Source organism: Bidens hawaiensis, unplaced genomic scaffold, assembly GCF_021521415.1.
Source record: "Bidens hawaiensis isolate Kalapana, Puna unplaced genomic scaffold, B.hawaiensis_p1.1 tig00017565_1, whole genome shotgun sequence".
NCBI classification, from domain to species: Eukaryota; Viridiplantae; Streptophyta; class Magnoliopsida; order Asterales; family Asteraceae; genus Bidens; species Bidens hawaiensis.
The window spans coordinates 342,035-414,123 of record NW_027492654.1 but is presented as its reverse complement, the minus strand read 5'-3'; the positions used below and the strand labels follow the sequence as shown (position 1 = coordinate 414,123).

At 40.0% G+C, this 72,089-nt stretch overlaps 2 protein-coding genes and 2 pseudogenes across 4 annotated transcripts; 2 read left to right on the top strand and 2 right to left on the bottom strand.

The window, feature by feature from the left end:
- Positions 1-34,199: 34,199 nt before the first annotated feature.
- LOC143554191 (immune-associated nucleotide-binding protein 9 pseudogene) lies at positions 34,200-34,899 on the bottom strand (annotated as a pseudogene).
- A 16,009-nt stretch (positions 34,900-50,908) lies between these two features.
- On the top strand, positions 50,909-52,335 carry LOC143554190 (small ribosomal subunit protein eS21y-like). 2 transcript variants are annotated; one of them, XM_077044018.1, is made up of 4 exons: positions 50,909-51,011; positions 51,707-51,786; positions 51,875-52,007; positions 52,136-52,335. In XM_077044018.1, the coding sequence occupies exons 2-4, from the start codon at positions 51,737-51,739 to the stop codon at positions 52,196-52,198; spliced, it is 246 nt and encodes an 81-aa protein (XP_076900133.1). In that variant the 5' UTR covers positions 50,909-51,011; positions 51,707-51,736; the 3' UTR covers positions 52,199-52,335. The 2 variants fall into 2 exon arrangements, with proteins under 2 accessions (XP_076900133.1, XP_076900134.1); XM_077044019.1 differs by having other exon boundaries at positions 50,938-51,039.
- Positions 52,336-58,104: 5,769 nt separating this feature from the next.
- Positions 58,105-63,909, bottom strand: LOC143554215 (protein TIC 40, chloroplastic-like; annotated as a pseudogene). Its single transcript, XR_013138962.1, has 14 exons — positions 63,543-63,909; positions 63,344-63,443; positions 63,210-63,267; positions 61,472-61,489; positions 61,035-61,371; positions 60,588-60,691; positions 60,438-60,501; positions 60,240-60,318; positions 59,415-59,455; positions 59,270-59,315; positions 59,078-59,172; positions 58,780-58,883; positions 58,654-58,701; positions 58,105-58,327 (listed from the first exon to the last, which is right to left on the bottom strand). The product of XR_013138962.1 is annotated as a protein TIC 40, chloroplastic-like (transcript).
- Positions 63,910-68,250: 4,341 nt separating this feature from the next.
- LOC143554214 (uncharacterized) lies at positions 68,251-70,433 on the top strand. The gene has a single exon (XM_077044035.1). The coding sequence runs from the start codon at positions 68,443-68,445 to the stop codon at positions 70,288-70,290; it is 1,848 nt and encodes a 615-aa protein (XP_076900150.1). The 5' UTR covers positions 68,251-68,442; the 3' UTR covers positions 70,291-70,433.
- Positions 70,434-72,089: the final 1,656 nt, after the last annotated feature.

Below are 72,089 nucleotides of genomic sequence, written 5' to 3'. Positions count from 1 at the left end.
CCATCTAAAAGATGTCACCTTTTTCGGGTAGGAAAACACGCACAAGAAGTTGTTCATTATTGTATATGGGGTCACCGTATATATTAGTTATAAGCTTGCTCAATTTTTTTTTATAGCTGCTTCATTAAAATTTAACTCAATATGCTCCAATAAACCCGTATCAATATAGCTTTGCCTCCGCGTATTCTGTTTTGTTCTTGGTGTTAATTTTGGGATGAAATGATGGCAAAACAAGTCTTTTCGTGTCAAATATGTTTGAGACGGCACACACGGCTCAATTAATTAATTTAAATGTCGTGTCTATAACACAGTTTTAACTTTTAAGTTAATGTATACCAATAAGGAGAAATAAAGTTTAACCTACTAATTTCAATTATTTAAAAAAAACACAAAGTGTTTTTTCTTTTAGTAGCGATCTCCAATTTTTTTTTTTTTTTGTGAACGGCCAAAAAATCTTTCAAATGGGCTACCGGTTAACTTCATCACATCGGTCTCCATTTTATTTCTAATGTTGTTAAACAAGTTATAAACGACGCACATAACACAAATATTAATCATAAATACGACTCATTTAAATTTTTTATATGTAATGTCTATAATACAAATTTAAGTTTCATGTACCACCAATAAAGAAGTGATTGAGGCTTTTACTAATTTCAACTACCTAAAGAAAGTTTTATAGTGTTTTTTTTTTTTGTAGAACATGCTTAATCATGTGTTCAATTGACAAGTGATGAATACTAGTTTAATTTAGAGGTGTGCCTACTCGGCTCAGTCTCCATTTCTAAAGATGAAAAAAACGTATTTTAAAAAAGCAACACAATAATTAAAAAAAAAAAAGAAATTACGTGCATTATACACCAACATCCAATCCATCAACTCAAAGTAAAGATTTGCACTCTTTCCGAGTAGATTTGCACCCTTTTCAAACAATAGACCTTTTTAATACCTCCAACGGGAAAAAAAATGCATATAAAACCATGAGCTCCAAGACCATCTGCATCAGTTAATTTGAGGTTTTTTTTTCTACTAAATTTACGTTACTCATATTTGCACATTGTTGTAAGTCAGATCTATAATAACTAAAACTTTTGTTTATTTCAGGAAGATGGCATCACATGACAACAGTGACAGTGTTAAGGTGATGGTTAGTACGGTAAAGGGGCTGGTGAAGGTTAAGGGGTCTTTGCAGCATCGACCGGTGGTGACTGGTACCATGGAGTTGCTTCCAAATATAACATATTCTGAGTTGCAGTCTAATTTGTTTTGACTGTTTAGTTTGTGAATTTACGTTTTGTGTTGCAAATTTAATAATGATATGGGATAAAATTAGTCAGTTTAATATAAAATTTTAATGTATTTACATAGTTAGGTATACTTTAATTAATTGCTTTATATACTTTTGTTTATGGGATTTCAAATAATATATACTTGGAGACCTATAAAACAGGATCGAACATTTTAGTCTTGGTTCAACTTTTTTTAAGGGTGAGAATATATTAAAAGAGTTTACTATTTCTTAAGGTAAGTTTGTCACTATCTTCCAAAATGCAATTCATACATTTTCCTAATAATCATCATTAACGATTATATATATTCGCCGGGCACCACAAGTCGTATTTCCATCCTAATTGCTAACGCCACCGTAGAAGTTCTTCACCGTCGACACTGAAATATTGCTGGCTCCTCCAATAGAAAAAAAAAGGTTCTAAAAAGTAAAAACCTGTTCTTTCTACCAGAAATGCAATCTCCAATTATTCGTAAGTTGTCATACTATATTGCATTCAATTTAATCGTTTCACTTTATTAATTGTTTAAGAAACTTCTCACGTCTTAAATCTATAATTCAATCGGATGACATTATTGTTAAGCTTCTTGCAAATTAACATGTGTTGTATGATTTTTATGGGCTGTTTGGTGAGATTTTCAAACTTTTTTATTTGATTTTTGAAATGTAAAACCACTTTTGAAAAATTCTGTTTTGAAGCTTTTGAAGGAATTTTGTCAAACACATCTTGTTTTTCAAAAATCAAATAAATAATATTTAAAAGGTCACCCAAACTGTTTCACAGTGATATCAAGAATACAAAAGGATTCTATTGATTGATTGTTATATTTTTGATACATACAATGGAAAAATAAAGGTGAATAAATAATGAAGAGACCATGCTAAACAAGGAATGCATCAAGCTGTAAAACAGGCTGTTAATTAGCTAGAAATGTTCGGTTGTAATTGTCTCTAAAATGGGAAATGATGTCAAAGCTGATCCCACTAATTTCTCCAATCAAAGTTTTCCTTTTTTTCTTTTTCTAACACTCCCCCTCAAGTTGAGTAGTGGGATCTCCGATACTCAACTTGACTAGACAATTGTTGAAGGTTCTCCCGTTAACTGCCTTTGTTAATATATCTGCAAGTTGGTCTTCTGATCGAACAAATGGCAACTCTACTATTCCTGCTTCAAGCTTTTCCTTAATAAAGTGTCTATCAACTTCCACATGCTTGGTCCGATCATGTTGGACAGGGTTCTCTGAGATTTGGACTGAAGCTTTATTATCACACATGATCTTGCTAGTCTCAGTGGGAGGAAAACCAATCTCAGTTAAGAGCTTAAGGATCCATAACACTTCTGCCAGGCTTCGTGCTATCCCTCTAAATTCAGCTTCAGCACTTGAAAGGGCTACAACCTTTTGTTTCTTACTTCTCCATGTAACAAGATTCCCACCGACTAGAGTAAAATAGCCTGATGTTGATCTCCGATCCCCTTTATCTCCTGCCCAGTCTGCATTCGTATATGCTTGGATCTTTAGATGTTTGTTTGACTTAAAGAGGACTCCATGGCCTGGAGTTCCTTTAAGGTATCTGATAATTCTCCATACTGCTTCCATGTGGGTTTTTTGTGGTTGGTGCATAAACTGACTAACTACCCCAACTGCATAGGCTATATCCGGACGGGTGTGTGAGAAGTATATTAATTTTCCCACTAACCGTTGATAGGTTTCTTTGTCTGCTAATTCGGCTCCTTCAATCATATGAAGACTATGATTTACCATCATTGGAGTATCTGAGGGTTTGCAATCAATCATTCCTGTTTCTGCTAGAAGATCCAGAACATATTTTTTCTGACTGATGAAGATTCCTTGTTTAGATCTCAGTACCTCAATTCCAAGAAAGTACTTGAGTCTTCCCAAGTCCTTCATTTCAAATTCGTTAAACAAGTTCTTCTTTAGGCTTGACATTTCTTCCTCATCATTCCCTGTAATGATCATGTCATCAACATATATAATCAAACAGGTCACATGCTTACCTCTTCGTTTAAGAAAGAGAGTATGATCAGAGTTGCTTTGATGGAACCCATATTTCTTCATTGCTAGGGTAAATCTACCAAACCAAGCTCGAGGAGATTGCTTTAGCCCATACAAAGATCGTTTTAATTTGCATACTTCCTTGGCTTTGAAGTCGTTTGTGAAACCGGGTGGAGCTTCCATATAAACTTCTTCCTTTAGTTCTCCATGAAGAAAGGCATTTTTTACATCGAATTGGTGAAGTGGCCATCCTTCATTAGCGGCTATTGAAAAAAGAACCCTAATAGTATCAATTTTTGCCACCGGAGAAAAGGTCTCGGAATAATCAACTCCGTATGTCTGGGTGTATCCTTTAGCAACTAGCCGTGCCTTGTATCTTTCAATGGTTCCATCGGGTTTATGCTTGATTGTGAAGACCCAACGACATCCCACAGGCCTTTTTTCGGGTGGAAGAATACACTTCTCCCATGTGTCATTTTTCATCAATGCTTCCATTTCTGCATCCATTGCATCTTTCCAATATTTGGATTCCAAGGCTTGTTCAACAGTTACTGGAATTCTTTCTGCGTACATAGATGAATTAAAGGCTTTAGCTTCATCAGTTAAATTTCCTTTAGCTATGTTCGCCATTGGAAACTGAGAACTTCTTGACTGTTTTTCTGGAGAATATCGTTTTGGAGGAACCCCTCTGTTAACCCTTGGTGGTAGAACATATCTTTCAGCTGCCTCTGGAATATATTCTGTTTCTTCTTCTTGTAATGGTTCGGTTGTTGTCTCATCATCAACATGTTCGGTTGCTGTCTCATCATCAACATTTTCGTGAGATTCAGTATTATATTCATGGGTTTGAGAATTACTTACCCCATATGTGGACGCCAGGTTGGAAGGATTTTGTTCTGTGGCACTGATTGGGAGTTGTGTTTGAGAACTTGGTGACTCATCTTGGAAACTGTGATTTACTTCTTCTGATGATGGTATCCATTCTAGCCAACTTAGTGCGTCATCATGCTCCTTCTCCCCCTGACCACGGTGTTGGGAGTTGTAAAAGAATTCTGTTTCAAGGAAGTCACAATGCATGGTAGTGTATGTGTGACGTTTCGTTGGATTGTAACATCGGTATCCTTGCTGATTGACTCCATACCCCACAAATACACATTTCTCGGCACACGGATCGAGTTTATCCCGATCAGTTTTGGGTATGTGGACAAAGACAGAGCAACCAAAGACTCGTGGTTTTAGAGTAAGAGCGGGTGGGATTTTAGTAAAAGTTGATAAAGCTTGAAGTGGAGTTTTCATATTAATGGCTTTGGTTGGCAGTCGGTTGACCAGATAAGTGGCTGTCGCAACAGCTTCAGGCCAAAAAGGCTTAGGAACATGAGATTCGAATAGGATAGCACGAGTTATTTCAAGGAGGATTCGATTTTTTCTCTCGACAACACCATTTTGTTCGGGGGTGTGTGAGCAGGAAGTTTGGTGAATTATTCCTTTTGTCTGGCAAAATTGTTTTAAGGAGGTGTTAACAAATTCACCGCCGTTATCGGATCGTAGAATCTGGATGTTTTGTTTGAATTGAGTTTGGATCATTGCATAAAACTCTTTGAATTTATCAAAGACCTCAGATTTATGTTTTAAAAAATAAACCCATGTCATTCGAGTACAATCATCAACAAAGAGAAGGAAAAAACGAAAGCCTTGCCCTCCAAGGACCTTTGCGGGGCCCCACACATCAGAATGTATCAATGAAAAAGGTAAATCGACTCTTGTGTTACTAGGTTTAAAGCTATGTCTGTGGCTTTTGGCCGATACACATGCTTCACAATTCAACATTTTATTGGAAGGAAAAAGTTTCGGAAATAATAAATGTAAATAACCAATAGACGGGTGCCCCAACCTTCTGTGCCATAACCAAGCTTCCCTATCAATAGTCCCATGAGCTAGCATCACAGTACCTTGTTGAGTCACTTCATCCACATAGTACAATCCTTGTCTTTCAGTGCCACGCCCAATAATTACTCCCGTCCTGATGTCCTGTAAGATGCAAAACGTTGGGTGCATTAGAACCGTACAATTTAGTTCCTTTGTCACATGACTGATTGAAAGCAGTTTATGTGACAAAGATGGAACAAAAAGACAATTGGATAGCTTTAAAGTTGGTGAAATTTTGATGGTTCCCCCTGCTTTAACACGAACTATCCCCCCGTTGGCAACTTGAATATGATCTTTTCGAGGTTTTGTCATTGACACAATGTCCGATAATTCAAACGTCATAGTGTCGGTTGCGCCACAATCAAATATCCATGACTTATTATTACTTCCATATCTTTCTGCCATGTTAGCTTTCAGACTCAAAGGTTTTATTTTTTGACATTTTCTTTTTATTATGTGAATCCCCTTTATTTTTTTCAAAGGAGACGTGAGGGGTGTGTTGTATTATTTCAAGGACTTCAAAGGGAAAAAACTTAGGGTTCAAAATTGAAAGGTCTGAGGTTACATCCTCATCCCCTTCGTTACCTATGTCGTCACCCAGGCCTAAATTAGCGGCCGTCATTCCCGCAAAACCCCCTTCACGACTGGATGTGGTTCGATCGCTGCTACAAGTTCTTTTGCTACCGCCGCCGCCGCCACTGCTGGTAGCTTCCGAGTTGCCCATGGCGGTGGCCGCCTTTGCCCCATCTTTTACCCCTTTCTTGTGGCCATCGTTCCACCATTCCGGGTACCCGACAAGTTTAAAGCATTGATCTTTGGTATGCTTTGTTAACCCACAGTGACTGCACTTCAGATGAGATTTGTCAACCCGGGATGATAACCCGTTTGTCTTGTGGTCTGACCGGCGCTGTCCTTTCGAGAGGAGACTTATTCCCTCGGTTGTATTATACCCGGTGGCTGCTAATCCTGCCGCTACACCTTGTTGTTGTGTTGTATTACGGGGTACATTACCAAGGATGTTTTGATGAGCCGCTTCTTTGCGAACAGCCGCATACGCAGCTTCAGCCGAGGGAAGAGGATCCCACCTCAAAATTTCTCTTTTGATCTGGTCATGTTCTTTGTCTAGAGCATTAAGAAACTGAAACAGTTTCTGTTCTGCCCTAATATTGTTGTAAGTTGCAATATCTGTTGTACATACCATGGGATTTGGATCCCTTCGCTCGATTTCGCCCCATATACCCTGCATTACAATCCAAAAATCTTCAAGGGGTGCATTATTCTGTTTAATTTCGTTAGCTTTGACATGTAAATCAAAGGTTTGCAATTTATCCTTCCCACTGCTATATGTAACCACCAAAGCGTCCCACAACGATTTTGCTGTGGGAAATTCGGTTAGGTTGCTAGCAAGAGATGGCTCGATATTTTGTATGAGCCACGAGAAAACCACAAGATCGTCTTGCTCCCACTGCTCATATTTCTCGTCGGTCGGGTTTGGCAGTTCTGGCTTTTCTGATATATGGCTCAGGAGTGCCTTTGATTTTCCTCCAATTGCTACACGAATCATACGTGCCCAAAGAGCATAATTATGACTATTAAGTTTGAGACTTATTTTGAGGCTATCTGACATATTCTGTTTTTGGGGCTGGTTTTGAAGGTTGAGGCCATTCAAGAAATTTGAAAGTTGGGTTGAAAGGGTATCGTCAAAGGGTAAGAGAGATATGTTGATGATGAGCAAATGAGATGATCCTAGGATCATTCACCGCTCTGATACCATGTTTCACAGTGATATCAAGAATACAAAAGGATTCTATTGATTGATTGTTATATTTTTGATACATACAATGGAAAAATAAAGGTGAATAAATAATGAAGAGACCATGCTAAACAAGGAATGCATCAAGCTGTAAAACAGGCTGTTAATTAGCTAGAAATGTTCGGTTGTAATTGTCTCTAAAATGGGAAATGATGTCAAAGCTGATCCCACTAATTTCTCCAATCAAAGTTTTCCTTTTTTTCTTTTTCTAACACAAACACCTTAGAAGTATTTAACTTATCCTTTGTAATTTTCCAATGGTCATGATTTTAGCCTATGTATTGTGAATTTAACTAGCAAATCCTGGTTAAAACCCCACATCATAGCCGCATAGACAGCGGTGTTTGAACTAGCTCTTCCTTAACTAGCTTGTTACATTTTTTTCCGAACTATGAACTTTTATAAACATAAACCCCAACAAAACCGAGCCAACTAAAGGCTGTCTCCACAAACTGGCGGGCAACACAACACCAAAAGGAAAAATTACATGAAACTAAATTTACATCAATTCTTCCAATGTATTTGGATATGTTTTTAAAAACCAGAGGAAACCGAGCGATTTAATATCTTCTACAATCTCATCCACTTTGACATCGTTGCCTTCAAACATCTTATCAATTCTCGCCTTCCAAATTCTCCAACAACCGATCATGATGATACCATGTAATGCCTCCTTCTCTATCTCCCAAGCTGCAAATTCTTATGGAACTCCAATAAATCTCAGACCAAAAAGCCATAAATAGAAGGTATTTTACGCCATCTACTAATATGATCCTAAACAACTGCCGCCACCAAACAACCCATTGTGATATGCTTTAACTTAGTATAACTAATATTTAAATAGAAGAATAAATAAATAAATAAATGTGTGTATATTGGCCTATTATTGATAAGTTTGAAGTGGACTCCACACACATGACGCTAGAGAGGGGAAACTTTTTTTGGTGTTGGGATGATAATTGGGGTATTGTCGTATGACGCCCAATTAATGTGTGAGGGTGAGATGGTCGGAGGACACCTCCCCTAGCCACCCACAACGAACGGTCTACAATTATTTAATTTCAAGTTACTTTCAAAACACAACATATTTAGTAAAGCCATTTTTCTATCACGATTTTAACATTATGCGGATCTCATGATTTGCTATTTGAAATTGTGTCGTATTAGATACACAAATGCAACTATATTATGTGTTTAAACAGTTTTTTATTTTCAAGTTTTGTAAATACATCGTACGAACTCGTAGATTAGATCTATAATTATCTCAACTTTTGTTCATTTATTATATTCAGGATAATGGCATCACAAAACCATAAATTTAAGGTTATTGCTTGCAACGGAGGGGCATGGGAGACAGAGAACGAGGTTTTGGCATATAAGCCGTTATACTTACCATGACGTATCTTACAATTGCCATTTAGTATATCATATGAGGAGTTGAAGCATAGGGTCGCAAGGAAGTTCAATTTATCCTTGCGGAATGGGTTTAGGACGACTTACGAATCTCCGTTTTATTCTAACCAAATGACGACTTATATAGTTATAGACATAGCCGACGACGAGGATGATGAGGTATTTATGGATACGGTTAAAACGTCACATGTATTCGTTACATTGTGTGTTGTCAAGTCTGTTCCGAGTGACCGCGATCTAGTAGAAACTGAGCGTGCAACTATCAGTACGCAAACGGAAAACACATACCAAGGCTTTAGTTGTTGGAATAATTCAAAGCATATTCGCTGGACGTAGTTGAGTCAAAGCATTGTCCCTACAAGAATAATCTTTTGATAGGACGAAATTTTATGGAAGACATGTAGTCGGGAATACCTAGAATTTTATTTATTTTTAATCTAGAAAAAGTTTATCGAGTCGACCCTTTCACAACACTGCTTGTTACTTGATCGATGTTGAAGGACTGAACAAAGATAAAGAAATACGTGTTCATTCTTAATTCAATTGATTAAATGGCTATGACGATTGCAAATTACTTATATGTTTAATGAGGATGAACCAAAGTGATAGATCAAATGACTTGTAGAGAAACAATGATGATATTCACGGATGCGCATTCGGTACTTAGTACTCGCATTGTACCAATAAAGATTCGGTATCGGTATTTCTGATACGATACTGATACCATATATATAGACATGACATATCGTAATGAATATGGGTACCGTGCCGATTGATTCTGTACGATATTTAGCAGCTGCGTTTCGAAGAATTTGGTATGTGTATTTTCCGTACTTGTGCCGGTTAGGTACCAAATCATATTCGGTAACAATAATGCAACCAACAATTAATTCGAATTTCGTAGTATATTAGCTGATTTCCTAGCTAATTAATTATTGTATATTGATCGATAATTAAAAACAATAGATACCATCTCTTTAAACACAAAAAATAATGTTTTGTAAAAGGAAACACAATCAATCAAATGTCTTAAGGCTAAAGATAAGGAGACAGGCTTGGAAAATAAGTTTTGAATGACAATAAAATGCATATAGAACCATACACAAATATGAAGTTCTATTGTCTGTTATTATATGCACAAATTGGCCTGTCGTGTATCCCTGCATCGACATTAACTATTTTGAGGTATGCTTCTAGCCAGAACTTTAGATAAGTGATGGAACAAGATCCCCCCCCCCCCCTTTTTTTTATATTCCAGTTTTACATAAAATATTTACGTGACATTTGATGGTAAGTGGATCGTTATAGCAACGACATGTTGTTGCCATTTGTCGATAACACTTCGACGCTAAAAGTCAAAAACGCCGTTGCCATAAATTTTGTCACTATAAATTGATGACATGCAATCTCCCATAAGGCTCACTTGATTTATGTTGTTAAGCTAGTGACAATCGGTTTTATTTTCCCATTAAATAATTTATTGTTTTCTATATGCGTATACATAAGATTAATTAAATTCTCTCGATTACCTTTTATTATTTTGATGTTATTTCCAGTCTAAAAATCTGTTTTTTTACATTTTTGCTATCATATTATTATCTTCTATATTCAGGATAATGGGATCAAGTATTCAAGTATCTCTACAATGGTTTGTAACGGAGGCAAATGGGAGCGAGTTGACGGAGCCGTTGAGTACATACCGTTTGGATTCACAAGACGTTTTCTCAAGTTTCCAAGATTTGTGACATATGATCAATTTAAATCTACGGTGGCTGACAAGTTAAATCTAAGGAGCGATTTTAAGGTTACTTACCAATTTCCTTTTCATTCTCAGAATCAAAATGAAACTATGGTTGTTGAAATATCTGACACCCAGGACCTTCGGGTATTTATTAGAGAGGCACTTAAAGTTCAAGTGTCGCATGGACCGATTACATTGTATGTTGTCGAGCCTGGTCAGAGACCCCGGGTTGTAATCGACCTACTTAAAGCTTTATTCTAGTATATTTGCCATCGTTTTTTTATCTTTTGCATTGGTAAGTTAATTTTCAGTGACGTTATGTCTGGCACCGTTTGTTAGTAAACTATGTTTTGAGAATTTATTTTTAATTTTTATGTTTAATTGATTGTGTTGTTTATCAAGTGAGCACAAGCTAAATTATTTGAATTTTGAAAATATGCATATTAGTTGTTACAAACTATATAAACACACGACATTAAAACTATGATAAAAAATAGTGAACAAAAACCAAATTATGTACACGTACACAATGAACATAAATTTACACACCATTATGTGTTAGTCAATTGTGTTTAAGCTAAAAAGTTTTCAATACATAGTGTTGGGATGGCAAAGTAACCATCAGGTATATCTAGCCCAAAACCAGTCGGGTTTCTATCGGACTTTGACAAAAAATAACTAATCAATTTCAAACAATAATTAGCATGCAAATAAAATGTCTCAAATAATTGTCATAAACAAGTTTCAACAAGTAATATATTTAATTACTATATATGATATAAAAAAAGGCATGCCGGGTACATCGGGCGTATAATCGGGTACATGGGTGTTATCGGGTAACCGAGTACGTTACAAATCCCAAACCCATAAAAAACTTCAAACCCAACCCAAACTTGTCCCAAACCCTAATGAGTCAATATTACCCGTCCAAATATGTCGGGTTTCGGCTTTTCCCATCGGATTCGAGTTTCACTGTTATCCCTAACATAGTGATTATAATATGTCTTTTTTGAAATATCACAATAAAATCTAGGTTAAAACAACACAAAATAACTAAATCACTCTTTTTGGCAGCCTCAAAAACTATAAAACTAGAACAACGTTAAGACTTAATAACTAAAACACAAACAGAACTGTAGTTGAAATATTTGATAACCTGGACTTTGGGATATTTATCTGAAGAAACACTAAATGACCCCGGCAGATTAAGGATAATCTTAGGGTTAAGTAGATGTTTCCCACGAGGGTTAGGTCCGACAAAGATGGTTATTCTTCTCAACCTGCAAAACAGACACCGTGAGCTCGTCACTGAGAAGGGGGGGGGGGTTCCTCCTTGTGACCACCCTCCGGCGTGAGAATCAGACTAGATTGCTCTGAATATAAGTGTATATTGAGAGAAATAGCTAGAGAGAAGATGATGATACCGTTCCAAGGTGTTGGAGTATTTATAGCCGAAGGTAGGTTTCCAAGCAGGTACGGCCAGCTGTATATAATATTCCTTTTCCACCAACTATGGGCTACGTTCGTGCCACGATGGGAGTTGGTGGGTAGGCTGCGGCTGATAGCGACATTTTGTACTGGAGCGTGCTCCTCCTCGTACTATTGTCGGTGAGCTGTCACCCTGTGATTGGTTCATGGGTCGCTTTCGTCATATCTTGTCTATTTGTCCATACCTTGGTAGGTATAGTACAAAAGATCTTCTAGAAGCGTACGGACTGGCTCTTTTGGGCGGGAATATTCCCGCCTTGCTCATTCCTTCTTCAGGTGATATTACTGAAGTATAAGAGTTAGTGCCTTGCGCGTGTAGCCTTACTGTTAGTGCGGGTAGCCTTCCTTGGCTTGTACCCATAGCTGCGGGAACAGGCAGGGTACTGTACCAAGGGAGGCTTTCTTGCGGGAATAGCTGGCTTACTGCGTGTAAGGTCTTCATCTCTCTGAGCATGGTGGGTCCTGCGGATCCAGTTGGTCTTTGCGCAGACGTACCTCTTCAAGGTGAGTCTTGCGGGTCCAACTGGGCTTTGCGGTGACCTACCTCTTCAAGTCCCCCCAGTCCATTGTTCTTCTCATGAATTGTTAATAAGTGAGGTGAACTTTTGGACATTAAGCAAGGGGTTTTAAAGGGGTTTTCGTTTTTTAAGGTTCTCCGTGGGGATTCTTCCCGCAGTTTTCCTAATGTCACTTGCAGAAAATTCCCGACTTTTTCTGCCTGATCTTTGGGTATGATGCGGGTAGGTGCGTAACCTCTCCGCAAGTCGGGAGCGTCGAGTTTCACTTGTGTAGATTCTCCATGGGGTATTGGTAGTTTTAGACATAGTAATCAGTTATGTTAAACAACCAATTCCACCTTGAAGCTTCAAACAATCTAGTTCTCAACGTTCCCGCCATGCGGGGGTGTTATTTCCCTTTCCGAAAGCATGACCCATAAGATCCATCTTGGGTTCAATTCCCTGCAAGTGCTGAGTATGTGAAGGGTTTCGCCTTGATATTGTACCCGCACTTGTCTTATGGTTTCTTGTTTTCCAATGTATCTTCTTGGCTTCAATTCCCTGCAAATGCTAAGTGTGTGAAGGGTTTCGCCTTGACACTGTACCCGCACTTGTCTTACGGTTTCTTGCTTTCCAAGGTAAGGGGGTATATTGCCTCTTATTTTTGAATCTTTTTGAATCTTTTTGGAATTCGGAGAGTTGGTGAAAGGATAAGGACAGTCCAAACGGTTGAAGGGATGTTGGCGTCTTCTGACGGTTTCAGGACGTGCAGGAAGTTATGACGACGTGACAGCATGTGGTCAATCAGGACGCTTTTTCAGGCGCGTGGGCGCGAGTTTTATGGCACGCGCCCTTTTGACACATGTTGCCAGCTTGCTTTATCCACACGTGTCGCCGTGTCATTGCTCCTGCGCCTTCTCTCTCATCCGCATTAGATTCATCACATTCATTGCGATGAGTATATAAGGGGGGAGAGGGTGTATTTCATCCATCATCTTCACTTTACTCTCCTTTTCCTTTTAAGCGATTTCCGGCGAATACTCATCTTTTCCGGCGAGCATTCTCCTGAAACTGCTTTCTTAACACTAAAAAATGTCTTCTTCTACTCATGACCCAGAGGTTAACGTCGAGGAGTCCGACGTTTACCTCGAGAACCCGACGTCAACGTCCGATAAGGACGATAAGAGTACTGCTGGCGAGTGTCAGTGTACTCTTTCTGTCGATGTATACCATTACATCGTCAAGAAATTTATGTTGGAGCCCTATGAGCCGGAGTTCCGGAGGCCTATCAGACGGTGTACGATGCCCCTAAGGGCAAGATATGGGTTTACGCTTCGTTCTTCTTATATGGGAATCTGAGATTCCCATTAACGAAGTTCGTGTACCGTGTTTTGGAGAAATACGGTGTTCATTTGACGGAGGTGCACCCAATGGCAGTTGCTAAAGTTCGCCATTTTGAATGGGTGTGCCGTATTTTGGGTATCGAGCCTCTAGTCGACCGCCTGATGACCTTCTACACTTGGAGGTGCGTCCAGGGTTGGTATACCCTTGTCACTCGGATCAAGGGTTTGAAGATCTGTGCTACTGAGCGTAGCCTTCGCTCTTGGAAGCGTGAGTTCTTCTACATCTCCGCTCGCGTCGTTCCCCTCGCGATGACGTTCAAGAATGGGAGGGCACTTCCTAACCTTCCGGCCTCAAACTACCAGGAGACGGAATGGTTCACCAAGATTTCCCAGATTCAGACTCTGGTTTATCGCTTCGCGGAGTCTGGGATGGTCATGCTTGGGATGAGCCGCGTGTGGAAGGATGCCGGGTATGGGACGCCGCAAATACCCATCGTTCTCGAATACGGTTTGAACTATCTTCCTTTTGGTACGCCCCATCTTTTGTGTTGGTTTAGGGTTTTCCTTCTAACATTTTTATCGTTTTATTTCAGAGGGGAACGACTTACAGTCGCTCTTGCACCCGCGGGAGACTGGTGGTCCCGCGCGGTTGGGTACTCGTGATCTTGATGAGAACGAGTTGCCCATTTTGGAGCAGACTGCGGATAGATTCGTGGAGGTCTACCCGCCAGGCCACGAGATTTTAAGCGCCACTCGACCAGGTATGGAGTTCTTTAACCCTCGTCCTCTTCACGCTCAAACTTCTACTGGAATTCCTCTGATCTTGTCATCTTCTGATGAGGGATCCGCAAATGGGCCTTTTATTGTGAGGAAGAAGAAGGCAGCTGGCGTGAAGGGCAAAACGAAGGTTGCTACCTTCGTTGACCTGGGGAATCAGTCTGATTCCGAGACTGAAAGTGAGGAGGCGGCGGGGAACCTTGGTGGTGACGAGACCATTGTCTCGGAGGTTGAGACTGTCACTTCCGAGCCGCCAAGCGTTGTGAAGGTAATTGGCATGAAGAAGCCAGTTTCTTTGGGTCCATCTCCGCCTGTCAGGTGTTTCAGGATCAAGAAAGCCAGTAAGTATACTTTTTGTGTGCCTTTTCCGCATTTCCTTCCGCCTTTTTTTTATATCTTTGGTTTTTCTTTATACAAGAGTGGACTTATCTGCTTTCGAGAGCGGTGCGGGAGGAAGCGGTTCAGGACCCACGACGATAGGTTTGGTCAACCTATCCGAGGCGATGACCCAGGCAGCTGCGCCTATTTCTGGTGCTGGTTCAGTTGCTCATACTGTTGAAGCAACTGTTCCGGTTATGACGTCATCTGTCATGGCTGCTATGCCGACGATGGCGTCCAGTTTTGCTGCGTTGAGCAGTTCAACTTCTCCGCCGGCCGTCAGTGCCATCTTTACTACATCATTCACCGGACCGGCGGTGACTTTTTCTGCGAGCTCATCTGCGACGGCTACCACGGTTATGAGTTCATCTCAAATGAGTTCATCTCCGATGGTCTCTACCTCAGTGGCTTCTACAGCGTCACTTCCGGCGTCAACGACTTCCTCGTCTTTGGCCGGTTCATCAGGTATGTTTAGAGTTGAGACCTCTAGACTTACCTCTGTTGATGAGGGGGTCCAATCTTTGCCTCCTTCCCATCTCCTTGACCTCTTGGATGGATATCTTTTAGGTTCGGGTGATGGGTTTAGCGGCTATCGGCCTGTTATCGACCCTAAAGGTGCGTGGGGTTACTTTGGCCTGTTATCCATTCTTGTCATTTTTTCCTAACTGTTTTTTGTTTTTGCAGTTTCGGATTCCAGTAAGGTTTATGCTCCAAGGTGGAATATCCACCGAGGAACAACTCTCCGGACTGTCGCAGACTGTGTCGACTGGGCGCGCCATGCCGCTCCAAGTGGTGCATTGGGGGAGGCGATGATTAGCTACCAGGAAGGCCGCTTGTCCACTGAGCTCCGAATCCTTCTCGCCCGGTTACAGCAGCGTGTCGAGTTACTTTGTCGTGAAAACGACAAGTTAAAGACTGCGCGTAGCTTGAAGGGGGCTCAGGTGCGATCGCTGCGGGAGGAGAACAAGAAGCTTGCCGCCACCGCTGCGGAGAAGGAGAAGGCCTTCAAGGATCTTGAGGCCGAAATTCAAGCTAGGCATGAGGCCCGTTCCAAGGCTACCCAAGCTATTAACGAACAGCTTAGGTTGGCTAAGGAAACTGCGCGTAATGCAACTGAAAGGGCCACCAAAGCTGAAGCTGTTGCTGAGCCTCTGCGCGCTGAGAATGAAGAGCTGAAAGCCAAACTGGAGAAGCTTCAGCAGGCTCATGAGGCTTTGGCTTTGGAGGATACCAAGAAGCTACAGGAGCTCTTGGATCAGAAGGGTGTGCTTGATCGCACTGAGCGCAGGCTTAAAAGCGTTGAGGAGGCTGCTGCCAAGGAAGTGCTGCTTGCCAACTTAAACAAGAATGAGGCCGAACGCGCCCGCGATCAAGCTCAAGCTACCCTTCAAGAGGCTCTGTCCAATAAGGATTGGCTTCTACGAGAAGCGTTGCCGCAGGTACGCAGAGCTCCCTAACTCTTTGCTTTTTGCTCTTTTTCTTTATACTTAGAATTTTTTTTTTTTTTTTTTTTTTTTGTGTAGGTTGTGCATCGGATTTTCGCGAACACATCCTATGATGATGCCATGAGTGCAGCCCTCAACGCTTCTCATGAGGATGGAGAGAAGGCTGGTTTCTTGCTTGGTCTAGGATTTGCAGAGAAAGGCATCCCGCCTTCCAAATTTCCTTTACACGATGTTGATACTGAAGCTGCCTACGACCAAACTGTGAACCAGTATGCTGCTTTCTCTCATCCGGTTGTGGAGAAGGTGAACGAAGTTGCTGCTTGCTGATGACGGGCTAGTTGTTCTCAAATCTTTCCTTGAACAGCCGCAGCCAACTGATGGTGCGGGTTCAAATGGGTTTGGAGGGAGTGGTCCCGAAGCCTGAATCTTGAGATTCCTCCCAGCCGTTAGGATAGATTTGTATTTTTTGTAGGCGGATAGATACCTGGCCATTTTTTAATGTTTGAACAACTTTTAATGTGAATACAAATGTTTTGTTAACGCCTTGCCTCGTAAACATTATATGATTTGTTCATGCATATTTTAGTTTAACTTAGCAATTTTCTAAGTGTTTTGAATAAGTTAACCTTTCGACGCGTGTCAGATAATAGGTTAATGTTCTGTTTCCTCTATCATGATTGTGCGGGTAGGACTGTCACTTTCACTTAGTAGGATGACCAAACTTCATCTATGTCTGACCTGCGTGAAGGTTTTCCTCATCTTCCCCTTAGAAATTTTTGTTGTTTTTTGTGTTTATGCGGGTTGTGCCGCTTTCCACACGCAACGACTTACTTCCTCCCTCACTTATTTATGCGGTGAATACCGGCATATCAGTGTGGTCAGTTCATAAGTATAAAGGTAAGGCTATCAACATCAATGTGATAAGGAGAATCATTTCCATTAGAAGTGGCTCTAGGCCTTTTCTTTACAAGTTTGGAATTGATCTACATGTAACATCTGCGTAATTGAGCTCCATTCCATGTTCTTGGGATGGGGGTGCCATCGAGCCTTTCGAGCCGGTATGCGTCCTTTCCCAGAACTTCTTTAATAGCGTATGGCCCTTCCGATATCGGGGCCAGCTTTCATGGGCGTTACTGGTTCGAAGCCTCGTTGTTACGCATTATGTAGTCTCCGACATTGAAGTTGCAGAGTTTCACCCGCGTGTTGTAGTACTTTTGCATTTGTCGCTTGTAGTTCTCTTTACGCGCTGCGGCTAAGTCTCTGCGCTCTTCGGTTAGCATAAGGTCTAACCGTCTTTCCGCATCATTGTCTTCTTGTTGAGTTATGACTCTTGGTGAGGGTAGACCAATCTCGATTGGGACCATGGCTTCAGTGCCATAGGTGAGGCTGAACGGGGTTTCGCACGTGCTTGCTTTTTTCAGGGTTCTGTTTGCCCAAAGGACATGTGGAACTTCGTCCACCCAACCGAATCTGTGCTCCAAGAGTCTTTTCTTTATGCCGTCGACGATGCTCTTGTTTGCTCTTTCCACCTCACCATTACCCTGCGGGTGTGCCACTGAGGTAAAGGTGTGGGTGATTTGAAGCTCTTTCAGCCACTTTTGTAGCTTCTGGTCAGCAAAGTTGGTGCCGTTATCGCTCACCAAATTCCGTGGAAGTCTAAAACGATAAATAATAAATTCACAAATAATTTTTTTGATATGCTTTGCGGTTGTTTGGGCTAGGGGTTTTTCTTCTATCCACTTGGTGAAGTAGTCGATGGCTACCACTAGGAACTGAACGTTCCCTGCTGCTGTGGGAAATGGGCCTGTCACATCGATGGCCCACTTCTGGAATGGCCATGAAGAAGTGACTGAAACAAGTTCGTTCTTCGGGCGATGCGTGTTGGGTGCGTAAAGCTGGCAGGACCAACATTTTCTGATGTAGGCCAGCGCATCCGTGTGCATCCCCAGCCAAAAGTATCCCGCGTTGTTTAGCTTAGCTACAACTGCGCGTGGACCTGCGTGTACTCCACAGATGCCTTCGTGTACTTCCCTTAGGAGGTAGTCGGCATCTTGGTCGTCAACGCATCTGAGGAGTGGACTAAGAAAATTACACCTGTAAAGTATGTTATCAACAAGTTGATAGTTCAGTGATTTACAGCGTATCTTTCTTGCCTGTGTCTTTGCCTGTGTCATCCATGTTTCCGTACCGGTTTGGATGACACAAATTTCCTTGTGCGGGACTGATGGTGCTCCAAGAAGTTCAACGCGGATGTCCTTTCCCAAGTGGGTGAAGGCTAACGATGCAAGATTGCTTAGTGCATCCGAAGATTTGTTTTCACTTCGCTTGATGTGCACAACTTTGCAATCGTTAAAATCGCGCATAAGGGTTTTTGCTTGTGCGAGGTACAGGGCCATTGTGTCGTTCACGGCCGTGTACGTCCCGTTTATCTGGCTGGCTACTAGCATGGAATCCACGTGGGCTTCCAAGTTTTTCACCCCCATCTTACGCGCAATTCTTAATCCGGCCAATAATGCTTCGTACTCCGCTTCGTTATTCGTACTTGGGAAATCCAGCCGAATAGCGTAAGTGTATTCTTGGCATGCTGGGTTAGTAAGTTTCAACCCTGCGCCTGAACCTTCGTTGTTGGCTGCTCCATCAGTATAGAGTCGCCAGACATCGTTAATGTCCTGTGCTGGAGAGGGTTGAGCCTCTTCCTGGCACTCTTTTTCCCGCGATGCGGGGACTTCCGCAATAAAGTCAGCCAAGACCTGGCCTTTTATGGCTGGTCATGGCTTGTACTTTATCGCGTATTCCCCCAACTCAATTGCCCATTTGGCTAAGCGTCCCGATAATTCAGGTTTGCCTAGAACGTTTGCAAGTTTGAAGTTGGTGAGAATGGTGATTGAGTGACCTTGGAAATATCGTCTTAGTCTGCGTGAAGCCTGTACAAGCGCTAAGATTAATTTTTCCAGGGTAGAGTACCGGGTTTCCACGTCTGTTAAGACGCGGCTTACATAATAGATGGGCATCTGGATGCCTTTTCGTTCTACTAGTAAGAATGCCCCGGTTGCTCTGTCTGTGGCGGAGAGATAGAGAATTAATTCCTCCCCCACTTCTGGTGCTGTGAGCGTTGGGAGTTCGATCAAGCGTGACCGAATCTCTTGAAAAGCTGCTTCCGCTTCTGGTGTCCAGCGGAAGTGCGTTTTCTTCAAGCAATTTCTCAATGTTGACACGAATGGGAACGACCTATCCGCATGGTTTGCCAAAAAGCGGTTAAGTGCGACTAGTCGTCTATTCAGTGTCTGAGCCTGTTTGATGGTAGTAGGTGATTCCATTTTCATAATGGCTTCGACCTTTTCAGGGTTCGCTCTGAAGCCATCTTTGGTAACGATGACTCCAAAGAACTTCCCTTCTTCCATCCCAAAGGAACACTTGCTCGGGTTGAGCTTCATGTTTATCTTTCTGAGTGTGTTGAAAGTTTCTTCGATGTCTTTCAACATCGCTTCTGGCTCGAGGCTTTTGATGACCAAGTCATCCGTGTAAACTTCCAAGTTCCTCCCAATTTGGGCATGAAACTCTTTGTCCATCAGGCGTTGGTATGTGGACCCGGCATTCTTAAGTCCGAATGGCATCATTTGGTAACAAAATGTGCCATCGGGCGTCCGAAATGCGGTTTTATCCTGATCGTCAACAGCCATGTGGATTTGATGGTACCCTTTATACGCATCAAGGAAGCATTTAAGGCGAAACGGTGCTAATGAATCTACCTTAAGGTCAATTTCGGGTAACGGGTAACAATCCTTGGGGTATGCTTTGTTTAGGTCTTTAAAATCTATGCACATGCGCCATTGTTTGTTGGATTTCGGTACCATGAAGGGATTTGCAACCCATGTTTGATATTTACTAACGCGTACGATGCCTGCGTCAAGGAGTTCCTTGACTTGGGTTCTACACGCGTTAGCCGGTTCAGCACCCATTACGTGACGCTTTTGTATGACCGGCGCAAATGCCGGGTCACACTTGAGCTTATGCTCAGCCTTACTTCGAGGTACACCAGTCATGTCAGCTGGTGTCCACGCGAAGATGTCGGCATTTTTTTGCAACAAGCGTTTGAGTAAGGTGCGTGTGGGGTTAGTGATCGTTGGGCCAATGGTAACAGCCTGGTCAGGGTATTTGCCATTGAAGGCCCATTCTTCTGGTTCAGAGGTGGTTGGTTTAGCCATTTTTGGTTTGGGTTTAGATGAGACAGATGCGATGCATACCTGGGGAATGCCCGTTATCATAGCAACGCCCTCGGCTGTTGGCCATCCCATAATCCCATGGACCGAAGTGTCACACCCTCAAAATCCACTAACGGAGTTTTAACGTCAGAGGGTGTGAACTAACAGGATCGTAATCATTAGTTATAATCAAACCATTAAACAAAGTTTCAAAACCATGAAAACGTTTACGAGTAATTAAATGCGGAAGCGTTAAAACCATAGAAACCAATGTTACGTCACGCAGGACGACTTAAAACCCAAAGATAATAGTTTAAAATAAGTTTGCATAATTAAAAGTGTTTCAAGCAATGCATGATCCTAAACCGCGCGTCCGCCTCGGCTACCTGAGAATAACATACTGAAAGTGTCAACACAAGGTTGGTGAGTTCACAAGTTTATATAAAATAAAGTGTTTAGCGTTTGCGTTCAGCGTTTTGCGTTAAGCGTTTTGCGTTACAGCGTTTTGCGTTACAGCGTTTTGCGTTACCAGATAGTGTTATGTCAATTATATATCTATAGGTAGCTAGCCTATAAAACAAGTATCACTAAGTGTTCGACACCGAAGCTGACTGTTTATCATTTGCCTTGCCACCAGGTCATCCAGACCATGGTATGTGTTTAGCCAAGATTACACCCACTCGACCTCCAGTCGAGTTTAGCGTTGGGTGGTGGTTTGTCAAACCCAGTAGTACTACTCAACAGTGACTTGCTATTATCCAAATATTAACCGGTTCGATGTGAATGAAGGACTTTAGTTATTGCGTTTGCCACTTAGTCTTTACAAGTGATATATAATCTATATTAACAAAATCTTAAATGCGTTTCGGAGTATGTTATCTCCCCCAAGTGAAAAGCGTTTAAAAAGAGGAAAGTGAAACTCACTGTTTGCGAAGTATTCCCAAAATAATTCACCAAGATGCGCGTCACAGAAAAACTCTCTCTAGCGTTCTAAAACAATAAAGAGATTTTTCTAAGTGTCGGAATATTATCGAGTCTCTAGACCCGGCACATAATACCTATGCACACAACATGTTTCGTGTTTCGTTTGTAAATCGTGTGTAACTTTAACAAGTGTATTTGTGATACGTTACATGTGTAAGCAATTATTTACGTGTCACGTATTCATAAAGTACATCACTAGCAATTACTCCCCGTAAGGGCAATTTGGTCAACACATAACAATTAACTAGCCATTATTCCCCATGAGGGAAATTTTGTCAAATCATGACAATCAATTAGCAATTATTCCCCGCAAGGGTAATTTGGTCAAAACATATCAATTATATAGCAAATATCATGTTTCATGCATTTTCACAAAATTCAGCAGCTAGTTTCACCGAGACAGAAATCCTACTTGAAAGATTGTACTATTCCACCGATCATAGCATCTCAATTAATTTACCAAAAATCATGACAAAAGCATATATGTCTTAGGTTTCCAGAACATATTTTATTATATTTTTATTCCACATATGTTTCTCACAATGATCAAAACATTACAGCAAACTCATAACAGTCAAATTCAAGCGCAACAGAATGTTATTTGAAATTACCGTTAAACGAAAAATCCAATAAATGCAAGACCACTTGGGTTAGGTTCCTAACTCAACAAGTCAACTTCCAGAAGTGGAACCAACCCAATTGGTCTCGTAGTTCATGAGATATAACAGCATAAAAGTCAACTTTTCCACAACGTTCTTGTAAAATCATAAAAGTTAACTTTTCCACGTCCAAAAATTGCAAATTTATATTCTTTAGAAACTAGACTCAACCTAGTTTACTGTGGTATCAATAATCTCAACCAATTTTCACATTTACACTTCGTTACAGTCACTTAAACAACAATAATACAATCTGTCCAGAAACTGTTTGCATCCAAACTCAACATATTAACTATCTATGGACCATCATGCATTCTTATAACACTCTAGACTCCATAATCACTATCTATGCACATCAATTACACATTACCTACATGATTAGGGTTTTTGTTTGAACTCAAATCAAAGACACAAGAAATCAACATGTAACAATATCAATTCTAGTTATCAAATCATCATCAATACACCATCAAATCAAACAAAATCATATGAACACACAAACATATAAAAATCGGCATCTAGGGTTTGTAATTAACCCAATAAAAGTCAAGATTAAGTATAAAGGATGCATAAGATAGTTGATTATACCTTCCTAGCACCTTAATCTTGAATCAAAAGCTTGAAATTTGGTTGTATGTATGTGTGTGTATGTCGACGGCAGCCAAGGAGCCAGGGGGGGGGGCTGATCGGTTTGTGTAGGGAGAGAAATAACAAGTTAGGGTTTATTATTATTATTATTTATAATAATACTATGTTACACTTTGGCCCCTCCACTTCTAAGTATTACTTATCTAGCTTAAACTAACTTGTTTACATCTTGAGTTAGTGTTTATAACGATGTTATCACATAACACATAAGTCTAACACATAATTATCACATAATTACTGTTTGGACGTTTTTCGTTTATTCACCAATCGTTTGTGTCAACTCGTTTGCGTTTCGATGCAATTCCCGAAAGACTACACATGTAGTAAGTGTTAAGCGTCATTTAAACCCTAGTTTAAATGTAATGAAGTGTGCGTTATAGATTCAATGATCTAAAGTTTGAATTGACGGAGTTGAGTTAACGGAGTTAACCTGAAATTGACGATTGTCACAAGAAGACACCACGACATTAAATCTTGCCATCCCATCTCTCCCGAAGAGAATGTCGTATGTGTGGTGTGGCTTCCTCATTAAAACGAAGTCCACGTCTTCTGTTCGGGAGTACTTCCCGTCCGTGAGAGTGACGGGGAATGATAGGATACCCAAGGGGGTGTTTGTGCTGCCGTCAAACCCTTCCATCGAGGCGTAAACCGTTTCTAGGCGTTCTTTGTCTTCGTCGTCTAGCTTGTCGAAGAACTGCCTATACATGACCGTTGACGAAGCGCCATTATCAGCAAGAGTGCGGGAGGTGATGTAGTGCCCCAGCTGGCTTTTGATGACTATGGGACCTTATTTGTTGGGCCCTCCTGGCACACGCGGGAAGCGCACTTCAGCTTACTTCCACGCACTTGGCTCTGTTGTTCGTTGTTTTCTTCCTCTGACGTTTCCATGAACCATGTGAATGCTGATATCGACGGGCTTTCGTCCATTGCCCTTGTACCGATTGTCATTCCTCCCTCCGTTCTTGATTGACGCCACGAGGTGTGTGAGTTTCCCATCTTTGACGAATGTTTCGACGATATCCTTCAAAGATGTGCATTCCTCCGTGGTGTGGCCTTTTGTCCCGTGGAAGTCACAGGTTTGCTCTGATCAGCGTTATGACGCTGTCGGATTATTGGAGCCTTTGGCCATGGGAGTTTCTCGGTGGCAAATATCTCGGTGACACTTTTGGTGAGTGGCGTCCATCTGGGATTCCGGTTCGACGAGTGCGTGTTGTCCCTTCCGCCTAAGAGGGGGCGAGAGTTGGATGAGGTGTCAAAGTTTATCCTTGACTGCCAAATACCAAGCTTCTTCTTTTTATTTTGTCGGGCGGTACGGACGTTATTTTCTCTTTTTCTCTGTGTGTAGAGGTTTGTGCTCTAGGGAAGATTTCTACCCAGTTGCTTCTCCGTCTCGGCAAAGCGTTTAGCTACCGTCATGATGGCATCCCACGTGGATGGCATGCCATCTTTACCCGTCAACGTACGGATGAGCTCTGGGTACTCAGCGCCCTGGATAAAAGCGGCGCGAACAAGATTTTCGCTAATAGTGCCCAGACTTAGCTTCTTTGAGTTGAAGCGAGTGATGAAGTCTAGCAAAGATTCGTCTTCCTCTCGGATGCAGTTGAGGATCGTCCATTGCTCTTCAGTATATTTTCTTTGTTGACTGAAGTGCTGGCTGAACTTGTGTTGGAAGTCTGCCCAATCATAGATGTGGTGGACCGGTAGACGATCAAACCACGCTCTGGCTGCCCCCACGAGCGTCATCTGGAACATGTAACACCATGTGGGTTTCGTCCAATTACTGACGGTTGCCCCCGCTATAAATCTGTTCAAGTGATCGTCCGGGTCAGATATGCCATCGTAAGTGCCTATGTTGGACATTTGTTTGGCACTCTTTGGAGCGATTGTTTCCGCAATGTCCCTTGCAAATTTGGACGTTCCCGCATTCGCAACAGTTGGTCTGAAAGTTTTGGATAAGTCACGTGGGTTTCCCCCCGTGTTCTTTGGTTTGAAGGTTCCCTCGAAATTTCTTCTCGAGTGGAAGTTTGCTTCTTTACGCTTCCCTTTCGCCTTATGACGAGGGTTTGCGTCACTGTCAGATTCTTCCCAATCTTCATCATCCAAATACTCGCAATCATTGCTCATGTTGAGCTGTTGGCGAGTACTTCCGAATTCATCATTGGCCTGTTGGAGTGAACGTAAACGTTCATCCAACTCGGCTTGGAATTCTTTCTGACGTGCTTCCGCCCAAGCTTTAACTTGATCTAGTGTTTGTCTGGGAAGCCTCGTCTGTTGTTTCTCCACCTGGGTATCAATGAATCCCAGGGGAGGATTGTTTACTGCACTTGCCCCGGCTTGGGTAACCGGGGTAGTGTTCGTAAAAATCGTGTATTCACCGGTGTTCCCCCAGTAGCTGGGGTTGTGGTTACCGGAGTTTCTTGGTCACTCGGTGGCCTTGGCATCGGAGTAACCTTAACCATCTTTCCAGAAGTTTGAAAAAAAACTGAGAAAAAGAAAAGTTCTAGCTTAATGCACGGATGGCGCCAATGAAGAAACACTAAATGACCCCAGCAGATTAAGGATAATCTTAGGGTTAAATAGATGTTTCCCACGAGGGTTAGGTCCGACAAAGATGGTTATTCTTCTCAACCTGCAAAACAGACACCGTGAGCTCGTCACTGAGAAGGGGGGGGGGGTTCCTCCTTGTGACCACCCTCCGGCGTGAGAATCAGACTAGATTGCTTTGAATATAAGTGTATATTGAGAGAAATAGCTAGAGAGAAGATGATGATACCGTTCCAAGGTGTTGGAGTATTTATAGCCGAAGGTAGGTTTCCAAGCAGGTACGGCCAGCTGTATATAATATTCCTTTTCCAACAACTATGGGCTAAGTTCGTGCCACGATGGGAGTTGGTGGGTAGGCAGCGGCTGATAGCGACATTTTGTACTGGAATGCTCCTCTTCGTACTATTGTCGGTGAGCTGTCACCCTGTGATTGGTTCATGGGTCACTTCGTCAGATCTTGTCTATTTGTCCATACCTTGGTAGGTATAGTACAAAAGATCTTCTAGAAGCGTACGGACTGGCTCTTTTGGGCGGGAATATTCCCGCCTTGCTCATTCCTTCTTCAGGTGACATTACTGAAGTATAAGAGTTAGTGCCTTGCGCGTGTAGCCTTACTGTTAGTGCGGGTAGCCTTCCTTGGCTTGTACCCATAGCTGCGGGAACAGGCAGGGTACTGTACCAAGGGAGGCTTTCTTGCGGGAACAGCTGGCTTACTGCGTGTAAGGTCTTCATCTCTCTGAGCATGGTGGGTCCTGCGGATCCAGTTGGTCTTTGCGCAGACGTACCTCTTCAAGGTGAGTCTTGCGGGTCCAACTGGGCTTTACAGGGACCTACCTCTTCATTATCGAAGAGGCACTTAAAGTTAAAACGACACATGTACTAGTTACATGTATGTTGTCCTGCTTGGTCCGAGTGGTCAACTTGCTATTTAAAGCTTAATCCTTGATGACTTGTCATCAGTTTTTCCTATGTACTGCGTGTTACTTTTAATCACACTTTGTCTGTAACATCCTAAATTTTCATATTTAATAAAAGAAAGTCGCGTTTAGTTATTGGGCCTAAATAATTAATCGATATTAATAAAGATCATGGACTTGGACTAATTAAGATGGATTAAAGGGAATGGGCCTTAGGTCCATGGGCTTTAAGGGATATAAATACCCTTTAAACCACCCTAAAACCCTAATCCTCATTCCATTCATCCATATTGCCTACACACTCCAAAACACACACACACCCCACACCATATACGGCCGAGAGAGAGAGAGAGACGAGCGAGATCCGAGAGCGTAAACGTTAGTTGTGATTAGATCTTCGTTATTCGAGTCTTATACATGATTTAGAGTTCCTAAACAAGCTAACCAAGATTAAACGAGCACGTAAAGGTATGTCTTTTACCTTAAAGTTTACGTTTTTATAAACGTTTAGTCGTGAAACTTAGAACGAGAGTAGATCCGGTATAAACGAAACGTAAAGTTGTAGACTTCATAATAAAACGAACCTAATGAACCCATAAACCTGTGCGGCTCGCTTAAAAAGAAAACCCTAAGATCTAGTTTGGAACGTTTTAGCTTAAAGGTCCAACCTTTATGCGTTTCGGGCCGAATCTTTATCAAAAATGACCAAAGGAACGATCGCGGGTTGGTTAAAATCATAACCAAGAATTAAACAATAAAACTGAGTTGATTATAGAGGTTTTCGGGATGAGCCGTAGCTGCAAATGAACAACTTCGCCTGCAAGCTTAAGTTCGCCTTGCAAGCAAGTTCGCCAAGTATGTTCGCTGCTAGTCAAGTTCGCCAGATATTAAGTTCGCTGGCTATAACTCCGCCTGTCAATAAGTTCGCCAAGCTAAGTTCGCAGCATGCCAAGTTCGCCTATTGTAAACTTCGCCTATATAAGTTCGCTACTGGTTAACTTCGCTGCTGTATAAGTTCGCTTAAGTTAAGTTCGCTTAAATAAAGTTCGCTTAAGTAAGTTCGCTTACATGTATGTTTGCTTACAGTTATGACCGCTTGCGAATACAAGAGAGTTAAATAATGACTTAAAATCCTAATGGAAAATGTGTTAAGACAGTTAATGAAAATAAAATTTTTCCAAGCTGACCTGGCAGCTCGACCCCAGCCAGGGGCTCTGCCCCTTGGACCCTGCTAAGGGCTGCCGCCCCTAGACCCCGCTGCCAAGGGCGCTGCCCCCGGACCCCTGTTCGTTGTGGGTAATAACTAAGACTAGAAAGATGATATGAGTAGTGATGGTTAATTGATACGTGTAATTATTATACAGTCAGCCGTGCACAACTGAAGAAATGAATTACCATTAACGGTGAACGTAACCGCATTCAGGTGAGTTTCTAGCCCCATTTCTTTGTTATGTTTTCGGGGCTGTGTGCATACTCGATGTGATAGTTAATACACTTACCTTAATTGGTAAGTGTATGCCTTATATGGTTTATATGTTATGTATGTATATCTTAAATGTGAATGAAAGCTTGTCGGTACGTGAACGATCTTCGGATATTGCACGTGCCAACAAGGGAGGTATGTTTATGATTGATGAATGTGTTTGATAGATATACGTACAATATATGAATATGTATGAATGATTAAAGAAAGTATGTATGTTATGGGCATGTAAAGACAGTATGTACGAAGATGACGAAAGAGGGATCAGATCCTAATAATATCTGAGATAGAGAAGGAGGGACCAAACCCTTTATAATATCTGAGATAGAGAAGTAAAAAGGGACCAGACCCTAATAATATCTGAGATAGATAAGAAAGGGACCAGACCCTAAAATATCTGAGATAAACAAAGGAAAGAAGGACCAGACCCTAATAATATCTGAGATAGAATGGACAGTAATTATATAGTATGAAAGTAATAAAGTATGAATATACGTATGAAATTATGTAATGAAAGTAAGTTAGAAAAGTAATTATTATGTATCTTCGGATGCATGATTGAAGGTAAGTGCATGTATTATATGATACGTGATTAACTAGAACTCACTCAGCGTAGCTGACTTTTAGTATCCACGCAGGTGAGTAGGATGAGGCAACTCGCTTGATGAGGGCACGTGGCAGAAGAATAAAGTCTGGCAACTGAAGACTTAAAGACGTTTTAGTATTTATAATTGAATTGAAAGACAATATGTTTTATTAAGACAAAGTTATGGATTTATATGTAATGTTTTATGAATGTTTTAATGTTCCGCGAATGTTTTAATTAACTATGATATTAAGTATTACGTTTATGAGTAAATCCAACACCAAAGTAGGGCTACCGGTAACGGGGCCTTACATTGTCATGCGTCATTTGGTAATGAACTTTATTTTGAGAGTTTATCTGTAGTTTTTGAATGTATTTGATTGTGAATAAACTGCTTAAGTGTTGATCAATCAATTGTAATTTTTCTTAACGTGACATTGTTGTATAAAAAACTTAAAGCAATAAAAAAGACATGGAATAAATTTAACACAACGTAAAATACTTCATGTAGACTATAACAATGTTGTAGTCTATATATGACGAATGAATTCAGATTTTGTGATTTTTTAACTAATTTAACCTGAATATTGTATTTCAATTTATATAACTAGTAATTACATTGATAAATTTTACTCACGTTAGCAAACTTCACTATTTCGATAAAAAAGATATGCATGTATTAAGATCTAATAGAATAGTATGTATCTAACATAATTAAGTATATGCAATACTTAAATAACGAAGTTACATTATTTAAGAAATATCGTTTATAAAAGAGTGTAATTAACTAAATAATATTTACTAGATAAGTGCTTGAAAAGTGTATTTAAAGACAATGTATTTATCGCCCGCTCTTCTTTTCCATCATGATTATTAGCACAATATACACAACACTTTGGTAACCATCATATGCTTTTTCTAGGACAATGACTTTTTCCCTTTTGATGTGCTAGCCTCCCCTTCTTTTCCAATTTTGAGAAATTTCTCTTTTAGATGTTTCTATGGATTAGAAGTAATATATTCTTTTAAAGAATACAAAGTGTAAGATATATAATAAAATATTCTACAACCATTTGCAAACTTGGGTCGGTGAAACAAACCGTTTGTGGCCCAAAAAAACATTTCAAAATTTTTAATTATTAAATATTTTTTTGTCCTTTTATGCCACATTGCAACTAGTTGTGATGGATGATCATTAATGGATAGTCTTAGCAAACGTTTTCAATCAATTTCCCTGCTAAATGGCAACTAATAATTGGTGTATATATAATTTTTTCTTTAATTTGTTTTAACAGTAAGTTTAACATAAAAATTGAATTTTATTTAGTAACTTAAGTTATTTAATTTTCTAAAATAAACTAAAAATACAGTTTTATATTTTTTTTACGAACATTTCGATACAAAGTTATAAAGAACGAAGTTTCTTTCGAAAATATGTATATTTTAATAATATGATTATAACATAATGGTTCATAGACTTATTATCTTAAAATTTTATTTTTATTTTTAATTTTATACAATTATAAACTATATTTATTTAATAAAAAGTTTGGTTGTGTTGTAAATGATAATGAAATATTACGTTCGGTTGGGTTATGTAGGCGGAAAAAAGAGAAACTATTTTTTTTAATGTTAGATGGGAGGGGTTGGGTTGGGTTGGGTTGAGAACGAAGATAGTATTACCTTTTTGAAAAAACATATATTTTCTATAACTCCCTTAGAGTTCAATGCCGCCAAGAGTATCTCTTCCGTGTCAAGGTTTCCCTCCCATACATTTAAGGTGTTAACAAAATGTTCGTATGAAGACCGTAATGATGTTAGAAATATGATTGCCTAATTTTCATCTAACTTCACCTCCATGTAACCATGTTTTCAAGATTCAATACCAACTTGTTGAACACGTCAGTCTGATCTTCAAAAGACTTCATTGAAGTCATGTGAAATGTATACAACATCTTCTTCAAGTTCAAATGATTAGCTAAACACTTAGTCATGTATATTTTGACTCTAGTTTAGGGTTGCTCGCTTACCCATTATTCAGATATAGTTCGGTTTGTGTTATCTATAAAAGGATTTACGGGATTAAAAAAAAAAACTCCAGTTTGGACCAAACACCGGCTGCATATGGTTCTTTTGACACCTTGCGGCGAACTTGATCACCTTCTAGACGATCGCATTGTGGGCCTTTTTGGGTATGTTCTCTTTATTGGTCATTCCTACTATCGGATTTCCCCAATTTAAACCAGACAGACATCATTCTTGATCATCAATTGCAAAACAAACGAATTATTTCAAATAATCAAGCCACGACTTGGCTGTGATACCATTTGTTATGTAGAACACCAATGAAAACAAGAATCGAATATGAAAACTAAGCGATTAATATTGAATTCAAGAACTGAAAATGATTACAGAAGAAAGGAATCGAAATAGAAGAATTACATTAAACAAAGTAATCTAACTCACTGGTTTATAAACACTAAACCCCTAAATTGAACCTTTTAACGGTTATTACTTACTAACAAACTGATCTAAATTTCAACTTGTTAAGAATAGTCCCTTTGAAAAGATACATATTCAACTCCATACCAAACTTACTTAGCTGCTGCCACATCTTTCCAAAATGACTAACCCATCTAACTTTGTTGACTTAAACCTAAACTTTAACTTACCAATTCTTATTTTAATTAAGTTTTAGCTAACAAGTTTCACAATGAAGTAATGAACACATATAAAATGCAATTGATCTGAAATTAACAAAGAAAATCTTGGCAAGGAAATGGATTTTCAGAAAACCAACATCGAAACGATATTATAACAACATACAAAATGGTTAGGATAAACTGTTCTTAAACCAATACCCATTACCACATTACAAAATAGTCTTCTTTTCCTAGACATTACATCTCCAACATCCCCCTACGCAATACCATCAACTCCATTCGAACCAAGTTTCTGATCACGAAACCAATCCTTTCTATCTCCGTAATCATCTTCTGATTCGGAAACATGTGTAACATTTTTCGATGTACCAGCCGCATGTACAGGTTCATGTTCAGGAAAAAGATGTTGATGAGTAAAAACAGGCCTAGTTTCATTGTTACCGGCATTCGATTGTTCCTGGCGGCTTGGAACAGACTCTACAACATACAAGGTAACGAGTTCATGGGACGCTTTAAGTGCCGTGTCCATGAATACCTCAACGTCCTCATCATCAGCTATGTCGACAACTACATTTTTGTTTCGGTTAGTAGATGAAAGCGGAAACTGGTAAGTTGCTCTAAAACCAGTTTGCAAAGATACATTCAGCTTACTAGCAACACAAGTCATCAACTGGGAATATGTTACACAACTGTAAGATACGTTTGGCTAATCCTACCGGCCTATACCGTAAGACCCCATTAACCGTCTCCCACGCCCCGCCGGCACAAGCAATGATCTTAAGTTTATGGTTTTGTGTCTCCATTATCCTGAGTATCAGAATATATAATTTGTATCTTACGGTCATGATATAACTACACCACCCTCATCTGATTTCACACCATCAAACGGCCGTTCACAAAACAATCAAACGACTGTTTTGACCAAATAAAGTAAAACTTTATAATTTATCGATTAGAACGGTTGTCCAAACAATATCCGGACAACTGATCTAACCATAAAGATAGTCATCATTCTTATCGTAAATGGTCAAACTTTTAAAATTTTTGGTCAAAACAGCCTTCCGGAATTCTAGACGGTCAAACTTTGAAAAAAAAATAAATGTTCATCCGACTCCGAAAGGCCATTCTTACTATAGATGGTCAAACTTTTTAAAAGTTTTGGTCAAAACAGCGACAACTGACCCATGCATAATTAGATCACCATAAACAATAGAGTGAATAAACTCAAAACTAACTCATATGTCAAAAGGAGTGTAAAAAGCTCGGATCTAGTGGCAGGAGTATGAACTCACCTCAGGGAAATCAGCAAATAGCTAGCATCAATGATCTAAATCTATGTGTCTGAATATAATCATAATATTAATTAGAAGAATTATCTGCTATATGAAGATATATAAAACCAAACAAAGAATAAACTTACTGTCAGTTCGCCATTAAAAGTAAAAAACTTAATAAATGCTCAACATTAAACTACGAGAGAACATAATGAAAGAAGATGCATGTCTGAAAATGAAGAAGATAAAGCACTTGCTTTGGCTTGAATTTAAGTTGATGTGAAGTGTCTAGTCATCTCATTTGCAGTCTACGAAGTGGTACTAGCTAGAGATTCATTTGGATTTTATCTGAAGGCAATGGTTATTCACACACCTTTTTTAAATATTCACTCTTTTAACACACATATTATCTCTATATACACCATATAAAGGGTGTATGAATAACACATCCCTATTTTAATTAGAGGTGTTTGGTATTTTTTATTTTACATTCTTATAATTTTTTATTAAGTTAATAAGTTATAAAAGTGTAACTAATAGAATTTTTCGTATCACAATATAAATAATCCTAAACACTTTATTACTTTTTAAAAAACTAGTAAATTATAAGTTGATAAAAATAAGCAATCCTAAACACCCCCTTAATGTACTCTTTCATTGTTACAATATCAATACATTTGTACTATTTACACCTATCAATATGATTTTGGCTATTATATTTTTATTATATTTAAGTTTTAGTATATAAATGCTTTTTAAAAAAAATACATGTTTAGTGATTTGTTTAATTTGATCTCCATTTTGATAATATTTCTTTACAAAACGAAGTTGTATCAAATATACCGACAGATAGGGTTTTATATTTGATCTAGTTTAATTTTGTTTATATAAAACTTGTATCAAATAAACCGACCGACTGAATTTCAAAAGGTTGGTTCTTAATGGTCCTCCGTTAACAATAACTTAATGGCGTTATATATTTTTCCCAATTTCAAACTAATGTTTTACGGATTTTGATCGAAAGAAAGATACGAATTAATTGATGTAAAAAAATAATTTGAGTCAAACAAGCAAGCAGACCTTTGCTCATGCCCGACAGTTTTACAAACCGAGCCAAACTCTGCTCGTATACAAACCAAACCGGAATCAAACGAGTATTTTTTGATCAAGCCTCGATCAACTTTCGACCGTCGAGCAATCCAGACAACACTGGTTTGAAGGCACACATAGAATCAAACACCCTTTACTTTTGTGTATTGAAAAATGCCCTAAGACAAAAATACATGTGTATGATTAGAGGAGCACAAACAGGTGTTTGTAGGAACCAGAACAAGGTAGGAACTGGTTCCGGGTATAGTCGGGTATTTGACAGGGTTTTTCGGTTTTTGGAAGAGTTAGATCGGGTTTTAACCAGGTATTGGTGGGACCGGTTCTACCGGGTTCCGGTTCCAGGTACAGTTCTAGGGAGAAACCCAAAGCCCGGTCCGTTCCCGCGGATAGGGTAGGGTCGGGTCCGGAACCAGTTTACTTGTGCACCTCTATGTATGATGGTATTAATGGTGTAATCAGTTGTGAGAATTTTCTTGGGTTTGCATCAACTCAATTGACGATGGGTTAACATTCAGTACTTACTAGTAGTACGTTCACAAAAACTCATAAACATGCAATACTTAGTGAAACGTATTAAAACACACATAAACAGTACCATTCAAAACATGCTTCATCCAACTGAATTACATAATGGCATGACATAATATTAATAATGATACAAAAGACAGTTATCCATTCAAAACATGTTTCATCCAACTGAATTACATAATGGCACACCCGCTACCTTGTTTGGCTTTCTTTAGCTCTTCTTCCATCTTATTTATTTTCTCCTTGTGATTCTTACGTTCCTTCTTAGCCTTCCATTCTGCCCTTTCACGAGCGTCCCGTTCTTCTTTCAATGCTCGTTCAAGCTTCAACTTCATCTCGATGAACTTAGACTCAAACTGTAAAACAATAAGAGTACCAGTAAACAAGACAAAGTGCATATCATTCTTGATATATAATAAACATTAAAACCAAGATTACGATAAATCATAACATGTGCAAACATACTATTTCAACTAAAAGTACAAGAAGTTCCAAACAGCTAGAATTACAGCAGCCTAATACAAATACTACAAATGCATGTATAATACCTTCAATGACTCGGGGCTATCACTTATAAACTTTTCCAAACTAATTCCATCTTCGGCAAGTTCATCACCACCGGTGAAAACAACAATGATGTAATCATAGATTTTACTTCCAAAAAAATCAACCAAGCTACTTATTACAGCTTTCTCCTCATCCGAAAAGCGATTGCAAGCCGAGAAAACAACAAGAACATCATGGATTCCATCACTAGCCAAAACAATACTTCTAACAATCTCCTTCCGGAGATAGTCAAGAGAAAGAGAAGAATCAAAGAATCCTGCGCGCCATGGTGTAATTAAAATGTTACAATATATAAAATTTGTATATGCATGCATGGTTTTATTAACATGATCAATACCTGGAGTGTCAATGACATTAAGCATGAGTCCAGATTCTTTCAAAACAGTTGTGTTCAACTCAGAAGCAGTTGTTATTCCTGAAGAACTGCGTTTGGATTTAAACTTCTTGGATCCAATGATGGAGTTCCCAGTGGCACTCTTTCCATTTCCAGTTCTACCTACAAGAACAAGAGTTAAGACAGAATGAACTAACTCTGGATCATCCTCAATCATGCATTTATCTGTTGCACAAAGCTGCATGATGAAGCTTGAAGAAGTTGAGGAGGAGGCAGTGGGAAGGTTTTAAGGTAGAGGGATGCAATGTGCATATATATAATTATATAAATAGTGAAGGCGAACAGTCAAGAAATAGGTCCAATCAGAAGGTGGTACGTGATTTTTTTTATTTTTAAATTACTAGCAAATTTTCGGTAGACCAGCCCATTTTCCCGAGTTAAAAGAAGCTCGAGTTCTAACTTCAAATATCAAACTCGACTATAATATTTTTGTTTTGTACAATAAAAACTAGGTTAGTATGTATTATAGAAAACACGAATCAAATGTGCAATCTAAAACACAAATCGACTTTTTTGTTTTCTAGGCGATCTAAAACAAAAGGCATGAATCAAATGTGGGATTCCTTATTTTTGTCCTCGTTAAAACTTATAACTAATAATTTAAAAATGTGTTTGAGTTTGCTTAATATGTAAGAGAAAAAGTTTCAAAACTCACAAGGTTATATACTTATAACTTTTTCATGAGTTAAAAAGGTAAAAATAAGGAATCCCAAACACCCCCTTAGCCGAACATACATTAAGTTATTTCGACTAAAAAAAGTAACTTTCACCCCATATTTGAGATGGGATGAATTAAGTCATTTTGACTCAAAAGTCAAACAATACTAATTTTGGAATTGTGCTTGTCATTTTGACGACTTTTAAAATCATATTTTAGTCATTTTGAACCCACATATACATGTAAAAGTTATATATCCCTAAGACATCAACCCAAGAGCGATCTTGAAGAGACCAAGGGCACCCGAAAGACGTTTCGACCCGATCTCACACGTAGCCTAAGAACTCGTACCTGAAAACCGATTGTCATTAGAGCCGGGTTTAGTTATGCTTTCATACATGAAAACCTGAACTGGTTAACTCGAAACACAAAACCCAAATATTAAACCCAAACAACACTAAAAGATTAGACTTCACAACCCCCCTCCCTGGTTGATATTATAATCCATTACTTGGGTACCTGGTTAGTTTCTCTTCCATTTACCTATTTTAAAACAATGGTTACAAATATCATATCTAGCAATATTGTATGTTCTTTTGTTGGTGCGAGCATCATACCATCACCTTAGATACTCTGACCTTGATCTTTCCATAACTTTGATTGTTGAACGTTAATTGTCCTTGATATTTTGCTTTTAGCACGTAGATTTGATATGGATGAGTACGTAGTTATCGAGGATAACAAAATCAACTAGATCACAGCTAATAATCATGTATAATAAGGTCACCATTCTTAAAAGTGTAGCTTACAGCCAGAACAAAAGTTTAATTTACGAGCATTAAATCAAACATGTGGCAAGAGTTTTTGGTCCCATGTCACTCATCTCATTCAATGCTGAAATTTGCATTTATTTGAATACAATATGTTAAAGGCATTTAAGAACATAAAATCCCCACGTAGGTCTATCTCCATAAATTAGACATTTCAACTGAATCACTTAGGTGCTTTTATAAAAACATCACCATCAAAAGATAAAGTTTGTGTTAGGTGGTTTTCAATGCAAGGGACAAGACCATCAAAAGTGTATAACTTTCTCTCGTGTCTAAGTATTTATTTTTAATCTGATACGTGTAGAAGATTAAATATTTATTTTTCTTTTTGCATACATTATATATTTATTATGAGATGGTTAGAGAGTTGTAATCTGTTTATAGTTGCAGGTTAAAAAGAAATGGCATGTCTACTCACCAACAGAGATTGAAATATGAAATGTATTAACATTTTTTATAAATGAAAGATGAAACTAAATAATATAAATATTTAGAAATGTATTGTTGCTTCATCAAACTTATTGAAATAATAAATTTGAAATCAATTCTTTTTATTACAAGACCATCCGTAGTGATGGAGAAACGCCCACCATTATCTTCCTCATTGGCTGGAAAAATGTGATGGCCCCACCTCTTTGCACCCTTAGCGTTTTCTTCACAACTTTGGGAGTTTGGGTGCCATTTTGACGCCCAAAAACGCCAGGGGCGGTGTTCCATAGCGTTTTGGGTCGAAACTCCCTGACAATGCTCCTACTGCGTTCGGTCTAGCCAATTGTGGAGTTGCTTTTGTCTCACAAAATGACACTTTTCATCAATTATACTCTTTTTTATTTGCCTTTGGTATGATAACATCAAGTCACCGTTGTGTTACACGTAACTAAGCTCTTGGTAGTACATTCATGCGCATTCTATGAATGGTTGGGGCATCCTTGTATTTTTAGGGGATTCAACATGTGTGTGCTTGCGTGTCTTATTTCTACTTCTTCATTTATGTCTCGTCGATGAAACATCTAAAGAATAGCGCTTCAAAACTCTCGCCTCCGGCTATTTGCCTTTTTGTGCCACCTACATCTGTTTTGTTATTCGTTTTTTCGAGGTGAGCATCGAATTTAGTGGCATCACATGTATACTGAAGAGGTATGTATCCGCCTCAACACCGAGCAAGGCGGGTCAACCCACAAGATAAAGACATTATGAAGGCACAAAGCCAAAACCTATGCGCATGGCGCATACAAAACATGCTCAGGCATCATATGCCCAGGCACACATATGCTCGCGCATCACATATGCGCGCGGCGCATCAGCGCGCGGCGCATATCACATGCTCGTGCATACCACATCTGCCCAGGCACACATATGCTCGCGCATCACATATGCGCGCGGCGCGTCAGCGCGCGGCGCATATCACATGCTCGTGCATACCACATCTGCCCAGGCACACATATGCTCGCGCATCACATATGCGCGCGGCGCGTCCGCGCGCGGCGCATATCACATGCTCGTGCATATCACATCTGCGCATGAAATATCTGCGCGTGAGAATAAAGAGAAGACCTCGCGCATCCTCAGGATTGGCGCATATCACACATGCACATAATCGACCTCGTCCTCATCCAAATCAGGATTAGGGCAACCTTGATTGTGCACGTCAGACAACCTTCCAGAAGGCATCTTTTTAAGGAGTAAGAATATGCTGATGTTGACAGCTGCCAAATGAAAGGTCGACAACTCAGCATGACACATGTGTTACCACGTGATTACAACCAACGAGAAAGCGCCAGGTGTCCCAGAGGACACGTGGCGCAGTGCGATTGGAGGAGGCCAACGAGGTTGAGCCCAACCAGTGGAAACCCTAGCACTATAAATACAGCATCAACTCCACTTTGATGGGGACATTCATACTCAATCATTGACAGTTACAGGCAGTGATATCACATTCAATCATATTGAATTACATTCACTCACAGTCAGTTACATACAAACACACAGTCACACAATCATACAGTATTCAGCTATTAAGCAATACTCTTGAGATTCCCTTACTCACACATTATTATCTTCTCCACCATATACTTATTCTCACGCCGGAGGGTTACCCCAAAGAGGACCCCTCTGTCCCTTTCTGAGGGGTAAGTTAACGGCGTTGTTCATTTTGTAGGTGGAAGAACACGGATCCAGAAGAACCATCGGTGAAATAGTACAATCAAAACCCGAGGAAAGTAGATCTGCTACCAGTGAGTAGATCCACGTTTCTTCATTGGCGCCATCCACTGTTACATCGGCAATCAGATCTCATCAGATCTACATAAAAAAAATCAATCACCATGGTTTCTGGCGTTCGTAACGTTGATCAAGCTCTGGAGGATATTGAACGTGAGGGTGTTAACGACGGACAGCAGGTTCTGAGGGTTTCGCGTGATTCTACGCGTACCACCAGCAACCGTCCCTTCGTCACAACCCCTCACGGCCAGACTGAAACTCCTCCAGACGATCTCACGTTACAAAATATGGCCGGCGCGAAACTGAAAGGACCAATGGGTCCAGAAGAAGAAACAAATGATCCGAATGAATGGCTCATAAACGAGCAGCGGCGTCTGATGGAAAAGTACAATGAAATGGTCAAACAGAAGAAGCTAGCCGACCAAACACAAAGGCAAGCGTTTGATAAGCAGACTACAAAAAGGCCGCGCGCGCCGGAAGAAGGACATTCTGTTCACACTGCACACACTGAGTTCAGTGATGAAGAAGTGCATAGCATGAGGAAGACGCGGGATACTCATGCAGGAGGCTCACAGCTCCGCGCGCCTGTGAACATGGCGCCTGGAGCCAGAGCCGATCTGGATCTGCACATGCCGTACAGCCCACCAGTCAGAGGGCAAGTGGACGTAACCACACCCTACAGACCAGCCATCTTGGTGAAACACTCAAAGTTCACTGCGCGCATCGCGCAGGCTCCCATCCAGCATAAGACCAAGATGCCAAGTGGTTTGGGTAAATATGACGGCACGACAGATCCAGACGATTTCTTGCAAGGTTTTTACAACACGGGAAACCTAGAGAGCTGGACGATGCCAACATGGTGTCATATGTCTGCTCGCTGCCTAACGGGCGCGGCGCGGGTATGGTTCGAGAGCTTGCCGACTGGGCAAATTGATGGGTTCGAGGAACTATTAGAAAAGTTCCAAGCCCACTTCGTACAGCAGCGCAGGCACACGCGCGATCCTGATGACATCATGCACTGCGTACGCAGGAATGATGAAACGATTGAAGATTACATCACTTGGTTCAATCAGGAGTCTCTGGCAATCGGAGGTATAACCGAGCAACTCCTGCGCGTGGCCTTTATACAAGGCGCGCGCAGTGATCAATTACGACGAGCTCTCGTAAGCAAAGATGGCATGCCCACCACGTGGGCCAAGTTAATGGAGGCATCGCGAGTTTTCGCGAGAAATGAAAAACAGATTGCCCAAGATAGGGCAAGAGAAAGAGCGCATCAGGCTGAATCACCGCGCAGCAAAGAGAAGAGGGCCAAACAGAACTCTGTATGGTCCAGGTTGCAGCCAACAAGTTTTTCTTCCGCAGAAAAGCAAGCGCAACCAACCTCACCCCAGCCCCAAAAAGATGTTCGTAATCGCGGGGAGGGTGACAAGAGGGAGGGCGGCAGAGATCCTAGCAGACCTCTGCCAAGAATATGGACTCCCCTCACTAAAACACCTTCACAGGTGTTAAGTACTGAGAATGTTCAATTCAAGCCCCCCAAGCAACTACACTACAAGGGACCGCAAAACAGTGGCAAATATTGTGAATTTCACAGGTCCCCGGGCCACAACACCGACGCATGCCATCATTTAAAGGATGCGATCGAGAAGGATGTAAAATCAGGCAGGCTGGCTCACTTGGTGAAAAACCAAAGAATAGAAGATGAGCAACCGGAAGGAGCCTCTGCCAGCAAGAAATACAAAAGAATCTGTGTGGCTGAGGGGGGACGACAAGGGCAGACGTCAAAAAAGAGAAGCGCGCAAATCCACGGAGATTGGCGCGAGCAGCAAGTCATCTTCCCAAGAATCAGGGGAGGCCCTTCAATAAGCAGTCCTCTCGTCATCACCACACACATTGCTCATTACGAAGTGTCAAAGGTCCTGGTGGACACTGGAAGCGAATCTGACATTATGTATGAGCACTGTTTCAGAAAGTTAGACCCGGCAGACCAAGCGCGGCTCGAAATTGTGAACGCACCAATCTGTGGTGTTTCAAATGAAATCATCCATCCCCTAGGCCAGATTCAGTTTGAACTAACTATGGGGGATGATGAGCACAAGCGAGCCGAAGTTGTCAACTTCTTGGTCTTGCCCACCACGTCATGCCACAATATGATCCTGGGTAGGGGAACGATTGCCCAATTTAATGCTGTACCGTCGCCAGCGCACGGTGCATTGGGGTTCCCTACACCAACAGGCGTAACATTTGTTTACCGCGATCATTTGTGCGCAGTGACAAGTACGCCGCGGGAAGGGAGAATGAAACTTTCAATGGCGGATAATGCGCCAGAGAAGTGGATTTTAAACCCAAAATTCCCAATCAAACGGTCACAATTGGCGCTACCATTTCAGACGAAACGAGATTGAGAATGAAAAGGTTGCTCACAAAATACACGTCGGTTTTCGCGTGGCAACACTCCGATATGACGGGGGTCCCGCGAGACTTGGCGCAACATTCTCTTAACACGTTCAAGTCGGTGGAGCCAATTGCTCAGAAAAAGAGAATCATGGGGGATGAAAAGGCGAAGGCCATGAATGAGCAAGTGGAGGACCTGTTGCGCGCAAACATCATCCGCCCGATCCGATACCAGACGTGGGTAGCCAATCCTGTGATGGTAAAGAAAAGCAACGGGTCATGGAGAATGTGTATTGACTTCAAGGACCTCAACAAAGCATGTCCGAAAGACTGTTACCCCTCCCAAACATCGACGCAAAGGTGGACTCCGTGGCGCCATTCAAGCTCAAATGTTTCCTGGATGCCTACAAAGGCTATCACCAGATTCAAATGGCACCACAGGACGAAGACAAGACTGCCTTCAGAACCGACAAGGGTGTTTTTTGTTACACAAAAATGCCCTTTGGTTTAAAGAATGCGGGCGCCACCTATCAGAGACTTATGGATTCGGTTTTCAGTGAACAAATCGGAAGAAATCTAGAAGTCTACGTTGATGATTTGGTGATCAAGAGCAGGGAGGAGAGACAAATGCTCAAAGACATCGAGGAAACTCTTCAGTGCCTAACGGAAGTTAACATGAAGCTCAACCCGAGCAAATGTACTTTCGGCGCGGAAGAGGGGAAATTTCTTGGTGTAATGGTCACTAAGGATGGTTTCAAGGTGAACCCTGAAAAGGTGGAAGCCATCCTTGACATGCCTTCACCATCCACCATGAAAGAGGTTCGGAAGCTGAATGGTAGATTGGTGTCAATCAACAGGTTCCTAGCGAACCACGCCAGCAAATCTACTCCATTCGTTAACACTTTGAGGAACTGCTTGAAGAAGAGCCAATTCAAGTGGACGCCTGAGGCTGAGCAAGCTTTCAGTGAGATAAAAGAATGTCTCATAAAGCTGCCCGCGCTAACAGCTCCACTTCCTGGCGAAACCCTTACATTGTACCTGTCAGCTGGAGACCGCGCCATCGGCGCAGTATTATTGGTGGATCGCAAGGGGATCCAAACGCCAATATACTATGTGAGTCGGGTGCTGACAGACCCTGAGACGCGCTATTCCATCATGGAAAAGTTAGTTTTGTCACTAACACACGCGTCGCGCAAGCTCCATAGATACTTCAATGGTCATCCTATTGAAGTTCTGACTGGTTACAACATCCAGCAAGTCTTGCGACGCCCCGCGCTCTCCGGAAGGCTGACAAAGTGGGCGCTGGAATTAGGTGAACACACGATCACCTATAAGCCCCGTCCAGCAATAAAGGGTCAAGTTTTAGCGGATTTCATCACGGAAATCCCAGAGAGAAAGATTGAAGAAGCTCAGCGCGAGGTAGACCCTCCGCGAGAAAATGATGAAGAAGATGTTTGGAGGCTATTCACTGATGGAGCCTCCAACAGCGAAGGGTCCGGCGCAGGCCTCAAACTGGTGGACCCTGATAATCATGAATATACTTATGCTATTAGATTGGACTTCAAGAGTACCAACAATGAGGCTGAGTATGAAGCCCTGCTGGCTGGTCTACGCATTGCGCGCAAGTTTGGAGTTAAAAGGCTAGAGGCCCATGTTGATTCTTACTTGGTAGCTGCTCAGGTCAATGGCCTTTATGACGCCAAGGAGAACACAATGCCTCTATATCTAGAGCAGGCAAAAAAGCTCGTTGAGCAGTTTGACTTCTTCAGAATCATACACATCTCGCGCAGCGAAAATAAGTCTGCTGACGCGTTGAGTAAGATGGCTTCAACTAATTTTGATCACTTTGGCAAAGATGTCAGGGTGGAAGTGATGAGCAACCCGTCAGTGCAAACGCAATCTGTCCTTGTAATTCATACAACCCCTTCATCCTGGATAACTCCAATAATGGAATTCCTGAAGGAGGGGAAGTTGCCGGACGATCGCGCACAGGCGAGAATGATAAGACACAAGGCGCAGAACTATGAACTACTTGATGGTACATTATATCGACGCTCTTACCTTGGACCGCTCATGAAATGCCTGGATGCTGAAGAAGCAAGCTATGTGATTAGGGAGATTCACGAAGGAATCTGCGGAATACACGCTGGCCCGCGCATGGTGGTTGCCAAGGCAATGAGCTCAGGCTACTATTGGCCAGGCATGTACTTGGATGCGCTAAAAGAAATCCAAAAATGCAAGGCATGTCAGAGCTACGCGCCAAACACCATGCGGCCAAAGAACAACTTGATTCCGGTGACCTCTGCATGGCCTTTCCACAAATGGGCCATTGATATTGTGGGGCCCCTGCCGCAAGCGCAAGGGCGAGTGAAATTTTTGGTAGTGGCGATAGACTATTTCACAAAATGGGTTGAGGCCAAGCCACTAGCAAAAATCACAGCTGAGGCGATGAAGCAATTTATCTGGAGCCACATCATTTGCCCTTTTGGCCTTCCTATGGAAATTGTCAGTACAATGGCAAACAATTCACTGACAGGAAGATATCCAGCTGGCTCAAAGAATTGCACATCAACCAAATCTTCACTTCGGTCTACCACCCTCAAGGGAATGGCCAAGTGGAGCGCGCGAATCAAAGTTTGTTAAATGGGCTGAAGAAAAGGTTGGAGGGAGAATCCCATTCTTGGGTCGAAGAGTTACCTAATGTCCTGTGGGCGCACAGGACATTAAGCAAAACTAGCAATGGCGAATCCCCGTTCAGCCTAACCTATGGGACAGAGGCTATGATCCCAGCAGAAATTGGATGCCCATCCCATAGGGTACTCATGATGAGCAAGACCGACAACGAGCGCGAAAGAAGATTGGACCTCAACTTGCTTGAAGGACGCAGAGAAGCGGCTATCATCAATGAAGCCAAATACAAGAAAAAGCTGGAAAAATATTATAATCAGCGCGTTAAAGAATGCCACTTCAAGAAAAATGATTTTGTCCTTCGAAACAATGAAGCTAGCCGCGCGATACCCCCAGGAAAAATGTCCCCCAATTGGGAGGGACCTTATCAAATTTCAGAAGATTTGGGGAAAGGCGCGTACACTTTAAAAGATTTGAATGGAAAAAAGATACCGCGCGCGTGGAACGCGGCACAGCTTAGAAAATGCTTCATGTAAAAGTTCAAATATGTAATCAAGGCTTTTAAGCCATCATGAATGATGATTCGCGCTATCTTTCAATATTTGTTCTATTACCTTTGCATACATGTTTCACACTTCCTTTATTAATTTGGAGCAATATGACAACACTATATTGACTTCAAAACAAAATAAAACGAAGTAAAACATACATGCGCGAGCCTTAGCTCAAACGCGTTAACGAGTCTTAACTCTAAAACGTCAGGGCCTTAGCCCAAACCTACGAGCCTTAGCTCAAACACGTTAATGAGTCTTAACTCTAAAAACGTCAGGGCCTTAGCCCAAAACAAAGAGCCTTAGCTCAAAACACTCACAAACATCCATCTTACATCCCGCGCAGCCTGATCATAAAAATCCTTAAACACAACTAAGGCAAAGTACATGCCATATCATAGTTGTTAAGGTCTCAGGTCGAGGTCGCGCGCGGAATCATAGTGGATATCTGAGTAACACATGCTGACATGTAATGGCTAAAACTCATACTTCCATATAAAAACCGCGCGACAACGACGCGCAAAAAAGGAATTGAGAAAAGATATCGCGCATGTCAGCATAAACAAGATACTGCGAAACCACTTACAAAATAGGACTATGGTTAAGTGAATAATTTCCTTACAACCTTGTTCTTATTTTAACGTGCAAGCATATCTTATATCTATACAAGCAAACATGAAGAGATGAATGGAAATGCGCAAGATGTGAAAAAGAGAAAACAAGTTTCATTCCATACAATTGAAATTTACAAGTATGATGAGTTACAAATTACAAGTATAAAAAAAAATATATAAAATTTGATGAAGGGCTTCTCAAGTCTACACGTCGACGTCAGCCGCTTCATCACCCTCATCATCTCCCTCAGCATCTGGCGCGGCCCGCTCCTCATCTCCGAACTGACCATAGTCAAGTTCTTCCTCCTCAATGGAGTCTTCTATCACGACGGTGCCAGGAGCAGATTCTTTCGCCGCTGGCAGGGGCAACATCCCCCGCGCCACCATCATCGCCACCAGCCCTCTCGCATTCATCGAGCAACTTCTTTAGCGCGCCGAGGTCGGGCTGGTCAGCAAGCGCAGCTATCTGCAAATCATTAGAAAAGTATTGAGTACAAAACACTTGGAAAATTAATCAAGAAAAACTCATTAAGGTCGAGGTACCTTCATAAGGATGGGGATGGGAGTATTCATATACTTCTCCCCCACCGCGGCCATGTCCGCGCAGGCCGCGTCGCTCTTGTAAGGGTACTCGGATGGGTTCTTCTTCAACATGCCATATTCATACCCATCCGTAAACCCTTCAGCTCGACCCACCAAGCGCGCGGCAGCATTGCAGTCCATCACAAGGGCCTGAAACTCGGCGGAATATTTCATCGCCAAAGCGCAACGAGTCATGCCCTGTGACACCAGCCATTGGCGATCCTGCGCGAGGCCAGCAACAGACGTCTCGAGGGCAGGAACCTGGGAGTTTAATAACTCAACAGTTTCCTTGGTCTTTTTTAGCTCCTCTTTATCAGACGCTGCTGCCGCCAAAATTTTTTCTTTCTCCGCCTGCGCAGCATCAAGTGCTTCCTGGCTGGACGCTGCCGTCGCCAAGGCCTCATCTCTATCGGCCTGCGCGGCCGCCAACTCCTTCTTCAGGCGCGCAACCTCGCTCTCCAGTGATGATTTCTCAGTGATACTCTGGACGATAGCTTGGTCACGCGCCTCCGCCTGCTGTTCCAAGACACGCACTCTCCGCGCGTACTTGGCAACTTCGGCCTTCGCCACCTGCTGCTTCTCCCGCGCAGCTTGGAGCTCATGCCCGCGCTTAATAAAGGCGGTGTTGGCACTTGCTCGGTTTTCGCTGAGCTCCGCCTGGAGTTTCTCAGCTCGTGCGCGAGCATCAGAAAGGTTCCAGGCGGCCACCTTAGCCTCTCGCTGGGCTTCCACAAGAGCATCGCGTACTTTAATATAATCACGACGAAGCTCCTGGGAGGCAGCAAAGAAAGCCGACCCAGCGAAAATATGGTCATTCAGCAAGTCCGCGCGGGTGCGCTCCTCCTGATACCTCCTTTCAGTAGGAGGCACGGCATGAGCCCAGAAGTCCTCGCATACGCCCATGGATTGGAAGGAACTGTCTTCATTAATATTCCATCTCGGGCGGTAAACGTGGTCACCTCCCTGCAAAACACAAGAAATATTCTAAGTCATAAAACATACTTATATGGAGGTATGCGCAGCGGAGCAACAAATTAAAACATACCTGCGGGGATGAAGCAGAAAAGTCAGCGCCCGCCCCACCTGAAGTCTGCGCTGCGAAGTCTTGTGGCATCGCAGGGCTGGCGCGGTCTCCCAAGGAGTCCTCAGCTTGAGCCCCCTCATCCTCCTCATCTTCTTCAATAGGCCTCTTCTCCTGCGACCTGGAGGGCTCCAAACCAGTTTCGCGGGGAGGGCTGCGTGTAGGAGGAGGCGAAGGAGGTCTCGGCGTAGCCATTTCGGCGCGCAATACGGCTTCCTGCTCCTTTGTAATCCCAATAAGGGGAGACTCAGCACTAGCAGGAGCAGGAGCAGAACCAGCGGCGCCGGCAACGGCGCCAGGAGTGTCACCAGCAACTTGTACGCCAGCTACAACTCCTATGAACAAATCAACAAGGAAAATTGGTTTATGACTGGATCCAAAAGAAAAAATTCAGAAGACAAATGTGCAAAACATACCTTGGCGCAATTCTGTTCTCGCGGCGAACATCGCCATAAAGTTCATTCTACCCTTTTCAGAGGGTAGAACAGGGGACTTCGAAGCAGCCCCCGGCGCAGCCTCAGCACCTTGTGGCGCCTGCGGCTGATCTGCGACCGTCGCCGGTCCTGCAAACATTCAAATGAGCAAAGGTTTAATAATAATTCAATCAGATGAAGATAAGCAAAGTATACCTGTCGCAGGCGCGGCACTGCTTCTCTCTTCAGCCGCGCGAACGGAGGAGGTGACGCCACCATACCTCAAGTGGACAGGAGGTCTGCCCACTTTCACAGGCAGGGAAGCTAAAGAAACCTTGGTGGTAAACACCTGGGTTTCCTTAGGTCCCTTCGTTTGAGCATGGGGATGAGCGACAGGGGTGTCATCTTTCTTCTGTTTCTTACTGCCCCCTGCGCCAGATTTCCCCTTAGCTTTGCGCTTTAGTAGGGGCGCCTCCTCTTCCTCCTCCTCCTCTTCCGCGAGCTCCAGCTCGTAGTTTTCGAGCGCATCTGCAAATACAAGCAACAGAACTGTTAATAAACTTTGGTATTCTAAAGGAATAAGCATAAGTGCAAAGGCTTACCAGGCGCGTCACTATCAAAGTCAAATTCCAGATCCACTGGGATGAACATGTCATCGAAGCGATCTGGGAAACCAACCTCTCCAGCGCCAAGCGCGACGGAGCCACCCTCCACTTGATCATCATAAGCGGCGTGGATATAATCCTTGGTGACTGCGCAATAACAAGTCAAGTGATATCAGCAAAAAGATTTATGTTCGCGCAGAAAAAGAAATAAAGCAATGAAATAAACTTACACAACCCGTCGACTTGGATAACGGGCTCAAGCGCGCTGTCGGCCCACAGCTTACTCATGCCGACCCCCACCAGCGCCTCCTCGCGAATTTTCTTGGCGGGGGATGGTTCGGCGGTCAGTTTCTTAACCCAGGCGCCGGTTGGGTTCTTAATAACATCCGCATCCGCGGGCGCAGAATCGATCGCGCGCATCGTCATGCGGATGGGGATTACACCAGCCCTGATGTAGAAGAACCTCTCAGACCAGTCATGAAGGCTCTTGAATGACACGGTGCTGCACTTAACCTTCTGACTGCGAGGAATAAAGGAGATCCAAGAATCTTGGACTTTGGGCTTGTAAAAAAATTGAAAGCGCCGAGGGGTGGGCTCCTCGCGCTGTGATTTGCACATGAACTCGAAATGAGTCATGCGCACAAGTCCAAACGGATGGACTTGGGATATATGAATCCCGAAAAACCGTAACACCGCGCCTACAAACCTTGTCATCGGAAGACGAAGGTTGCAGTGGGTGAAAAAATGGGTGTACAGTGAAATATAGCCGGGAGGCGGGTCCGCCGCCGTTTGCCCGGCCATAGGCAACATGCAGCCAAACACAGGGGGGAAACCCTGTGACGAGATGAGGCTGTCGAGATCGACCTGCCTCAATTTGCAGGGGATTTCATTCCACCTTTTCGTGGCCTTGGTCCTCCCTACTTCCTCCGATGTGGTCTCAACAACCCTCTTCCCCTTGCCCTTTTGCTTCAATGTCGACATCACCACAGATTTCACACGGCGTCTTCGAGAAGCAATAGAGGTGATTGAGGGGTTAGAGGAGTCTGAACTATCAGACATACAACTGCAGCAGCAGATAATCGAAGATTCGAAACGATGAATACACTCAAATCAGAATATGAAAGGCAGAAATTCAAAAATTAGCAACAATGAAGATGAAGATAAAAAATTTTCCTAAGGGCCTGCTTTTATAGGCCCAGGAGAGAGAAATGTGGCAACTGATCGGATTTCACGCGCCCCCACTCGCAGGTGCAAGCCAACGAGGGCGCGGCACGTGTCCCTAACACTGTTGAGGGGACATAAAAATGTAACCGACCTGCCACGGAGCAGAGACGCGCCCCCACTCGCAGGTGCAAACCAATGCGAGCGCGACACGTGTTCCAGACAGCTGTGCGAGGGGACATGAAAGGCAACTGTAGCACCTCGAGCACACGAAACGTCTGACACGTTTACGGCGCACGTCACCACCAACCAACCACGTGTTTGGACCCTTCGTTTCAACCAAATGGATAGAACTTCGCGCAACGATGGAAACAACCAAGAAAACGACAACACCACATTAAAAAGACCAAATCAGTAAGTCTAATATCTATCTTACCGCGCTAGCGCGAGATAAGATACACATTAGACTGGGGGGGCTTGAAGAGGTATGTACCCGCCTCAACACCGAGCAAGGCGGGTCAACCCACAAGATAAAGACATTATGAAGGCACAAAGCCAAAACCTATGCGCATGGCGCATACAAAACATGCTCAGGCATCATATGCCCAGGCACACATATGCTCGCGCATCACATATGCGCGCGGCGCATCAGCGCGCGGCGCATATCACATGCTCGTGCATACCACATCTGCCTAGGCACACATATGCTCGCGCATCACATATGCGCGCGGCGCGTCAGCGCGCGGCGCATATCACATGCTCGTGCATACCACATCTGCCCAGGCACACATATGCTCGCGCATCACATATGCGCGCGGCGCGTCCGCGCGCGGCGCATATCACATGCTCGTGCATATCACATCTGCGCATGAAATATCTGCGCGTGAGAATAAAGAGAAGACCTCGCGCATCCTCAGGATTGGCGCATATCACACATGCACATAATCGACCTCGTCCTCATCCAAATCAGGATTAGGGCAACCTTGATTGTGCACGTCAGACAACCTTCCAGAAGGCATCTTTTTAAGGAGTAAGAATTTGCTGATGTTGACAGCTGCCAAATGAAAGGTCGACAACTCAGCATGACACATGTGTTACCACGTGATTACAACCAACGAGAAAGCGCCAGGTGTCCCAGAGGACACGTGGCGCAGTGCGATTGGAGGAGGCCAACGAGGTTGAGCCCAACCAGTGGAAACCCTAGCACTATAAATACAGCATCAACTCCACTTTGATGGGGACATTCATACTCAATCATTGACAGTTACAGGCAGTGATATCACATTCAATCATATTGAATTACATTCACTCACAGTCAGTTACATACAAACACACAGTCACACAATCATACAGTATTCAGCTATTAAGCAATACTCTTGAGATTCCCTTACTCACACATTATTATCTTCTCCACCATATACTTATTCTCACGCCGGAGGGTTACCCCAAAGAGGACCCCTCTGTCCCTTTCTGAGGGGTAAGTTAACGGCGTTGTTCATTTTGTAGGTGGAAGAACACGGATCCAGAAGAACCATCGGTGAAATAGTACAATCAAAACCCGAGGAAAGTAGATCTGCTACCAGTGAGTAGATCCACGTTTCTTCATATACATTATGAGAAATCAGCACTATCATATGCAATCAGAATACCAAACACTAAGCTCACGTGTGTGTGGCAAAGTGTAGGTAAAAACCTAGTTATGATTATAAGGTGGCTGAGTGGCTCGAACATAATTGCTTGAGGCCCTTTAAAATTCAAGTCTACCAAGTTTATATAACAATGATTATAAACGAACTCGAATCAGACAGATAAATCAGAAACTCTAAAATATCAAAATGATACGAACGAGTGTTCGACTATATGAATGGGCAAGATATTAATTTTTTTACGCCTATTGTATTACGTGATGCTTTACCCGATAACACAATACATGCATACCTTTTACCCCAACTATATCATAAATATTTTATTCTATTTTTGTTTGCTTATGGGTAATAGAAGAATCAACTAACTCAAGAACTTTTAGTTTTAATTTCTTGGGTAATAAATTATCAAAAAATTTAAATAGTAAGAAATACGTTTAGAAATTCATGTGAATATTTTTTTTAACAAACTAAGGGCATACCCAAACCCTGTGCTGCGAGCATGGGTCCATGAATAGTCGTATAACGAGACATGACTTACAACTGGTTATAAAACTAAATTTACGTCGAAACCTGTCCTATTCACTTTTTTTGAACTACCAACAAAACTTTATTCAAAGCACTAGCAAGATACTAGCGAACACCAAGTTCACCCATAGAATAAAAAAAATTACAATTGCATGCCGTCAAGTTCCGCGCGATCGATTACACTCGTAATTATGATTATACAATGTCAATAAAAATCATTATTAAACCTTTAATTAAAAAGATTTAACTAGAGGGGGCTACATTGCCAATAAAAGGATAATGAAGGGGCCAAACCGATCAAGGGTATGATAATATTATCCCTAGGTAACATACAGCTATATAAAGCAAAGAAATTAGGGTTTTGATATCCTCGCAGCCTCATCTCAACGCAGCAGCCGGAGTAAACCATCGTCATCTCAGGTCTGCATTCACTTCGTTAATCGATCTCGTATGAATTATACAACTGTACTACTGTTTCTTAATTACTTCAATTAATTATCTGCTTAAACTGCCGTTGTCGAAATTGAATTAGTACCGTCATCGTATCAATTAGAGTCATACAGTCGATTTATTCGTCAATTGACCTGCTTTCGTTTTTAATTTGAAATCGTTGAGTTAAATATAGAAACTTCGATCTATGTTTTGTAATCTGTAATGCAATTGTTTAAAAAAAAATTAAACTATGATGTAGATACTGTGATTACTGATTAGTGTTCATTGTTCGTTTATTATGTGTTAAATATTAAAGATTTTGTATACATTTTTAGTGTTTTTATATATTTGAGAAAGAAAACTTTAAACAAGCTTAAACTTGGCTCGAGCTTGAGTAGCCTGTGCCTTGTGAGCAGTTCGGCTTGTTTAATTGTAGTCTCTTTATCATTAGTATTTTAAATTACTTTTGGCTATTATTTCTGAATATTCTATTGTGAACAGACTTCAAAATGATTTTTATATGTAATTTAATAATAAAACTCAGCTCTTGAAAGAAAATTTGATAAAAAAGAACTTAAGCATTTGATAACAAAAGTTGAGGATGCATAGAAATGCTGTTTTTTTTTGTTTGATTGATTATTGTATTATGTTTTGTTCTTATTTAACTTGTTTTTTGTCTTTAGATTTAGCCGGCGTTCAAAGATCTTGCAAACATGCAGAACGAAGAGGGACAAAACATGGATCTTTATATCCCCAGGAAGTGGTATGTTATTTTATTTAGCATTCATATATTTTAATTTGCATAATAAATCATGAATGTGATTGCTCACTAGACTTGTATCTTTCTGCAGCTCTGCCACTAACAGGCTGATCACTTCTAAGGATCACGCTTCAGTCCAAATTAACGTTGGTCATTTGGACGAATCCGGTCGATACACCGGTGGTTTTTCCACCTTTGCCCTTTGCGGTTTCGTGAGAGCCCAGGTAATATTTTTTGTATTTACAAATATCTTTAATTATATTGAAAGAATGTATTGTTAGTTTATTACATTGATAATCATAAAACCATATGGATTAAAACTGATATATGACTAATAATATTATATTTGCAGGGAGATGCTGACAGTGCACTTGATAGGCTGTGGCAAAAGAAGAAGGTTGAGATCCAACAGTAATTCCTTTGTCGGGTTTGTTTTCACAAGAGGGTCTATTTGATTTTGGGACTATGTTAAACTTTTTCTTGTTTCTTATGTAAGACTCGGTTTTACTTTTGTTAAGGAAAGACATGTTGCATCAATTTTAGATGTCCCTGTTTGGAATGTTTTTTGCTATCTTTAAGTTAAGTCTCTAGCTTCACCTTAAGGTTGAGCTTCTTGTTAGTGTGGTTATAAGAGCCACTCTGTTAATTCATTTTCTAGTAATTGGTTTAAGGTAGAGATGAACAAAAAAAATGATTTTTGAACGGAACTGTGACATTCGTCAAATTTCAGATCTCGAATTATATTCGTTTTTGTAAACTTTTAATACGTAGACCCAAGGCGAGCACCACCATTCCGGCCACCACCTACAACACACACTCACACAACAACACAGCCGTCACCACCCACCCCCTGCCGTTTTCCGGCGAGCCCGGATTTTCGGCGGGCTCCCGACGCCATCTCCGGCCCGTTTTCCGGCAAGACCACCCACCACCTCCAGCCGCACCACCAACACTCTCCCATCTCTCATCTCTCGGCTTTTCCGGCAGCCCGCAAACCTCCTTCTCTTCTTCTCGGTTTTCCGGTGACCTCGGATCTTTCCGGCGAGAATCCGGCGATGCCAAAGACCACCCATTCCCCCTCCGGTAACCTTCACACCCATAACCTCCTCGTTTTCCGGCAGCCCCGTAGCTAACTCTCTCTCTCTCCGCCGTCTCTCTCTATCTCTCTGCGTCGATACCCTCTCCCCGTCTATATCTCCCTCTCTCTCTTTCTCTCTCCGTTTTCGTTGCCGCCGGAATTGGCTCCGGCGACGCATGTTTTTCTCGTCGTCTAAAAGGTAATAAATTTTGGGGTTTGGTATTATTAGTTTCCTTATGCCGATTTCCCGATTTGAATTGTTAGTAACCGGTTATATATTTAGTTATATACTTTGAAACAGGTGATGGATATGGTGTTGTTTTGATTTGGGGTCAAAGACGAACAACCGGGTAATGGATATAAATTTCCATATGGATTTAACTAACAATTGTTATTTTGGTTCGGTTGGTTTGTACATAAATTGTTGAACTAGAGATCACGGGTTTGCGTCTTATCCTAGATCGGTGTCGGTGTTATTATTTTTATACTTAACCAAATTCTATTACTATTAATACCAACATTACTATGTAAAGATTTTTATTAGTATTATTTTGTATATCTTATTATTATATGTATTCATTATTATTATTATTATTATTATTGTTGTTCTTATAAATATTCAAGTTACTATTACTAATAAAGGTCATATTATTATTACCAATTAAAAACATATTTTATCATTAATTACTAGCAATAATATTAATATAGTTATTTTGTGAACTTGTTTAGAAATCGAACCAACATCGAGTAGGTATCATCTTCTACTATCAATATTATTTATTATTATTATTATTATTATTATTATTATTTTATCAAAGACGCTTTAATTAATACCAAGACTTTTATTCTATAACTATTATTACTTGTGTTATTAATAATAATTATTGTTATTATTATTATCATCTTTATCTTATACATATCTATATATATACATACATATATAAATATATATATATATACACATCTAACATATCTTTTTTTTTGAATTATCATTATCATTACTATCATTGTCATTAATAATATTATTATAAACTTTATTAGCAATTCATTTTTATAAAACCGAACTCTTGATTTGAACATGTCTCGTTTTTATTTAATATTGGTTTAGTTATTTAAAAGCCCAATAAAATAATATTATTTTATTTTAATTGTCAATTAAGTACGAGTCCCTAACCATTAATAAATTAACCGATAATCCGATTTACAACCGAACCTTCTTGTCCAATGTTTCCAATATAGTTTCATTATGGTTTCAAGTTCATTAATATATATTACATTATTTATTTTAGCTAAGGTGTTTATCGTTTCAAGTCGGATTCTTTCGTTTCGTTTACAAGCTTTCTATTTGTCGATCACTTATTAGTTTCTCAATTCATCAATCGAGGTGAGTACTTTCATACCCCTTTTTCCATCTTTCGTTTTGGGGTGACATCTCATACTTATTAAACTAATTGCTTTAATTACTTGCATCTTAAACCCACAAACGTGATTGTATACCTTACTTGAATAATTGTTCGATTTGGTGTTCTATGCTTATTTGTCTATGTGTTTATCGCTTTTGGATGGTGGAACTATAAATCCTAGACTACTTGGCATCCCCTTGTAGCAAGGTGTCGTTAACGTAATGCAATTAACGATAACTATAAAATCCTATACTACCTGGCAACCCCTTGTAGCTAGGTGGCGATAACGTAAAACTATTAGCGATTGTCAATTTATCCAAGTTGTTGCTTTTATTTATTGTTTTGTATACAAGTTTTGTGGTTTTTTATTGCTATATACTTATATGCTCAAACTTATGAATTGCTCACCAACCTTTGTGTTGACAAACTTTATTTTATGAAATGTTACAGGTTTGACTTTTGTTGACTCGAGGACTTGATGAAAACGTTACAAGACTATTAGGATATTAGTAAAACGAACAATATAATTGCTACTTGTATTCAACTTGTTTGTGTGGACGAGACGTGTTGTTTATTTGATTTGTTGAAATAAAATGAGTTAAATAAATATTGTCACTTTATATAGTGTCTTGTGTATTTGTCCAATCACGTTGCACCCCGGCATGTTCCGTCGCCTTTGGTCGGGGTGTGACAGGAACCTATTTGGTTGGTTAGAAACCAACTCAAGCCAAGAGTTAAAGAGAATTTGTTTGTATATTTCTTGCTAGAAACCAGCAAGTAATCGGTTATTTGAGAAACGGTTTGTACTGTGAGTTTAACTAAACGTTTTCATTGGAAACTTAGGGCGCGTTCGTTTCACAGAATTCGTGGGAATTCAAAGGAATTGGAATTAAAATCCCATGACATGGCGTGTTTGTTTTGTTGAAATTGGAATCTTAATTCCATTTTGATGTGTTCGGTTGACAAGGAATTGAAATTGGAATTGGAATTCAATTCCTTCAAATTCCTTTAAACAAAGGGATTCTAAATCTTTCCATCATGTGAAAGAATTCAAATGGAATCTTCAATTGGGCGACTAACATGGTCGCGTTCGGGTCGACATTTCGGGTGTGTTCACATTCAGGTCGACGCTTCAAGTCTTAGCGCTTTCAGCTAGTGCTCCGGGTCAACTCGCATTCAGTTCCGCGTCAGTTTGTGTTCGGTTTGACACCAGGGTCAGTTCGGCTCAACCCGACCCGGTCCGCCGACGGCCCGGGCATTTCATGGACCAAAACGAAACAAAGAATAGAAACCGAAATGAAACGAAACTGAACTAACCAAAATGAAATAGAAAAAAACATAAACCGAACAAAAAAAAACTAACCAAAATAAAAGTTAAACCGTACCGAGTAAACCGACTAAAATGAAACAAAAAAGGGAAACGAAGAAACGAACAAAACGAAACAAAAAATTAAACCCGAACGGAAATGAAACAAAAAAACGACATAAACGAACCAAAAAACCGAAACGGGTCGAAACCGAAAAAACTGAATAAAAATAAGCAAAAAAACGAACTTGAACCAAACATAAACCGAAAAAAACATCATAATCGAACCAAAAAAAACAAAACGGGCCGAAACCCAAGAAAATGAACAAAATAAGCAAAAAAAACGAACTTGAACCAAACAAAAACCGATAAAAACGAACAAAAAAAAACCAACATGGGCCGAAACCCAAAAAACTGAATAAAATAAGCAAAAAAACAAACTTGAACCAAACAGAAACCGAAAAAACAACCTAAATACTAAAAAAAACCGACACAGGCCGAAACCCAAAAAAAATGAACAAAATAAGCAAAAAAACGAACTTGAACCAAACAGAAACCAAAACATAACGAACCAAAAAACGAAACGGGCCGAAACCCCAAAATTGAACAAAATAAGCAAAAAAAAAACGAAGTTGAACCAAACAGAAACAAAAAAAAACAACATAAACGAACCAAAAAAACCGAAACGATCCGAAACACAAGAAACTGAACAAGATAAGCAAAAAAAATGAACTTGATCCAAACACAAAACAAAAAAACTGAACAAAATAAGCAAAAAAAAAAAAAAAAGAGCTTGAACCAAACAGAAATAGAAAAAAACGACTAAAATGAACCAAAAAAACCGAAACGGGCTGAAACCCAAAAAACTGAACAAAAAAAAAGAAAAAAATGAACTCGAAGAAAACAGAAAACGAAAAACCAACCTAAACGACCCAAAAAAATTGAAACCGAGCCGGAACAAAACCCAATAAACAAACCAACTGAAGAAAAAAAACGAACCGGAATGAAACTGGAAAAATTAACGAAAAAAACGAAAGCGGGCCGGGTCGGGTGGAAGCGGTTCGGATCATCAGCGGGCCAGATCTTCCAAAAACGTTGTGGGTCGTTGGTAGAGTGGGTCAAAGTGATTGCCTCCGACTCATTGGCCAACCAAACACGTTAGATGGAATTGGATTCCAATTCCAGCATTTTCCATTCCTTTGGGAATGTTTAAATTCCAATTCCATTTCCTTTAAATTCCAATTCCTATGCAAATTCCAATTTCAATTCCATTCCATTCCGTGAAACGAACGCGCCCTTAGGGTATGTATTTTTGACCGGTTTTGGTGTTTTTATATTCCGTATGTTGTATCGATGGTTTTGTTGGTTCAATCATAACACTTAAAACGTGTTTAGAATATCAAAATGTAAAAACACTCCCTAATCTCTCACAAACCTCTTGGTGGGCGTCTCGCGGTCAATCACAATCTATCATTGGTGTTCAATCTTCGTCAAGCAACTTAAAGTGTTATGCAAGTTGTATGGCAAAATTTTAATTTATGTGAAGTGTAGAACAATTTATTTAAAAAATTAAAAAACTAGATACAAATGGTTTATATGTTAGCCCGCAATTAAATTACTGTGTTCAATAAGTTTATATTGTGAGGTGGTGAAATAAAGTCCGGCTCCAGGCCTAGCAACAATGTGAAATGTCGAATGATGGCATCTTTGGGACTATTACACAAATGAGGTTTTAGGATGAGATGATAAATTCATGATTCATGAGGGTTTGCATTTTGACCAAGGTTCACTGGATTCACACTCACTGCATTATGCACATATAAGCTGTATGACCCTTCTCACCGGAAGCAGTCTCTCTATCCCTATAGGGTAGAAGTAAGGCTGTCTACATCTTACCCTCCTCAGACCCTACCATAGCTTTGCTATTGGTGGGATATACTGAGTACGACGATGATGATGATGATGATGATGACCCTTGGACGCATTATTAAAACGTGGAAAAAAATAAAAATGTAATGATCTTAAAATATGAAAACTTAGAAAACGCTGTGAATTTAACCTATGATTTTGGACAACTGCACATAGCTCAATGGATTCATACACTGGCGTTGGTAGCATACGATTACGTATGAATTGTTTGTGTATCTACATATATTTTTCAAACTTTAGATAAAAGATTTAACTAGTAAATTAACAAACATCGTTTTTTTTCTATTGCAATGACTTTTCCATGATCGATTTTTTGAATACGTTATTAACTTGGTTGTGTTAACAAGCGACATGTAACACAAGTCCCTAATGGTGAAGTTACTTAACTACCCCTCAAAATCTCATGGAGAAATTACTTACAATTCTTGTATTTAAAAAAGATGCATTTTGCAATAGGAAGCAACTAAATAGGAAATAATAAATGGCAAAAATGCAACAAAAAGACAAGTCCCTCTTAATAACCAGATTATTGTGAACAAGGGTATCCTAACATCCAAACACCAAAAATAATGTGTAAAATAACTTTCATAAAATACACCAAACTCGGTTAACCCGAACAAAATAATAATAGCTAAATTACAGTCTCCTGAAGCCAAACTCATATGATCAACTATGACTAAAGTGATTTTCTTCAGCAGCTTTAAGCTCACTCGGTTGCAGTAGGACAAAAACATCCTAACTAGTCGGAAAAAAGAGCTTAAAACATGATCAAGGTGCACCCGTCACTCCGGGAAAGAGTTCTGATATCTTGTTGAACACATCCATAACCTGAAATGTTAGAAAAATAAACAATGCATTATGATCACTTTTAATGCATAATCTTTAAAAGCATATACTAATATATACGGTTTGGGGCAATTTAGTATATACCTCTGAAAATTTGCAAAATATCACATATAACCCATTCAAATACTTAAAATTTCATGTCCTTATTGCATACAATTTATAATAAGACTACCATTCTGTTGCTCATTTTACCCGTTCACTAAATTATCAAAAAACTAAAAACGGGTATGATCTTTAACGCATCATCTTTAAATCACAAAAATACATACGATTTTTGTGTATGTAACACATTGGTTTTACGAGCTTACCTCCTTGTCGTTTTGGTACTTGATGATGCTCATAGGGTTTTGAGAACACTGCAAGAATAACATCAAAATATTAATACTCAATAATAATAATAATAATAATAATAATAAGTGCGTGTGCAAACATACATCCATGATAGTGGCTTGAACTCTAGGATTTTGAAAAGACATGGCAACCTCGGGATTCGCCATGATTTTAGATATCACTTCTTCCGGGGTAAGTCCGATTTGATCTTCAACAAAAAAAAATACATATATAAACAAATAAGATCTTATAATATATTTGTATATGTAGCAATTTATTAAATAACATAATTTAACTTGATCTCTTATCACAATTTCTCATATCTAATTACTTTAATAAATATATTGTTAGTAAAACATGTTTGTCACATTAATCACTTATAATACTTTTGTGAAAAATTACCGAATTGCTGCTTGACCTCGGGACTGCTAATATCAAAATTTTTTAATGAATCCATCATACGGTTATCCCATTCGGGGCTTCCGCCCATGCTATTTCTAAACAAAATAATATAAAACCAGATTATTATAATTAAATTAAAAACATAAATTAATATTAAGATGGGACATGTTAAAAGTTAAATGGAAAACTTACAACATTTCCTGCAATTGTTGACGGTATTGCGGATTTTGGAGCATCCCTGATTTAAAAATAAATACCATGGTTTTTAAGATTTTATCTTCTTTTATTGAGAAATATATTTATTTGAAATTACAGAAATATAGAAAAAGATACCGACATTTGAAGGAGGTAGGGTTCCTCATTTCTTCCGGAAGATAGCTGAAAAGAACTTACAATTTAGTAAATAAAATGACTAAAAAACATTCTTTGATAAAATTGAAGTATAAACTGAAAACAAAATACAATTTATTTCTTTTTAAACAACATTTTTATGAACTATTTTTAATAGTTTTGAAGAAATTACCATCTAAACATTTTAAAAAACAGATTTTTTTTTAAATATTATCAAGAGTAAATTACAAAATTTTGTCCTAAGGATTACCAAAATTACAAACGTGCCCTTTAAGCTGGAAAATTACACTGAGTGTCCTTTGTTTTGATAAGTTATCATGCTTTATGTCCTAAAAAAAGTTAACTTCTGGGGTCAGTTCTATGAAATGACCGTTTTAGCCTTACCCCTTAAAGAACAAAATCTGTAATGCTCACTAATCTTTTATTTTCTTTCTTTTTGTTGCATCCAGTATTAAACTAATTATCAGACACTAATTGTTCAACTCAACATAATCAGAGAATCAAAATCAATATTAATCTAAATTTTTTTTTAAAAATCATAATTTTTTTCACTATTTTATCAAGTAAATAACAAATTGTGTCCTTTATGTAATACAAAAATGACAAGACGTGCCCTTTAAGCTGGAAAGTTACACTCAGTGTGTAATTCTCACAACTCTTTTATATTCTTTCTTTTTGTTGCATCTGGTATGAAATATTTATCAGAAACTACTTTTTTGACTCTTAATCAGATAATCAAAATCAATTATCCAAAAACACTAAAAAACTAATAATTGTGACCATTAATAATAATTTTAATATCCAAACTTACGGATAGACCATCTTTTGTACGGTTGGATCTTCCATCATCTTCTCCAAAGCTTCAACAGACATAACCGGTTCTTTTGTGCCTTTACATTATTAAATAAAACTAAATTAGCCTCTATTTTAAAACATCACAATAATGACACATAAATTTCATAATATGCTTAAACAATAGAAAGAAAAGAATATCAAGATTTTGGGTCACCTGTGGATGAAGCCCCCTCGAACGAACTATCTGTCGGTTTAAAGGCAGACCCATTTTGGGAAGCCTTCATTAAATACAAAAACAATCAATATTTATATAAAATAAGATATTAAATTGAAGCATATTATATCAAAAAAAAAAAATTCTTACTTGATCTGCAAATTGAGAATCTTTTGGGGATTCTTTGTCGGTCGATTCTTCAGGCTTTTCAAAGCTCGTTTTCAATGTTTCCTCGGGAGACACGTCAATGAAAGCTGAAAAAATGGTTATAAATTTAGTATAAGTATAAAAATTGGATAATTGCATTTATCAAAGGGTGCTAAACAGACTCTGCTCGTGGACGGCGGGTCCAACCCGACACGACATGCATATTCGTGGGTTGACACGAAAATGACCTGGCCCATTTAACCCGAACTTGTTTATAATCAACCCAAACCCATGATATTTATGTTAGGTTCGTGTAGTGTCAGAGATTCACACCCTAGACTCTGTCCTAATGTCTCGCAAAAGTTAATGTAATCGTAAGTATCACATTCATTTCACTATTTATAAAATTATAAAAAACAGGCAAATGGGTCGACCAGATTCACCCCTTACCCGATTTCTTAGGCTCCTTAGGTGATTCAAACTCATTCTCAGCATTTGCAGGTGCGGGTGGTGCCTCTGTTTTAGGAGGAGGAGGTACATCTACAGTCACCGTGCGTTGAGAAGCAGGTGTTGACGTGGCAGCGGATGGTGGAGCTGACGTGGCAGCTGAGCGTGGTGCTGGCGTGGCAGCTGGAAATGGAAAAGGGGATGCAGGTGGTGAGCCTGGTGCAGCGGGCGGCGGAAATGGAAAAGGTGATCCCGGAGAAAAGCCAGCATTAGCAAACTGGTTATTTTGTGTGTCCATTTGTCCCATCATGGTCTTAAAAGCTTGTTGCATAGCATATTTCTAAAAAGTCAAACATATAACAAAAATCCTTAAAATACTATTATAAAAAAATATTACGCTAAAAGAAAGGGTAAATAAGTAATTGCAACCAGAAAATTACCTTTATGTATGAAGCCGCCTGCAATTCAAAACATAAACATTGGTCAAACATAGTAGAAAACGTTAATCTAATAAGTAAAGGTGGCAAAATGGGTCAAAACGTAAGTTGACCCAAAACACGTAAACACTTTTTATATGCAATTATATTACTGCAAAAATAATTTATTTATTTGGAATAAAATGGTTTAATAAAGTTTTTTATGAGTCAGAAAAAGTGATAACTTTCAACCCATTTAAAGGTAAAACATAACCCAAACCAGCCGTTTTACAATCAAATGGCTTGACACGAGACACTTTTTGCCTAAAAATTCAAACTTTTTAATGTATAATTAGTTTGACAAACTATAATTGCAGAATATACTTCAATAATAATCTATTTAGGTTAAATAATATGGATTAGAAGATTCTTCATGGTTACAAAAAGCGGTTAACTTTTGACCCATTTCCTGTTGACCCATTCAGAGGTCAAAGATAACCCGAATCAACCCATTTAAAGGTAAATGGGTCAAAATTGTCGTCTTTACTAATAAAAAAAGTAAGAAACAAACAGATTTTTCATATTAACATAGTATAATTAGAGTTTAGTAGGGGCGTGAATCTTATAACCCAAGAGTTGGCAGAATGGGTCAAAACAAGTAGCTTTTGGTACGAATTGAAACAAGCGGGTTGATCCATAACACTTTTGCCCAAAAATTCAAACCTTTTAGATATTGAATTAGCTTGACAAACTTTAATTACAAGATAAAATATACATCAACTACAATCCATTTATTTTGTATAAAATGATTTAGGAGGTTCTTTATGAGTTAAGAGGTAAAGCATAACCTGAAGCAACATATTCGTAATCAAACGCGTTGACCCGAAACATTTTTTGCCTAAAAATCAAGCTTTTTATATAAAACTAGCGTGACAACTATAATTAGAAAAACTTATATTACTTCAACAATAATCTAGTTATTTAGAATAAAATTGTTCAGAAAGTTTTTTATGAGTTAAAAACAAGAGAGCAGCTTTCGACTCGTTTCGTTTTGACCCACTAAGAGGTCAAACAAAACCCGAATCAGCCCATTCATAATCCAATGGTTGAGCCTAAACACTTTTTTTCTAAAAACTCAACTTTTTATATATAATTAGTTTGGCAGACTATAATTACAAATTATTATCACTTCAATAATAATTTATTTAACTTCAACAAAATGTTTTAGAAAATCCTTTATGAGATGAAAAAATTGAGCAACTTTTCTACTCGTTTCCTCTTAACCCATTAAAATAAAACATAACCCGAATCAGCTCATTCATAATCAAATGGGCTGACCCGAAACACGTTTTGCCCAAAAAATTTAAGCTTTATACATATATAATGAGTGTGGCAAACTATAATTACAAAAATTATGTTACTTCAATAATAATCCATTAATTTTGAATAAAATGGTTTAGAAAGTTTTTATGAGTTAAAAAAACTGAGCAACTTTCTACTAGTTAACCAAACACTTTTTGCCCAAAAATCCAAACTTTTCTTTATATATGATTTTCGTGACAAACTATAATTATAAAAACTAAATTACCTCAACAACAATCGATTTAGTTTAAATAAAATGGTTTAGAAAGTTCTTTATAAATCCAAAAAGATAGCAACTTTCAACCCAAACATAGCTAAAATCAACCTGTTCATAAGTAAACGGCCTGAATTGCACTAATTCTTGAAAAAAGAAAACTTAACATCATACTCAGTTACTCACCCATGAAAAAGCTGCTGATAATGCAACACCAACTCCCACCCAAAACAAAGGAGAACCTCTACAATCACAACCAAAATCAATAACCATTTAAACAATAACTCAATAATTAAAATAATAATAATAACAATAATTACACTTGAGAAGGTGGAGGTGACACTGCAATTGGTTGAGCTGTGCCAACTGATGATGTATGCTAATTACTTGAATTTGAAATCTTAGCAAACCCATCTTTCCCTATAAACACGTTAGCATCAAAATTGCAACTTTAAATAAGTAAATCATGTAAAGATCGATTAAATATTGAAACTTTATACAAGGGTGTTCAAGATTCACCGATTGATTTGTCAAATGTTTGTGGGGTTGAGTCATGACGGCGAGAAAAAGCTGAAATTGGAGTTGTGGGTTTGGTTCTTTTGGGAGTTTTGAAGGTGCAGAACGAGGGTTTGGTGGATATTATAGATTCGGTTTGTGGGTTGGATTTGAAACCAATAATTGGTTTGTGAGAAGAAGCGTAAAGTGATAGATTATCCATAATATGCAGAGAATTGGGGTTGGATTATGGTGATTGAAGTGAAGTGAAGTGAAGTGAAGAAGCAAGTGGAGGAGTTGAGAAGGGGTTTGTTTAGTTATATCGGCGACATCGATAATAACCTCATCGACTTCAATCTCATGTGAAGGGTTTTTGGGTTTCTATTTTTCCTTTTTTTTAAGGTTTTATATTTTCCATTTTTCTTTCACGATTAGATTATTTGCTATGGTTTAATTAGTTAAAGTGTCACGCAGGTAATTAACTTTAATTAACAGTTTAAAGCAAATAAAGGTAATCAAGGGGTCAGTTAACCAAGATTAAAAATACTAATCGGTTGAAATGAGGGTGAATTTCCCAAAAGTAAGCCTTCTTGGGCATTAGTGCATTGGCTTGCGGGCCACGTGTGAGGGAGGGGTATATTTTGGTGCCTAGGAAGGATTAATGGGTGTGTTATGGTTTGAATGGGTGTTAAATGGTGGGGAGTGGCAGTGTGGCACCCTCACTCCACCATAACACTTGGTCTTAAAAAAAGAATTTAATTATATTGTTGATTAAGAATGAGATCGGTATCTATAACGGTATTGAAAATCTTCGGAAATGGGTACTGGTATTGAAACTGTACCAAAGCCAAAAAGTTGGTAAAGTACCGGTATCGATCTTGAATTTAGAAAAGTGGATACTCAATTCGTACCGAAAGTACCCGGTACCATTTGCTTATCCTTATTGTTGATGAACCCATAGTTTCATTAGTTTTTATATGATCTAGGACCCGGTTTTGAAACTTTTGCTATTGCTCAACGGGTTGTTCATCCTTTGCCTGCACTTTGAGATCTCACCTGGTTACTTACATGGAACATCCACCCCATCGGCCGCCTTTAACGCCTATACTCAACCCTCATCTTCTTGACCTCGTGGTCAGCCAAGCAATCAGGGTTATTGTTAGTTTGGATGTAAAGGCAATGGCCATTGTTGCCACATTTGTAGCTTTATTGGATTAGTGGTCACTAAGCCAACACGTGACCTAATTTCGCCTTCCTTGCGTAGAACGATTCATCTCATGATGCTAACCTTGTGCCAGCGTTTCAGGCACTATGTAAAGTTAATTCATGCACACTAGATTGGCATGTTGATTCCCGGGCTACGTCTCATATGAATCTATTACTGGAAAATTTGGATACAGATGTCCCATGTCAAGGAAAATAATAGGTTTCCTTTGGAGATGATATGACCCTCCTATCACCCACATAGGTACTTATATTGTTTCCAAAAGCATCCATCTTCGTGATGCTTTAGTTGTTTGACGTCTCACAAAAATATTATATTTATTATCAAATTGACTCATGATCTTCTGGTTGATATTCATATGTTTTGTGATATTTTCTTCATTCAGGACGCCCTCATTGGCTCATGAAAAACATGAATATGGTCTTTATATCCTTGATTTGGTCAACAAGCTTTTGTGACACAAACAAGATCATCTCTTTTAGCTTTTTTTAACTTTGACACGTTTATTTTGATGTAATTTTTCTTAAAATAATTCAAGTCATATGTTTCTTACATCTTTGTAACCTAAACCAACTATTTCTTCTGCATGTTAACTCTTTAAAGTAATTAATTCCCATTTGAATCGAATACCAAACAATCTTCTCACCTGTCCCTATCCCGTGTTGCCTAATATGATGGTAATTGTTATTAAGCTATTTTTATTGATGATTTCCCCAATTTGTTGGTTTTATCCATTAAAAATTAGGTATAAGTTTGCAAAAATATTGAAGGTTTTTTTTTGTGAAGTTTGTTCAAACTTAGGTTACATTGAAAGAAAGTATTCAAAAGCGATAGTGGTTTAGAATTTCTTAACCATTTGTATGATCTATATGACTACACAATCCAAGGTTGGTACTTTCAAACCTAAACATTCCGTTGAATATACCAACCCGCCCGATCATCCTCTCCATAGTGTATTGTTTGCTCTTAAATAGCCTATAGGTTTTAAATTTTTCGCCAAACAACCGCACTAGTTGTTATCAATAACACTTGGGATCTAGTGTAGATGGAAATGTTATTGGGTTAAAGTGGGTGCTTCACACTAAACTTCATTCAGATGGCTCTATTGATAGATTCACGACTAGACCTGTTGCTCAAGGCTTTACACAAGTTCTTGGTCTTGATTATTCTCCTACGTTTAGTCAGTCTGCTTGTGAAAGCCTCAACTGTTTGAATTATACCTTCTCTCACTCTTACGCGACATCAACTTGATGTTAAGAATGCTTTTCTTTATAGCAATCTTACTAACTCGGTCTTTATGAAACAACCACCCTAATTTATAGATCCCCATAATCAAATCACCCTTAAGAAATCACTATATGGTCTTAACTAACAAAACAAAGACAAAATGGTCCTTTTACAACCCAAAGCATTTACACCACACAGGAAAACATGGGCCCGGAGTGAGGCTCTCATCACTTCGCAGATTTTCAGAAAAAAAAAAGAGGATTTTAGGGCTCAAAACACCACCACAAAAAAAGAGGATTTTAGGGCATGGGGAATGGTGAAAATAGCCGTTTGAAAGCTAAAATGAGCCGTTGGCTCTTAATTATTTAAAAAAAAAAATTTTCTACTCCTATATATTACCCATTTTATACAACACTTTAACACAACTTCAAAAAACACCAAACTTACCCATTTCTTTATACAACACTTCCTATATATTACCCATTTCTTTCAAACTTTTTTAAAAAAACCTTTACAAAATCCTATATAATACCCCTAAATCAACCCATTTTTACCATATCAAACACAACTTCAATCTCCAAACAACCCATCGTCCCATTTTTTTTTTTAAAAATAATGTCGTCGTACTCGTCTGATTCCGACTCCTCCGAAGAGGATGATTTGCTTCTTCATGTAGGGGGAGTTTTGACCGCAACCGTGGTAAATCTCTTGCAAAATCAAGCCCATCAACCCCGACTCCCGAGGGTTAGAGCACCACCTCGTGATCGTGATCGATCGGGTGCTAACGATACTTTGATGATGCATTATTTTAGCCCTCAACCGGTATACGCGGAGTCGGATTTTCGAACTCGTTTTCGAATGAGCAGGCAATTGTTCACGCGTATAGCGAGTGATTTAGAGGCACGGTATCCCTTTTTCCAACAAAGGGAGGATGCTAGGGGTCTTCCCGGTTTTACCCCTCTTCAAAAATGCACGGCTGCTATCCGTCAACTAGCGTACGGCATCTCGTCGGACGCTTTGGATGAGTATTTACAGATGTCGAAAAGGGTTGCACGTGAATCCCTTCATTTTTTCTGCCAAGGTAAAAAACATTAATTTTACTTTTTATTAAATATTTATTACATTTTTTAATATATATTGTACGTAGGAGTCATATCGACTTACGCTCGGAGATATCTGCGTAAACCTACAACGTATGACATCCAACGCATATATGAGGTGCACGCAGAAAAACATGGTTTTCCTGGGATGCTAGGTAGCATCGATTGTACGAATGTTGGATGGGCTATGTGTCCAACGGCCTGGCGAGGTCAGTTCCACCGTGGTGATCATGAAGGGCCGACCCTCATACTTGAGGCGGCGGTGTCACAGGATCTTTGGTTTTGACATGTTTTTTTTGGTGTTGCTGGGTCAAATAACGACCTTAATGTTATCGATCAGTCACATTTGATCAACGACCTTATCGACGGGGTTGAACCACCTCAATCTTTTGTTGCAAATTAAGAACTCTTCAAGTACGGGTACTATCTGGTCGATGGTATTTACAACGAATGGGCTGTGTTAGTTCAAGCTTTTACAGATCCAGTCGCCGACAAACGGAAGTATTTTACGAAGAAGCAAGAGTCGGCTAGAAAAGATATTGAAAGAGCTTTTGGAGCTATAAAAAAACAATATTATGTTCTGGCGAACCCGATACGTTATTGGACTCGGGAGAGGATAATGGACGTCGTCTACACGTGTCTTATCCTACACAACATGACGTTAGAAGACGAGGGCAAAGCTATATGCCAAAACTACCAAGGTGACATTCCGCCACAACCGTCCACAATCAGTGATCAACAAAAACTTCATAACATAGCAAATATCAAGAGCCGTGAGATACACGGGGATCTTCGACATGAGTTGGTTGAACATTTGTGGGCGAGGCGACCAGAGGATCTTGTATTAGATTAGTTTTATTATTAAATATTATTGTTTGTTTAATTTTTAGTATGTTTTTTTTTATTATATGAATTTTCAAAAAAATGTGTGATTTTTTAAATAATTTTTGAGTTTTTTTAATAATACGTTTTTTTATTACATTTAAAAAATAATAAAAAAAAAAAACCGCTCGCGCCCCCTCTCGCGCCCCCACCACACCATGTCCCGGGGCGCGAGCACCACTACCAACACCTATCTTATCAACTTTCTCTCTCTGCCACACGTCACAATATTATTGGCTGGCGCCCCCACTCGCGCCCCCTCTCGCGCCCCCCACACCCCTCAGCCTTATTATTATTATTATTATTATTATTATTCATTGCAGCTTCAATCCAATTTCTTTTCTTCACACAATCAATCCTCAACAGATCCACACCTGCATATTCCAAGGTAAATAAATCTCTCCATTTAATTTCACTAAAATATCATCTAAACCTTTGAATCAAGATTGAAACTTTAACAAACCTGAGAGACAGTTATCATCAATTCACTATGGCTGATGACAATTTAACCCATTTTACCCAACACCCACTTGCCAATTTAACTGAACAACATCATCACCATCATAATCATCACCTTCAGCTCCATCAAGATTTGGTAGATTCAATAGATTTAACTAATCATGGGTTAGTCATAGGCCAAGAGTTTCCAGATGTCGAAACATGTAGACGAGCTTTAAAAGACATAGCCATAGCTTTACACTTTGATCTTCGAATAGTAAAATCGGATCGTAGTCGGTTCATTGCTAAATGCTCGAAAGAAGGCTGCCCGTGGCGTGTTCATGTTGCGAAATGCCCAAATGTTCCTACTTTTTCAATACGGACGCTTCATTCGGAACACACGTGTGAAGGCGTTAGGAACTTGCATCATCAGCAGGCTTCGGTGGGTTGGGTCGCGAGGTCAGTCGAGTCGAGGATTCGGGATAATCCGCAGTATAAGCCGAAGGAGATATTGCAAGATATTCGTGATCAGCATGGTGTTGCGGTGTCGTATATGCAAGCGTGGCGTGGTAAAGAACGGAGCATGGCTGCGTTACATGGTACGTTTGAAGAAGGGTACCGGTTGTTGCCGGATTATTGTGAACAGGTTAAAAAGAATAATCCGGGAAGTGTAGCGACGGTTTTTGCTACAGGTCAAGATAACTGTTTTCAACGTCTTTTTATATCGTATCGCGCGTCGATTGTTGGTTTCTTGAATGCTTGTAGACCGCTTTTGGAGATTGATAGAGCTCATTTGAAGGGGAAGTATTTAGGTACTTTAATATGTGCTTCCGCTATCGATGCCGATGACGGTTTGTTTCCGTTAGCTTTTGCGGTAGTTGATGTTGAAAGTGATGAAAATTGGATGTGGTTTATGTCGGAGTTAAGAAAACTTATCGGTGTGAATACTGATAACATGCCTAGGCTTACGATATTATCTGAACGCCAGCGTGGCATGGTGGAGGCGGTTGAGACGCACTTTCCGAGTGCATTTCACGGGTTTTGTTTACGGTACGTGAGTGAAAACTTTCGTGACACGTTTAAGAACTCTAAACTAGTTAACATATTTTGGAGTGCAGTGTATGCACTTACACCAGTTGAGTTCGAAACGAAAATAAACGAAATGTTGGAGGTTTCGCAAGATGTAATATTATGGATTCAAGAATTTCCACCTCAGCTTTGGGCTGTTGCTTATTTTGAGGGTGTCCGTTATGGTCATTTCACGTTAGGGATCACTGAGGTTTTGTATAATTGGGCTCTAGAAGGTCACGAACTCCCGATTGTTCAACTGATGGAACATATTCGTCATCAGTTGAGTTCGTGGTTTGAAACGAGGCAAAACATGGGTATGATGTGGAACTCGATTGTGGTCCCGTCGGCTGAAACGAAGATTCTGGAAGCGGTCGCGGATGCGCGGTGTTACCAAGTGTTGCGCGCGAATGAAGTTGAGTTTGAGGTTGTTTCAACCGAAAGAACAAATATTGTTGATATAAGAAGTCGAGTGTGTTCGTGTAGAAGGTGGCAGTTATATGGGCTTCCGTGTGCACACGCTGCAGCTGCGTTAATATCTAGTGGGAAAAACGCGCATGTGTTTGCTGATCATTGTTTTAAAGTTGAGAGTTATCGGGAAATATATTCACAAATGATATATCCGGTTCCTGATAAAAGCCTTTGGAAAGATGTTAATGAGGGTGCGAAGGGCGATTTGGTAATTCGGCCACCTAAAACACGCAGGCCACCGGGTCGGCCCAAAAAGAAGGTTCTTAGAATCGAGAGTTTGAAACGACCGAAGCGAATTGTGCAATGTGGTCGGTGCCACATGCTTGGGCACTCGCAAAAAAAGTGTACAATGCCCATTTAAGTTGAACGGGTTCTGTTTTTAATCTTATATTAATCTTTTTTAATATCAGTTTGTTTTTAGTTTCCCTTTTTTTGACAGTTGGCATAGAGTTGTGTATTTTGTATGGTTATCAAGTTGCAAAAATAATCTATTTAGTTTTATAGCTTCTTTTGTCTGTTTGAATGCATTTTGTTGGCTGATTTGAAGAGTTCCTAGCAGCATATTACCGGCATGACATAATGTAAGTTGGCTTTTGTTTAGTTTTTGTGCCAATAGTTATAAGTTTATGTGATTTATTAATGATTTTCGGCATGTTGTGTGCGAATAGAAGTAAATTTTGCTGTAAATTAGCATGCACAATCAAGTAAAATGGACTTAATCAGTGGCACAATGGGCGGGCTAAAACGGGTACATGTCAACAAGGGTAAATTTTGATACGGGTTTGACACGGCTTGGATTTGGTAAACTCTAAACAGATGATGAGAATCATGTTGTTAGAAGCAATATTACATTGTTTTGAAAAACCTCAGTATACTAGCCTAGTATGTAAGCTGTTAATTAGTATTACCTGACTAATGATGGTTGAACAATGGTCAACTCAAATCTTGTTAATGTGTTACATCATGTATAATTTGCAATCAAGTGATCAATTTTGCCCGTTAGTGTGTTTCTTTAAGTTATATATGCAATAAATTGATCAATTTTGTCATCTACCAAAACATAAACAACTTGCATATCTAAACTCTTTGCTAGGGGTACATAATTAAAATCAAAACATGTCCTAACATGTTTCTAACTAGTAGATGCTATGTAGTCATATGAGGGTTAGGCGTCCCAGACACAACGAGGCAGTTTCTTTTCTCGATGGTCCACTGCGACATTCTCGACCCTTTTCTTATCACAAATTTCTATATGAAACTCTTGCGGCAAAGCAACCAACGTATCAATCTCGGCTTTACATTTTGTTACTAAAAAAATAACAAAGGGCGACATGGTGGTCTTTGGGCATAACAAGATTAGACCAAAATTTATCAAATGCCAAGACCAAAACAAGGAGTTCTTTCTTAGTAGTTCTCTAAAGTTCATTCAATGTCTTACTTGCATAGTAAACCAGGTGAAAGTGCTTATCTTTTCTTTGGCTCAAAATCGCCCCAACTGCAAAGTAGTTTGCATCACACACATCAATTCAAATAGTAGAGTCCAGTCGGGGATAATCATGTTGGGAGCATTCACCAATTTCTCCTTTTAACAACATGAATACTTGAAGGCATTTGATGGCATTCACCTACATCAATACTACAACTCAGCTTGTATCTTCGGCTCAACCAATATATTCTACTTAGCCATGAAAATAATAATTCTTTTGAGCCGCCGGCTAAGCTATATCAGCCTGTGTCTTGGGCAAACTGGAAGTAAAACTAATGTGGACCTATCAGCTAGTGTCACGTCTAGACTTTAGACACATGTAGAATTTCGTGGGTTTCAATGCCGGGGGCGCCGGCTAAGCCGCTAGCCTTCTTAGTCGGCATCTTTGAAATACTTGTCTTTGATTGGTTGAGAGTTAATGTTTATGAGACTTGCTGGTTGAAAAAAAATGTCTATTCCGGAAAAGTCAATACCTATAATATCTATTTTGGTAATTTTCCCATTGAAAAACCTATATTCAAACAACTACTTATATTACGTTTCTTAAAAGAGTTCTACGGGTCGTGCACAATATCGACGCCAAAGAACTATAACTTTGTTTTCAGTAGGATCAAGTTTTGCCATTTAAAAGAGGGTGACGGCTCAGCTTGTTGCCCACTTATTTACCTCTCTAT

What these genes read in the sequence shown, in the direction of transcription:
- LOC143554190 (XM_077044018.1), top strand. Translation starts at nt 51,737, where the DNA reads ATGCAGAACGAAGAGGGACAAAACATGGATCTTTATATCCCCAGGAAG. An exon ending in CTTTATATCCCCAGGAAGTG is followed by an intron (nt 51,787 to 51,874) that starts GTATGTTATTTT and finishes ATCTTTCTGCAG; the next exon opens with CTCTGCCACTAACAGGCTGA. An exon ending in GCGGTTTCGTGAGAGCCCAG is followed by an intron (nt 52,008 to 52,135) that starts GTAATATTTTTT and finishes TTATATTTGCAG; the next exon opens with GGAGATGCTGACAGTGCACT.
- LOC143554214 (XM_077044035.1), top strand. Translation starts at nt 68,443, where the DNA reads ATGGCTGATGACAATTTAACCCATTTTACCCAACACCCACTTGCCAAT.